This window comes from Aythya fuligula, chromosome 1 (assembly GCF_009819795.1).
Source record: "Aythya fuligula isolate bAytFul2 chromosome 1, bAytFul2.pri, whole genome shotgun sequence".
Classification (NCBI taxonomy): Eukaryota; Metazoa; Chordata; class Aves; order Anseriformes; family Anatidae; genus Aythya; species Aythya fuligula.
Window position 1 is genome coordinate 53766306 of NC_045559.1, and position 61009 is coordinate 53827314.

General features: G+C 45.2%; 2 protein-coding genes across 2 annotated transcripts; both read right to left on the bottom strand.

The window, feature by feature from the left end:
* Positions 1-8275: 8275 nt before the first annotated feature.
* FAM83F (family with sequence similarity 83 member F) lies at positions 8276-26464 on the bottom strand. The gene is made up of 5 exons (XM_032208088.1): positions 26009-26464; positions 22086-22253; positions 14464-14585; positions 13211-13923; positions 8276-8340 (listed from the first exon to the last, which is right to left on the bottom strand). Exons 1-5 carry the CDS (start codon positions 26462-26464, stop codon positions 8276-8278), a joined length of 1524 nt encoding a protein of 507 aa, XP_032063979.1.
* Positions 26465-48244: 21780 nt separating this feature from the next.
* Positions 48245-59802, bottom strand: GRAP2 (GRB2 related adaptor protein 2). Its single transcript, XM_032207362.1, has 7 exons — positions 59725-59802; positions 56490-56581; positions 54068-54187; positions 52740-52905; positions 50975-51106; positions 48796-48915; positions 48245-48424 (listed from the first exon to the last, which is right to left on the bottom strand). Exons 1-7 carry the CDS (start codon positions 59800-59802, stop codon positions 48245-48247), a joined length of 888 nt encoding a protein of 295 aa, XP_032063253.1.
* Positions 59803-61009: the final 1207 nt, after the last annotated feature.

A 61009-nucleotide genomic window follows, 5' to 3' on the forward strand; every position in this document is an offset into this window, starting at 1 on the left:
AGGAGAAAGCCAACAGTACGATGGGGTTTTCTTTCCCCCCCTGAAAGAAGAGAGCGAGGTGTTCTTCCATTATTGTTGCTCTGGATTCAAGGGCCTTGCTGAAGGAAACGTGTTCCCTCTGAAGAGCCTCAGCAGCTCAGCTCTAGTCTGTTTGCTTCCACTGCTCGGACCGCACTGGCTTGCTTATTGTCACTCAGACCCTTACAGAGTCCAAATCAGCCCTGGCAGCTCTTCTAACTCAAGGTCCTGCTTCCACCGGCTAACCAGAGCACAAAAAGCAAGAAAATACATGTTTAAGCTGCTTTTCCAAGACATCCCAGACCAGGGCTGTGTTCAGGAAGAAAGCTGTGTTTATCAAGAGAGCCCAGCTCCTCCAGAGGTCCTCCTATAGCTTCTGCAGCAACATTCAGTGCAGAGATGCTGCAGCGATTGCGAGGGTTTCCTCACATTTCTAACACTGCCGTGCAGGGCGAATTCCCCCTTCCTTACACCGAGCGCTACTTACACGGAAGGCTTTGAAACAAGATGGAGCCTGCCTGAAACAACGCCCTCCTTTTGGCTGCAGGGTACAGCATCTGGAGCTGGCGCCTCTGCTCGTCTGCCTCTGCCTTTGTTCTCGTGAGCCTGTCTCCCTGGATGCAAAAAGGAAGCTGTTGGTCATACTGTGCTGTCAGGAGCTCCAGCGTAAATCCAGCACAACCCCACTGGGCGAAGTAAAATTAGCCTGGATTTGCAAAGTATAACTTTGGCTCCCTAGCTGAATTTAACGTGCTTAAAAAGTGGTTTGGAAATTGGTGAGAAACCAGGAGAGACCGCTCCAACTTTTCCTTCCAGAAAAGTTTTGATTTATTGAAATGCTGTAGTCATAAATACAGAACAAAGGAAGTGAATATATTACAGTGTCCTCATTGTGAAAGGGCAATGGCAGAGGCTTTGATAAACCAGCAGGCAGGTCGTTATTTCAGCACGCTGCCTGTCAGGACTTTTACCTATCGTACCTCTCCAAAAAGTTATTTTTTAGAAAAAAACACAACTTCCATCCTCTGAGATTTATTAGGCTGTGAAGGAGAACCTCAAACAAGTGGTAGAATAATTTACCAAGGAAAGGTATGCTGGTGAGCTGCTCATTGTGCGGGGGCAATGGCCCAGACGACCTAATGGCCTTTTCCATTTCTAATGTCTATGATTACCACAGCTATACCTCAGGATACTAAACAGAGCCATTTTCTTCCTTTCAGTGGCAGCAAAATGTCACTAATGGCCATGCTAAATCAGAGCAACTGATCCTTCTGCAGATGTGTTGTGCACTTAGCGAGACAGCTATAAATGATCCCACTTTGTTTAGATTTGCTATTTTCCGTTTCTGTAGTGCAAGTGCTCTGCACAAGAGGACTGCCAGCCCAGGGAAAGAATTTCTGGTAGGAGATTAAGGATAACTAAGGAAATGGTTGCATGACCTATAAAGAGAGGATCATAAATATTGCAACAATAAAACCAATAGCTCTTTCAAAGTTTAAATAGCTTTTCTTTTCAAACACTTGAAGTAAATGCCCTTTTCCCAAGGTTGTCTAGCATCTGCACCTTGGGATTTCACACGGTTTCACCAAATATATTGTAATTTCTCAGGGAGCTAGCTTTTCCTTTTAATTATTTTTCTTTGTACAAGCGTCCTCTCCAGAGAAGTTGGAGCCCGGCTACCTGGAAGCACCTTACTGCTTTCTTTACTGCTGAAGTTTCAGAGAAGCCAGAGCATAATAAGATGAAACATCCCCTGCATTTCTTAGGCACAACACCCACCAAACAATGCAAGAAGAGGCAAGTACAAGTATGGTTCTGCCCTTTATCACCAAGCAGCAGCGCTTACCCTTTTTCTTACGTCCTAAGAGAAACCTCAGAAACAAGGGTCTGCCCACGTAAATACTCAAGCTAAAAAAAAATAAAATGTATTCTTCACAGTCCCAGCTGTGCAAAACCCCAGACCTGGGCTGCTGCCGCTCCGCAGATAAAGACAACCGACATTCCTATCCCACGCGCCCTGTTGGCATGCCCTTTGTTTTCCCTGTGTGGTGTAGGATCCAGCTCTGAAGCAAACAATCTGCTCTTGAGGGCAGTTTTTTCTCCATACTCCATCCTACCCTTAGTCTGTAGCCAGCGGAGGGGAAGCACAGAGTGATGTGTTCCACAAGGATGCACACCTTGCAGGAGGTTCACCCCATGATCTCTTGTTCATTTAACTGTGATGTTTAGACCTTGGTTTGGGGGTACTCCTTTGGCACGATGCCTTCCACAGCACAGAGGGCAGAGAGCCTGGATGTTGGTGCTCCATCCTGAGCATTGGTCTGACTGCAGAAAGCAACATCCTTTCTGGGACAGCCACTCCAGTTCGGCAGTCAGATAACCAGTGTTCATTCAGCCCATAGCAGGCATGTGCCAAAACCACCCCAAAACCCATACGAAATGTTACTTAGTCCACACCCTACAGGTGCAACATACTTCTCTCACTTGCACAATTGGAATAAAGCTCACTATTCAGTAGAAGCTTTTTCCTTTAAATAAACTAAAAATGCAAAAGGCCCCAGAATACTTTCTCTCTGTGAGTATTGACCGTATCCTTGACCTGATGTCTCTGATCCTTCCCCATGCTACTTCATGCATTTGCTTAAAAATCAGCTCTCATTTTTATGTTCTAGGCTTCAGGCCCACTACAATCGCAACATTCCTCACTATTCAAACATTTTAGTTTGCTTCCGTGCTCCACCAACTTTCCTGTACAAATTCTCTTGTTTGTGTTTTCCTGGTTATGTGCAATTTCACACATCCACTGTGTATAAAATCATGTCTTTCAGCATCTAGAAGTTGCCTGTTTCTGTCTCGGGTAGAAAGCAGCAGAAGGGCTGTTTTATGCTTACAGTTCTCCTACAAGGTGACACATCTAATATTTTAGAAAAAGAAAACAAAACCTGACAAGTCGGATGAAAAGGCAGGAGCTGATATCGCAACCAGGCAGACAGAAAAGGGAGAGAGAACCAGGATTAGAAGCATCTCCAAAACCTGAGACATTAGCAAATCATGTAATAAATTTAGGAAACAACAGCAACTCTGCCCTACGTTCCTGTGCAGATGCTTCTCAGCTACTCTCCCTTACTTCCCTACCTCGCTGAAAAAGCACAGCAGATTTGCCCACATCATGAACGAGACTGGGGTAGCTGAAATGCTGCATATTACACCGTGGGTTTCTGCACCCTCACTCCCTAAGTACACGTGCCCAGACTTGCAGCAAAGATCAGAAATAGGTGTTGTGTGAAGAGGTAGGTAAACATCTCCCAGGCTTGCTACATGTAAAGAGGTCTTACAGTTTCATCTACATCCATAGGTTTCTCTTCCAGAGGGTTCCTTCTTTCAGCAGGCTGAGGACAGGGGATGCAAGGTCTAGGGACACAAAGAGGTCGTTTATTCCTGGGCTGTACCCTGATTTTCAAAGAGCATAGACGAAACTGTCAAAAGATGAGGGAAGTGTAATAGCAAAGTAGCAGCGAAGAACAGAGAAGAACACATTTATCTTGCTTTCTCGGAGAATCTCCCTAAAATAAGCACAGAGAAAGAAAAGGCACAAAGTGATGGCAGTGCTAATGCTCTAAAGAAAGACGATCAGATTCCATGGAGCCCTGACATAGCCTGTGAAATGAGCGTGGCTTAGACAGGCTTCTCTTAAACAGTAAGAAAGCAATTGCTATGTGGGCTTTAAACACGGAAGGAAAGGCAAAGATTATGTTTACTGCAAATACATTTTCATGTACCTTAATGGCCCAAAGTAAAATAGAGACTGGATTTATTCTGCAACATGGTCAGGAATTTTAAAAAAGGCTTTTGTATACACAAAGGGAGCACGGGAAACAAGCTGGGGAGTTACTTAAATGTCAAGGATTGCACTGTACCGGGTAGAACTGAAATGTAGCAGAGGGACTCAGTTTCATAAATGAAATGTCATTACTGATGGGTACAAATTATATAGGAAAGATGGCGAGGGGAACAGAGATGGCACTTTGTCACATGCATTTACAGCTGCAGCAAGGCGCAGTTCAGCTGCTGAGAGAGTGGTAGTGAAAAATAAAACCAAAGAGAAACTGAAAAGGACATCTGCTGCAGCCTGCTCCAATGAATCTGAGTTTCTCTCAAGGTGTTCAGCGCCACAGGATGCTGTACTTGGGGGGGAGGGGGGGTGGATTTAGCTGCCCACACATCTGTTAACGAGCACAGCCAAACAGACCAAGGATGTTCATGTGTTACACAAAACCTGCTCTAATCCAGACAGTATAGGTTCTTGACAAATAATCAGAAAAATCCCGACAATCCAGGAGCTGCCGTTGAGAAGTTGAAAGTGACACCAATGAACAAACTACCTGAACATAACATAGCAAAGAGTTTATTTGTTTGACTTAGAAAAGGTCTCTGGCATAAATCACTGGACACATGTACATTAAATATATATAATTGCATACTAAGAGGAACCTAGAAGGCACACATTCAGCCAAGAAGCTCTTTCAGAACCATTCCCCATTTCATGTCAGAAAGAGCGAGTTGTGAGCCCCAGCTTGATTACTCTTTTTTCAAAACCCAAGAACTGGCCAGCACAGGTCCCGTGTTACGCCACACAGATCAGCAAATCTGGGCTGACATGCCCAAGAGTAAAAATTGTCCAGGCTCAGGAAACAGACTCCAAAGAGAGCTAATCTTGGTCTCCAAAATAGCAACAATTATCTCCCATCTTTCCCACCTCCTTGGAAGGTTACTGACTTGGTTACATTAGTCCCAAGGGAGGGCTTCTTGGAAGAGACAAAATAATAGCTTATTTGTGCCTGCTATAGGTGCTGCTGTACCTTCGGCCTCCATTAGCAGACTTCCAATAAAATTCATAACCACTGCTCCTTGCCTGCCCGTCCCCCAGCTCCATCACCCACGTTTTATTTGGAGAGTGATAGAGATTCATTTTACAGGTCACAGCCTCAGGATTCTGGCACTCATAAAGAACCACAATTAGCAAAACTAGCCAAAATAAATGCAGTCACCTCACCCGGACTCAGAGCTGTTGCCATAGGAGCAGCCAGATGGTCCAAGTTCAGCTGATCTTATCTGCAGGGAAGAACAAGTTCCACCAGAGTCTGAAACATCCACTCTGGAGCAGCAAGGTTGCACGCATCCCCAAAGAGTAACGCTGAGTTTAAGAAGCTGATTCACATCATGCAAGAAAGCAAGTTTGCTCTCTTAAATTAAGTAAATTAGCAATGCGTAATAAGCCTAAGGAATTCTACTAGGCTCCGGAGTCAAGGCATGAGATTTGACTTCTGTGACTTCCAAATTAAAAAAAAAAAAAAAAAAAGGAAGGGAATTAAAAACAACTAATGAACGCTACCTTTTAGAAACCGGTGTGGCAACAATACAGAAGGTAAACTGATGAGAGACTCTCACTGGAGAGGAGATCCTGCTAGTTGACAAGGTTAAAGAAAAGCGCTTTCACATCTGTCATAGGAAAGGGAAAGTAAAGCACGTTACATCAGCAAGCACAGAATGAAGGGAAGGGCAAGTGAAATCAGCCTCTCGGACTATTTAAGGCACTCCACCCAAGATGAAGCAACAAAGACCTAAAACCAAAGAGATAGAGGTCTTCCTGGAAAACCTGACCATATACATCAACACAGTACTAATTAGTTAATTAATGTATTGCACAATTTTAAAAAAATAAATAAATACCCTGAAAGCTTGGGAGACCAAGGAAGCAGCAGATGACAATATTCCTACAAGAACAAAAAGCGGAACAACGTTGGCCTGATAAATTTATCTCTGGTCTCTGCTAACAAAATGAAATAAATACTGGGAGAGATAAAAATCTCCTAAACATCTGGAGAATAACGAAAGCATGGCAAAAATCAAGCCATTTTAGGCAATCCTACACACATACAGTGAATAGCTTTTGGCACAGGTACTGTGCTCCTGAAGCCAACAGGATATCTCATGTATTAACTTACTTCTATGTCCAAGTGATGGTGTCATTTCCAACACTTCTTCTCTCCCATTACCAGGAAAAATGTTATAAAACACTGCTGATAATAGGAGCTGACAGACCTAGCTGTAAAACTACATTCTGTTCCCAGAAGGCTATATAGAAGTTATATAGAGTAGCAAGCATTTGACCCACTGAGTGAGGGGGGAGTGCGTTTAACAGAGGGCATAATACATGTACCTTGGGGTTTTTGAGGTCTTGAAGACATTCTACAGGATAAAATCAGAGTAAAACAAACCTGTTTGCCCTTCAAGTTAAATACGCTTCCAGGAAAAGAAATCAATCAATCAATCAATCAATGAGATTTTATCAACTACAGGCAGCTGCTTCAGTATAACAACTAATGCTGCAACCCAGCACCTGGAGGAGTCTTGGGAATGGGTTATTCTTTGTTGGTAGAGCAGCAGTTGGCTTTTCTTATCTTTGCATGCTGAAACAAACTAAACGGTGTCTCTTAAACAAAAAAGAAAGAAAACCAAACCGGTGTTTTTCTGCTATCAAAATAGTTCTGGCAAGTAGGTATGTTAGTTTTCAGGTGTGTACTTATGATTGGGATTTATTTTTCTTAGGGCTTATTTATGACAGGAGAGTATGTAATTTGGATGGCAATAAAGCAGGGTGAAACATCAATCCACATACTGAAGAAACAAAAACAACCTGCTTCTCCACTTCGTTAGTGGGTAGAACTGGAAAAGAGCCAGTGAACAAGAGGACAGAGGTGTCAAACAGGTCCCATATAATGAATAGCTACGTACAGCATGAACCTGTAGCTTGGAAAATAATGATGACTGAGGACATATATGATACAGGTCTGTAAAAAGTGGCGAGGAGGCAAGGAATAGGGGTGGTCATCACTGCATCTGACAGCAGAAGAATTAGGGTCACTGGATGAAATCATCAAACAAACCATTAAAACAGCCTGAAGACAGTTCTTTGTCATAACACACAATGAACTCAGGGTTCACTGCCACAGAACGCTGCGAAGGCCAAAAGTACAAAAGGACTTTTAAAAGGGGACTAAGTGTATTCATTAAGGCCAGGTCCAGAAGGAACTGCCAGTTCAGAAAGTCCATAGACTGCTGGAACGGTGTCAGAGAAAGACCTCTGTATCTAAGCTTTATTTTTTATGCTTCCGTGATCACCTGTTACTGGCTGTCCTCAAGAGACAGGATAGCAGATTAGATGGCCTTTGGTCTGATTGCATGCACCTCTTCTTATGGATCAAAGCCCTGGATTTTGGCATGTTTTAGAGTCTGGAAAGGTTAACTCAAAAAAAAAAAAAAAAAAGAAAAAAAAAAAGAAAAAAAAAAGGAAAGTAAATAGCAAAAGAAGCATTTGAAAAGCTTGTATGATTGCCCTGCTTCTTCTTTTCAGCCTCGAAGATGTGCTCCTTAATCATACAGTTTCCATGAAGCATTGCTGACTTAGCAACAAACAGGATTTTATAACAGCCGTGGAAGGCTGCGTACCTACTCCCTGATCTGCCCGCTCTCCTGTGTAAGGCATTTCTCTGACCCAGTCTCAGCTGCAGGTTAAACATCCCCCTGTATCCCAGTAGATTATTGTCAAATCACTTTGTTCGACTGCTATATTTATGACACGAAACAAACGGTTAAGATACTAATCTGTTGGCCTCTTCTAGCTAAACCCTTCTCCCCTAACCACTCATTTCTCTGTGGATAAATGACAGCAGGAATCCACAGGAAGACTCCTTGAGGACAGAGGATTGCTCTGCTGTCTGTAAACATCACTGTTTCACCCAGAATTTGCCACTTGGATTGGACTTCGCCTGCCAGCCCGTCAGACCAACACATTTCTGCAATGCAGTAGAGTAAACAATGCAACACAGTGATTCTGAGTCTGTAGCTAGACAGACTGAAGTAGCAGCACAAGTAAGTCAGAAAATCTCCTCCATTTATCTGGACGCAGAGCGAGCTCTGAGACCCAGTCATCACAGTTGTTTTTATATATAAAATCTGTATGCACACACACATATGGACTAATACATTCATCGCTACCCCTCGTTTAAGGGACTGACCATTCAAAGTCTATGCTTCACCCGGTAAATGTGCTTTAACTGCAGGTGCCAGGTGCATCCAGGACCATGCAGCGGCTTGATGGACCACTGCGTGAGGACATGGCTGGAGGTTCAACATCAATCAACAGGTTACTGTTCCAGATTGTTCAGTCTTCAGCTCTCCGGACAATCCTTCCCAATCAAGATAACACACAGGTAGATTGTTTGTTTTTATCGCTCATAGTGGAGTTTGGACCCGGGTTACCTGGAATGAAAAGAAGTTAAAAAAAAAATGTTAATGCTAAGTAAATAAGATCTGGATAAAGTTTGGACTCACGCTTCAGTCCTTTCTCGTTATTTATTATACGCCTTGTGTAAGACCCACATTGCTCTGCACTCTCTTGGGATTTTATTTCCTACTTCTGTGAAATGAAGAGACACTAAAATAAGAGCAAATTCAGAGTATACTGTAGAGAAAACCACTGGAGAAGTATTTCCAGGCTTTGGCCTGTACTCAGGCCAGCGTCAGCGGTATTCTTAGGTCCCAGTTGGCACTGAAAAGCAGGCTGGCCATGACTTAGGTGGGAGGTTTTCCAAGCAGCAACGGATGAAAACAAAAAAGAAAAGTCAGGTCACCTCATCCATCTGATCTCAACCCACATTCTCAACAGAGCTTTTCTTGTGTTTAGTTCTAAGCATCTCAAGTGGCCGTATTTCCACCATTTCCTTTGCAAGAGAAATCTGGAGGCCTCAGGGTCTTTTGGTTAAGTAGCCTAGTACGCTGCCCCCAGTTTTTTGTTATTTATTTCGTTGCTCACTCAGTAGATTCCTTCTGCTCTCAGTATCTGTACTTTTGAATCCTTGTACTGCTGTGTGATCCCTTTCATGACAGCCAGATCCTGATCTGGGTGCCCCAGCATACTTTTTTCAAGGCCTGTACTATGAGGTGTTTGCATAGGCTTTTGCAAGTAAGGGAGCTCAGCGGTACTTTGGGCTCAGCAAGGCTTACACGGGGGGCTGCCACATGGCTTGTGGCCACTCTGAACAAGGGCAGACCCCACTCGTGTTTCTACAGAAGGAAATGATGTGTACATCCCTCATGCCAGTGGTCAGTATAGAGTGAAAACAGACGGAAAACTGCCGCCGGTCATGGTGACATGATGCTCAGCCTTGCTGAGATGAGGTAAAGTTCAGCCCAGGCACGGCCCCTGAACTAGGCTTCAAGTGGATTATTTTGCATGTCACTCTCTTGCTTGTGGGTATTTGACCATCACTTTCCTCACCTGTAGCTGATGGTGAAGAGAGGAGCTCCTTTTCCTCCTCTTGACCTTCCTCCCCACTGCAGCTTCCCCATATCCATGTGGGAGGCTGCACTGCAGCCCACCCTCACTGCTGTGGCTGCTCTGTATGCTGCAGCCTCTTCTCCACGTCTCCCCACGGCATTTCATTCTGCCTGCTGTCCTCACTTTGACCTATTCTGTATGTTACTACCGAGCTTGTTGTTATCCCTATCTCCTTGCCACCCCTCCCTGTCTGTATCACGTTCAAGACCTTCATGTTTTCCTTCCAAAGCATCAGCGCTCCTCCTCTGCTTAGTCTCAACTTTCAATGCCTTTGTTCTTCTCACTCTTTCTACTCCTGTCTTCTGGTCTTTTTCTACAGATCCTGCTGCAGTTAGAGCAAACACTGCCCGTGCATGTACGCAGCAACACTTCCCTCCTTCTTTTTAAATAAAAATTCCATTTACCACCAGCCCACGACCCTACTTGGGCTGAAAAGCACTGCTGATAACTAAGCAGCTACTTCTGCAGTGCTGCAGTGTAAATCCCCTTTTTTGTTGCAAGAGGCACCCAAAAAACGAGACACAAAATCTTGCTATTAAGTGTAACAATTCTGCAAACATTGCTCTGAGGAGCGAAGGCTGATGTGCAGAGACACCCGGGATAGCAGACCCTCCAAACAAGCCCACTTTGGCTGCTGCCTGCGGGGGAGGAAACAAAACAAAAAGGCAGTGCCTTCCAAAGGCATGCAGCTTTCAGACCCTTGCAGTATTTCCCAGAAACTGCACACAGACGTCAGTGTCTTTGCCGATCGCAGTCTGCCCAGCAGCAGCATAAAATTAACAACATTCTGGTCAGGTTCAGAGCTGCTGCTGCCGCCTTCTAAAGCCGGGGACAGTGAAATCCAAGAATTGTGTCAGTTTCATCATATGGTTTAAGTGAGCCTGGTAAGACAAAACACAACATCCATGCGGTGTGGTAGGACAACACCCCAGGATGTTCGTTTGGACGCTTGGTTGGAGATGTTACTACCTGGAGCCCTGGGATTTTCCAGGCTTCCCATCCTAACTTGTAGGTATCATTTTCCAGCACGTAAATACCCAGTCAGATTTTCAGAGACTGTTGCAAAATGCGCTTTCAGCGCTTCCCTCCCCAGTTCGTATTCTCTCCATCACCATTTGCTCTTACAAGATTGAACCTGACCTTTAGCCTGCTTGAATAATGTCTTTCAATTACTCTGCAAGCGACTCGGGGTGTAGATCTGGTCTTTCTCTGCATTTGTAAGACGGGCTGTGTCTCTGTGGTACTACAGAATTACAGAATTAATAGTGACTTTGGAGGATGTGTGCACAGGCAGGCCCACAGGGCTTAAGTGTGCTGTTTAATCTTTACAAAAGGTAAGGGCAGCTATTTCAAACTGTGAAGCTCGGAATAATTGCATCCTAACCTGACTGCATACCAAGCACCTTCTCCCTCCTTCATTTCCACTTCCCACCTCCCTTCTGTCACTCAGAGTATCACAGCCATCAGTTTTTACTAGGCCTGCTCAAAGACAACTTAAACTTTTAGAGCTAGGTCAGTCCTACAGTTTCCCCAAGAACAAAGGGCCTCCTATTTTTGTCTTACAGCTGGAACTCTGTTCCATGCCCGTGTTCAAGAAGCTTTTATGAAACCCTAATGAAACATGTGCTGCTGATCAAGTAACAGCAGGATCCAACGTGTCGAGTCCTTTCTTCCTCCTTCTCATGAGGCTCATCTCTTTAACGTGCCCTCTGCCATCTCTGTTTCCATGCTGCTTTGGGACCACTAGGCTAGAGAAGCTTTCTTTCAAGAGCAGCGATTCAACTCTCAAGGAGCACGCAGGCAGTGATCTTCCCCCAGCCTTTTGTACTGGATGACCTAAGCCTGCTTACACCACGCTTCAAAAGCTGCGGAGTCTCCCGCTGTCACCACGAACTTTATGCTCGAGTAGCATAAAGCAAAACAAAAAATATTTGCCTGGACTCCTCGGAAAGACTTATCGGGTCAGGATGAGCACAGCAGGAAGGCTACTGTGCCGGATCTGCTCCTGGCCCTCTGCTGCTTCCCTGCACTGCAAGTTTGAGCCTGGCTTGCCTGGAACCAGAAGGGGTATCCCAAATCCTCTGTTCCCCTGCACTGGAGGAGGCCCGTCTCTCGGGAAGTAGCAGTGACAAGACATAAAACCTGAACATAACGGCGTGATAGTGTCTTTATGGAAATGGTCCAGACCGAGCATCAGACCAGCAGGCATCGATCCACCGTGCTAAAAGGAGTAGGGACATCCCTGCCGCCCTGACCTGTGCGGTGCCCAGGGGGGCTCAGTGCCCCACTGTCAGAGACATTAATCTCTTGTGTGCCTTCATCTGGGTCGAGTTTCGCCATGGCACTGTGGGAATGGCAGGCAGGCTGCTTCGGAGCAGCCACAAGCACAGGGAACCTCTGACGCTGAAGTGCTGACAAGTCAGAGTTGACACAGTTCTCCACTTCTGTCACTAGAGGGTAGTGCAAGCCCTCAGGTCCATTCCTCCGAGAGGAAATGCCCATACATCTCCCTATAGGTCTTCATGGATTTTGTTTTTTCCTGGCTCCGAAGAATGGGGCCCAACAGCACATATTGTCTGTGCTCAGAAAAATAATGTGATTTGGTGAGAGGATGAAGACCAAGATTTACTTCTGTCTCCCCAAATGTCAAACATCCGAAAACGGGTCTACTATAGTCTCAAATTAACCATCCAAGCCTTCTTACAGTTCTCTCTCATGTTCATTTGGCATTTTTGAGTCTGTTCTTCATTTAGCCAGAAATATTTCTAAGAATCTAATCAATCGCTGCTTTTGACCTTCCTAACACCTTGCTTTTCTATTTTGTTCTCAGGAGAATGTCATTTGATTTCATATCATGGCAGTCCCAGAGGATTTCAGTCTTTCTACTCCAGCATTTTGCATTCATCAGAGCACAGAATGGCCACCAGCCAGATAAGTTGAGAAGAAATTTTCCTCCCCTTAACTAGTTTATTTTCCTGCTGGTGCAGGATGTATTGACACCCAGCACAGTTCACTGAGAGAGGAAGACAACCAGGCTGAACAGTCAATAGATTTACTTCTATCTGACAAAACATCTAAAATGTTGGGATGTGAGCTACGAACACATAAATTAGGAGAAATCTTCAACCAAATGAAACCTTGGATGGGCTTTAAGCAAAAATACCAGCCGTACCTTAGCAAAGAAAGGAAGGTTCAGATGTAGTGCTTCTCCACAGCTTCCATTTTCACGACCCTCTCTCCCATTTCAAATGGAGTTAGAGGAGCAAGCTGAAAAGCCTTCCAACCTCTCCTTCCCTCCTTGCTCCCTCACCTCAGCATAAACATTTTCTCCCTTCTCCACCAGTAACCTTGTCACAGTAAACACAGTTGACTAAACCCAAACGATGAAAGGAGAGGTTAGACTGGAAATCTGCCTGCATGCTGCTAACCACGACACTGAACGTCCTGCTACTGCTTATCAGGGCAGTGCTCTTCAAGAACTGTGTGTGCAACTTGTTTTATACAGGGAGACATTCACCTCTTTCTCTGTCCCATGCCTGCTTGCTGGGAAGTATCAGAAAATATGAGAAGTACCAATCTTACAATATGACTGCCATTAAATTGCCTTCAGATTTATGCTTCATTTGATACAACTTCTACTTCTCTTTGATTCTGCTCTTTTTACTGCAGAGGAAATATCAGGATCTACTTGCAGGTGCCTACGTTGAATACGTTTGCACCAATCAACCAAGCTCGGAACAAGGGACAGCCTAAGAGCACAGAAGCAGAACGTGATGGTAGGAGAGGTTTTACCTGAGATGCCGTCAGCGCTCTGAACACTGGCATGGCTGATGCTGAGCTGTTCATATTCCAGTTTCATGTTCCCAAGGTCTTCTCCTGAATGTCCTTCACTGGCAAAAGAATTTGCCTCAATGCTTGAGCCTGGAGATCGTTTGGCCTTGCGACTGAAAAGCCCACTGGAAAACCGTTTTCCTTGCTTTGAATTTGCCTGTGCATCTTCTTTCTTCACATCACGAATAGACTCTCTGGATTTGGATTTATTTTTCAGGTCCATGTGGAGTCGGGAGAACAGTTTCTGAGGGCTCCGATTCAGCTTGTTCAAGTTCTCCAGAGGTGGCTCAATTTCTGGGAGCTCTTGATCCAATGTGATTAAGTCATTCAGAAATTGATTTAATCGTTTCTTTGACTCACTTGTTTCTTCCTTTTCCATATTCCCCTGATTATCCTGCTTGTGTCGTGAAGCCCAGAGCATCATATCACCACGGGCTGCCCCTGCCACTAAGCCATACTTGGGGTTAATGATCTTCCGAGCCACGGTGGAAGAATGAAAGCCTGGCTTCCCAGTTCCCAGAAGGTGTGGATTAGTAATACCCAATTCCTTGTATAAATTAACTTCCTCTGAGATGGCATAGAGCTCACGAAACTCAACGTCAAACATCTCCACATGCTGTCCTGTCAAGACTAGCAGGATATTTCTGTCAATGTGAGATGAACTCCACGTGAAGCTAAAAATAGGAAACAGAATGGAAATTAGATATTTGGGTGCATGCTTGACCCAGCCCACCCAACAATATCTGAAACACTGTGTAGGAATATGCAGCATTGTGCCATTTGCCAAGATGCATCAGGGTAGGTAGGTGAAGTTCATTATTATTGTTCTTTAGGCATGCAGTAAAGATCTGGAAGAAAAGGCATGAAAACTCTGAAGGACAACCTACCCTTTTAAAAAAAGCAACATGGCATCAACAGGAGGAGTCTACAGACTGGAAACCTCTCCAAGGAGAGCAACCTACAGTGGTTAATGCAGCATGGCACTATCTCTAGCCCACTGAAACAGTCCACTAGCATGGGCATGTTCTGTTCTCCTGGGAGCAGCTTGTGCTCTATATTACTTTCTGTCTTACCCCACCTCATTTTCTACAGGTGCCAAACCAATTACAGAGACTGGAATAAGAAAAGGAATGACACGAGGAGACTCTCAAGCAAAGCTGCAAGCCATTCTTTACAGGAAGGATGAATATCTGCCTTAAGCAAGAGCAACCCACCTGTATGATCCGGTGGCCACCTTTTCACCATCCACCATCAGGAATCGGGATGCCAGTGTGCCTCTGATCTTCCCTGCTGGCATGTAGAACCCAACTCCTGTCACAGAACGTATGCGGATGTTCTAGCAGGGAGGTTAAAAGACGAAATGTCACAATAAATAGGGCAGAGAATTAGATAATTGCCAGCTCCAAGTCTTAACACATCCCTCACATTATCTCACTATTGCTGGGGCTACAGCTCATCATTAGCCACCAGAAATCAGAAGGGCTGCAGAGAGGAAAGCACGGTGCTGAAAGCCCTGTTGTTATCACCTGTCAATACAAGTCACTCCCATGCATCGTTTTATAGCCTTGTCCGATAGGTCAGCATCTTTGTAACCCTGCCTGCTGTCTTCAGCTATTCATCTGAGCCCACTGGCAAGACAATGCTCTCAAAATCAAATAATCCTCCATCTCCAGCCCTGTGCTTTAGCTCAGAAGGCCCAGCCCTGTTCAGGCAAATGAATCAGATGAAGCTCTGAGTCATATCTGCACTCTCTGAATCCCAATCCCTACTCCATGACACTTGTGAGCTCTTTTCCAGGCTATGTCAGCAGGACCAGAAAACAAAGGAATTTTGCAACACCTGTGCAGTCCCAAGGACACAGTTACTCAGAGGGTAACGTATGACATAGGACTAAATTAGCCTCTTTTTGTGCTTCTGTTCTGAGCCCAACAACATACAGCTTGACAAAACTGGGCAAATCATAAGGCTAGACAAGTTAATTATTACAAAAGAGGCAATGGAACAGTCGCACTGTTCAAAACATAGATGTTTCCTGTGTGTTATAACAAAAGAACCCTGATCTATATCATTTTGCTAAGAATCCCAAAGAGTTTCAATGTCTTCCTATATTCCTCATTGTTCAATGGAGAGTGAAAAACGCAGAACTTTATTTTGAAAAAAAAAAAAAAAAAAAAAAAAGTGTATGGTAAGTGTCTCTGCTGATGTCTCAGATGAGTGAAGAAGAATTTCTGGAGAAGAGGAAGGCAAAACTTTGATGAAATTAACTGAAATAGTTGGAGGAAGGTTTTAGTTCTCCCTGGACCTCCTGTCCCACTTAAAACCTTTGGGCATCAAACCTGCAAATAATGAAATAAAGTACTACTAAGGATAGAGAGAAAAACTACAGATTTAAGGTTACCTCATTTTCTACAACAGACTCAGGTGTGCACATAATGAAAGAACATATCTGCATGTTGGACTGGGTGTTATTCTGCTCAGACCAGTGCTGAACTCCATGGGTCCTGGCTGCTCGAGGCTGAATTGCCAAAAAGGTGTGTGTATATATATATATATATATATATACACATACACACACACATACATACTGACTAACATGAAAAAAGCCAACAAAACCCCAAAGCATTTATTGTCAGTATAAGTTTGGAGCAAATTATCTTGTCACTCTGACACACAAATTTAGATCATTTTCTTCATTCCACCATCTGTTTCTGTAAGAATTCTTTAACAATGAAAAGCTAAAAGGTATTGTGATCTGGAGTAATAAATCCAGGGTTAGGAGTCAGACAGTCCCAGGTGTAATCACAGCTCTGACTCTATTCCCTGTGATGTTCTGGGGAAGTCAATTCACCTTTGCTTCATTCTTCCCCCATCTGCAGAACAGGAGAATCAGGAGGATTTGGCTAGCACTAGCACAGCCTCAGATCCCACAAAGAGCTAAGTACTATTATTATGAATCTCACTGACAGCTTAAATATCGATAGGCTATAGAAATCAGCATGCAGGAATGAGTGATTAGAAGAATGTGGATTTCTTTCAAAAAACAGTTTTCTGAATATAAATCTTACCTTTTGAATCTGTTCCTATTTTCCTCAGTAAAACACAGCAGTGGCAGTACAAATTCTGACTAACAGTAACTGATGATACTACTATTTTGCATTCATCTACTGCTTGATCTGTCTGCAGTCCTGTGTGGGCATTAGCTAATTAATCCTCCCAACACCGCTGACAGTATTATCACCCTGTTTTAAAGACGAGGAACCTAAGAGACAAAAAAGATGAAGTGACTTGCCCAAGGCCTAGCTAGCAGTGAGTCATATGTGTGGGATGCTGAATGCAGGTTGGGTAGAACACGGGAGGAAGGGTACCCTTTCCAGTACTTAGAATAACATTTGTAGATGGCTGGCTGGTTGCCTAAAGTCATTTTTTCTTCCCTTGCTGAGTAAAGTTGGATTTGGGATTTGCCAAATCATGGGATATTGACTGGAAGTGTCAAGAAGTATGCCTGTCCTTCAAATCAGCCAGCAGCTCTGCCATGTAATAATCCTTTCTGAATCAAGGACTATCAGCCTGCGTGAGCAGAAAGTTTCTTAGCGTGTAACATGTGTGGATTTTACTGTGTTTGTATGTTGTATCACCTTCTTTTGGTGGAAAGAAAGAAAACTTGAATTTCTGCAGTAACTGAGCCACACATAACACTTAGAAGGGCACAGAGGGGATAGAACCAAACAGCTGAATACATAAACCTCCTTGAACAAAGTAGGCACAGGAGTGCATAAATGCATCTTGTAATGCAGAAAACAAGCACAAAGTCATATAAACATCGAGTCACTTAACAGGTTATTTGTATAATGTTTTCTGCCTTGAAGGATCTTGGAGCATTTGAAGACTAATATATCAAGCTGTACGGAGAAGGAACAAGCCTGGGTTCATGTACTGAAGATTATACAACAACAAAAGCAGAGAGACAAATATAAATGAGTTGAGATTTCAGCCCTTTTCTTTGGGCACTGACGTTACTGTAGTAACAAATATTTTGGCTAAAAGACCAGTTAGTTCTTCAGGTAGAAGAGACCCCTCCAAATCTGTATTCTTGCAGCAACCTGCTTAGGGTTAGTCATATCCTGGCTCATGGAGGCTGCAGTCTGTGTTAGATTTCCACGTTGCCTTTACACAGACTTACACCACTCCTCATTGCAAGCAGTGACTAACATCTCCCTGACAGCAACTTAATACAGACCGGTAACGCTCAAGCCTGACAGAGCATCCTAATACACTCAGCAAAGGAATCAGTCTTTCTTGCTTTATTGTGACATGCTTTTAAGCCTCACCCTGAACCCACAGAAAGTTAAATTAGACTCAGCTGAGAAAGTCGGTAATACATTTGTGTGACTGACCTTAGTTGTCCCTTGACAGACCCAAGCAGCAGCGCCCAGAAGTGGGGATTGACTAAGGTGAGATACACAAGATGGACCCTAAAGGCAGGTGTTGTACTTATTTTCACCAGGGAATCCTGGTGTCCCTCCCCTCTTAGAACAACAGCTGATATATATGTTGCAAAGCAGCAGAGGTCTTTACTTCCAGTTGGGATGAATGGCACGAGCGAGCTCTATAAACTGAAAGACTTAAATCAGATGAAGGACAAGCAACAAACCAAAGCAGTAGATCATACATGATGGTGGCATAACAGTCCCTTGCATTAACTGCTTTTTTTCAAAATATAGATCTTTCTGCTGTCCCTGGGAAAATCAGATCCTTAAGTCAGTAGCATCTGTTGGGGTGGCTCCTGTCCTCTGGTTTCCTGTACTACTGCTTCATCTGAGCGCAGGGCTGAGGGGGAGGCACAGATGCCCATTTTTTCCCACTCAAAAATCCTCCATGGAGGTTCTACAGAAGGCAGTAAAAGGAAGAGAGATATAGGATTCACGTGGACAGGACCACAGTGACAGGAGATAAGGAATCTTTCTTTTTTATGGTCTGCAAGCTTCTCGTTTCAGGTCATCAGACCTCCAGGTCAGAGAGATGGGTAGTAGCTGCTCATGTTAGATGGGGACAAAAAATCAGCCTCAATCTGGAAGCCAACACCAGGCAATGTTGGGAGGGACTGGGCTTATCCTATGTAGTTGCCCTGAACAGTTTTAGAAAAGGTGATGAAATAGTAAAGCTTGTAGGTAGTCAAGTAGAATAGGAAGAAATGCAGCTAGCTAGACCTGGCCCAGTAGTGCCATTACTGGGTATTAAAAACAGCAGCACTGCCTCACATCACGTTCAGATTCTTCTTTACTTGAGTTTGAATTGAATAAAGAAAGCTGGAGGGCAAAGACTTGAAGAACTGAAACAAAATTCCAAAGATCTCTTCATTAGAAGCTTATAAGAATACCTGGAGTGAGAAAAGGAACTCCTTGCATGCTGGGGAAATGAATATAGAAATTAATATGAAGGTGAACTTCCTGCAGATACCACATTCCCTAGATTTCCTTGGAGCTCTAGGTGAACTTGAATTCCCTGTCTTTGAGCAAAAGTGTCCGTCACTGATGTCTTGGTTAGCAGAAGCATGGGGAAGAGAATGCCTCTAAAAACCAGTGACAACACTCACCCTCAGGTCAACAAGAGGAGGACTTTTTGTGGGGCTATGAATTTTATCTCTCTGAGAACTTTGATTCATTCTGATCTCAGAAGAACACCCTTGTGTCAAACATAACAAAAGTCTGGCAAACCATGTCCTGCAGGCTCAAGAAGCAATATGACTCATACAAACAAGACATGCTCATACTGACATCCCAGGATGAATGTGCAGATGGTTGAATTTAAATGCGTTTTTACTGATCTCTGGCCTTCAGACAAAAAATGAAATTTTCTCATTTCACGTTTGGAGTCAGTGAAGAGCTTCTTTTCTTTGTGAAGTACATTCTTGCTACAGCAGTTTCCCTCCTGTGAGACTGTGGGTGGATCATGATACCTTGCCATCTCAAAAAGATACAATAGCCAGGAATTTTGTGAAAACACCCATCACTCTATGTAGACAAAGGGCAAAATCCACTGTTAAAACAGTAAACCTCCCTGTATTAGGACTGTTGAGTTATTCACTCTGCACTGGAGGAGAGGGATGCAAACAAAAGGGTAGGAATCATAGAGCAATCTGAGCATCTGGTGATGACAGAAGACAGAATAAGCATCCTGACCCTGCAGCAATGCCAGCCCATGGGAGTGTGTCATCTCTTTTTCTCTGGGACGAGAAGTTGCCTTTAAACCTTAAAGTTACCTCCCATATTGCTGCAACTTTCTGTGGAAAGGCCAGCCTGTAAATCTTACAGAAGCATTCCAAAGGAAAGATGGGAAGAAGGGCAGGAAGGAAGAGTAGAGCACATAATTCCCTTTTCTGACAAACTGGGGCCCAATGTCAAAATATTTCATAAGAGAGCAAAGTGGTTACACAAAAAGAAAGTGGAAGGGGAGAATGTTCTCCTTGTAGCTGAAAATCTGTAGAAGAAACTCAGGCATCAAAGCAGATGTCAAGAGGAAGACATTGTAAAAAATAAATGGGTGAATGGTAAGAGTTACGTGCACTGGAGTTTCTGGTTCTTCCTCAGCAATTCCAGTGGGAATTCAGTGTGGGACAAAATGATTCTGCCAGAGTAACACCAGAAGCCCAGCTTCATTTTTTGCTTTAAAGCTGGGTCTTCAGTGCTAAAAGTGCAGAGCCCCCAGACACATTAGATGATGAGGTGGATGAAGTCCCCAAGGGAAAGACCACATCCCTCTTGCGATTTCTTTCATATCCAAAGCCTGGCGTCAGGCTATATGATGATTTCTGCTATACTGACCCAAACTGCAGCACAGATACATCCAAGATAGCCTTGCAGAAAAACTTGACCAACCAGCTGCTCCTGGTCTTCTTGATGCTGACAGTCACGTTGACCCAGGATGGAAAACAACAGGAACCTGGGCAGGACACCGAGAGGCCACCTTCCCTGAGAGACAACTGACCTGCTTTTCCCAAGAGGAAGACTCTTCCCAGTCCTTCCATAGCACCACAGAAAGGAATAAACTGCATTGACCTTAACAAGATTAAAGAAAGGTTCCTTAGGTGTACTGGAAAAGGAATATAACAACCCTAAGCAAAGAATTTACAAAACAGTATGAGATAGGTGGGAAAATGGGAAAAAGTGGAAGGACAACACCCTGTTGGTTGGAAATCTGCAGAAGAGTGAAGAATTAGATTAAAGAAGGATGTTAAAAATTTCTTCCTCAGTGGAACTCCTTCAGCTCAGTCCGAGTCTGAAAGAAAAACACAGCAAGTGTTGGTGTGAGAGAAGGGAAACACAGAAGGGGCACAAGTGTTTTCTACTGCTTTTGATGGCATCAGTTTGAACTCTGCCTCCTTGGAAGGGGTGACCTTGTGATGCAAGGAGGTTGCTGCAGGACCTAGTCATTGCTGCAGCATGTCATTTTGATAATTGGTTTTGGAGTGTAAAGCGTGTGTAGATACTTATGGACAAAGAGGTGTGGGGAAAAGCAGAAAGAGACCAAACACTTTTTAAACAGAAAAGGCAGACAAACAGGAACTCACCTCTGCAATAGCATTGCAAGTTTTTCTAAAATGCCAGGGCACTCTATCCAGGGATGAAAATATGCAGTACTGAAGTCATCATTCCTTCACATGATGACACAGTGAGAAAAGAAATGGAAGACAGGTACCAGAGCAAATGGAACTACTGCTGTGGTTTTACAGCTTTGTACCAAAGAGACTCCAGCCCAGGCCACAGAACACCCCTGAAGCTTGAAACAGGTCTGTTAAAACAATGTCTGTGTCTTGCTTTCAGAGACACCAGAGGGAAGAAACTTCCATCTCTGTTTTGGAGAAAGATAAGAAAGCTGCTCAGCTGGATGTCTTTTTTTGATGAAGAAGTCCACAAACTCAGAGCAGAGTGGTAGTTCACAGGAGCATTGTTCAGACATATGCGAGTCATTTTCATCCACCTTTAAGACAGTTCTGCTTGAATGGTTAATATGAGCCTCTCTAACTTTCAGATCTTTTTGATTTTTTTTTATTTTTTTTAAACTATTAATTGAGTGTTTATAGAAGATCTGCCCTTCCTCCAGGCATTTTTTTTTTTTTAAACTGCTCAGCAGAACAATTGGATCACAAGAGGGGTGAGTCTTGCACCCTGTAGGTTGTTTCCAACCTAGCAACTTTTCCAGTATTTGGAACAAGTCTGTAGTAGCGACAGTGGCTAAAAGCCATTAAAACAGTAGGAAAAACAAAAGTAACTATAAACACACAAAGAATTTCAGTTTGTATGTAATGGAAGGAGATCCTACTGAAGTTGCTTCTGCCAGCCAAGCTAGGCTGACTACTCTGCTGTGGTGCAGGCACTATATGAAAACATCCCCAATATGGAACTGGGGAGCAGCTGCGCTCCCCAGTCCCTTATGTTCTCAGGCAAAGGAGGACTACAAGCTCATTCAGTCCCAGATTTCACAAAGTGTAAGCATACTATTACTATTTGTGTGAATCCCAGTATTCTCAAAGACCTGGTTTGAACACTAGAACTTGCACAGGAGACCAACAAGTATTTCCTCGGACATGTTTTCTCCCAAACAGGAATATTTAGGTGATAAGAGCCAAAAAAAAAACCACCACACAGACCCCTGTCTCAGGTGAAAGGCAAATAATCCAACTCTTCCCTTTCTCTTTCCTTCTGTTTCAACAGGCCACTGTCTTATCCCTCTATGTTTCATCAACTTCATTGTCTGTCCAAGTCAGTTCCAAGATTCTTTACAAGTCGGGAAGGCCACTGACCTACAGAAAATAATGGTTCAGCATTGAATATCTTACCCGGATCTGCAAGTCACTGAGGTCAAGGCATCTGCACATTTCCAGGAAGAGCTTCACACCATCCTCATCCAGAATTACATAGACTGGGATCCAGCGCTTATACGCTGCATCAACAATATCACGGAAGATGTCCCGGTCTGTAAACACATCCATGGCCACTGCAATAATCTGGAAACAAGAAGACAGTAGACAGGCAACTAAATAAAATATTAGGAACTCCTAGGGAAGCCCATTGCACTGTTACAAAACAAAGGAGAGCACTGATACCAGAATATGGAGGAGGATATAAGGGAGACAAAAGCACAGGAATGTACATGCCCAAGCACTTCCAAAGATCTTGTAATTTTCCATCATGGTTCCCGCTGCATTTTGGAAGGAACATAATAAATTGTCTTTGAGAGTTCACCTTCTTCTAGGGGAAAATGGCTTATTTCAGCAGCCTGAAGAACGCCAAAGCCAAATACCCAGTTTTATCTCTGTATTGTGAAACTCTCTTTGCCTCTGTAAAGATCCACTTAAACATGAAAAAGGACTGAAAAAGAAGAGTGAAAAACACAGTACTAACACTTTTCAGAAGGTGAGTAATGGAAGAATGAATGTGCAGAGGAATCAGGGCATGACTCCTCAGCCATGGGGTGCACAGTGCAGACAAGAAGAATTTTATTTTCCTTTTTCACAAATTCCCTCTGAGAACTCTGCTCTCAGGGCTGGCTTCATGAAGAACGTCTCATGGAGCTCAAACATAAACATCTCATACTAGTCAAAAAGTGACTGAAATGCACATTCAAGATTTGGAGGAAAAATGACCGTTCCCCTCTCTTACATATATATTTTTCTGGTGTAAAACTAATCTCTCTTTCCAGACACAGATTTTATACAAAAGCAAAGGGTTGCACTGACATCACTGACAAGCCTGAACATTCATAGGATGAGTAACAACAAAAACAAGACTTTTGTGGGCAACATTTATGCTGATCTTACACGTTTTGTCTCTCTCCCTTTCTGTATCCTTTACACCACTTGAAGTATCAATTCATTTTTCTTCCTGAAGGAGTTATTCTCCCCAGCATTTCACAGGCTATGAATGAAGGAAGCTGTGGTTCTCCCAGTCCCACTAGGAACCATCAACTTGGCAGGTCAGAGCTCTCATACTGACAGTAAGTTGGGAATAGAGTTGCCTAAATCCTAGCTCCCCAGGTGCTGGGGTCACAGCGACAAGCCAGGCTGTGCTGGGGAGAGCATGTACAGGTGTGAATGGAGCTGGGGACTGGATCCAACCGTAGAGTTTTCTTCAGTTGATGTTTGGAGGACGTGCAGCTGTAGTTGCAGCAGCACCCTGTAGAAATGGGGATAATACTTGCCAGACGCCTCCTTCCTTTGAAAATGCCCTTGAGCAAAACGGCTACGGGAAAATGATGCCACAGTAAATGTCCCCTGTTTTTGTTGAGTCTGCTGGTATGGCCAACAACAACCAACACCTCTGCTCTCTCAGGCTTCTTCTGTCAGCAGTGCTTACAGGAGCTGTTCTTGATTAGAAAAGAAAAAAATGAGCTGACACTGTGTTTATGCCCATCATTAACATGTACGTTCCTGATAAAGGTGAGCGATGGTGGAGGTCCATTATAAGCTAATTGTAAGGCCCTCAACAGCTCTTGGTAGGCAGAAGAACTGGATTTCAGGTCCCACGTTGGTTGTCACTTTCTAGCTCAAAGGAGTGAGATGCAGGAAATGTCAGCCCTGAAAAACAGCGAACTTGTGCCACTTTATTCCTGAACAACTTCATATGCAGACACGTTATTAAAGGCATGAAGTTTTCATGCATTAATTGAGCCATGCTATGCTTTCTTTCCCCTCCACACACTCTGGTATGGATGTTGTTACTAAGCAGCAAGAATGCTAGATAATATTCATTTGAAGTAAGAACATCCACGTAGGGAACTGATGAAGAATAGATAGAAGTGTGACTGTGTTTTCTTTCCATCCTCTCCATTTGCAAGGAGTCCAATTTGAAATTGCAAGAAAGCCCAAGAAATTGCAGCACACACTGGACTGACCATTAATTGGTACTAGGTCACTTCAGGCTTCTTTGCAATACTATGGACTAAATCCATGAAAACTGCAGCCCTGTATGAAAAACTGATGAACTGCCTTGCAGATGGCACTTCCAAGATAGAAAACTATAAGAGGGGCAACCCCAGGGTTGTTTTTTGTCTTCCCAAACCCCTGTCACTCCTGGTGATCTGTCAAGATAACCTAGGAGCATTTCCAAATGCAGCAAGTCAGAGCATGAGTATCTAACCCCTCTGCAAGTCGTTTTTTTTTTTTTTTTTTTTCCATTCCTTTTCCTAGCCTATGGATAATAACACTACTTATCTATAGGACCCATAGGTGTGCCTTGCTCTTCCTAGGTATTTACAGATTGGCAAGTTAATGCTTGTCAATCTCATTGCGGCAAGGTAGCTTAATTACTGTATGTTTGTAAAACACTGATGATAAGCCACCCACAGACATGTCAAATATTACCAGTATCTATGTAGGACCACCACCAACCCTCCCCCCCCCCAAAAAAAAAAATTAAAAAACAAACACACACACACAACAACCCCACTCTTATCTGCTGAATGAAAAGCTGCTACCTGGAAATTTTATTCTCCAGGGCCAGCTCAACTGAACACAATAGGCAGTTACCTAAAAAAAAGACCATTAAAACGTAAACGACTGTTAAATATGAAACTACCTTTGGGCTGGGAGGGGCACAGTTCCGTCCAGTCAGTGAAAAAAATCTACAAAGAAATTAATTACTTCTAGTTGCCAGGCCCAGCTATCAAAAAGAGCAAAGTTTCCCAGTCAGCTGCCTCTACACAATTTGTAGAGGCATTTGCAGCAGTGCAAAGAGGATATGAAGTTGTAGCAAATCAGACCGTGAGCATTTTACAGCTTCAGCTTCTTCTGTATGACTGAGCACACCAGTTGTTGAACAAGATCACGGGGTGTGCACCTATTTCTGCAAAGTTTTCTGTGTTTCCCAGCAGATTTGGTTTTAACAAGTCTCTGCAAAGACTGTGCGTGCGGTGTGCACTTGGAAGGGGGGGGGGGGGGGGGGGGGGGGGGGGGGGGAAGAGAGACCGCTGAATTAGCAAGCAGAAAAAACAGAAAGCAGCAAAACTAAGAGCAGGAATAAGTGGCTTATGATGAATATCCCAAGCTGGAAGGGACCCACATGGATCACCGAGCCCAACTCCTGGCTCCACACAGGACCACCCAAACCTCAGACCATGTGTCTGAGAGTGTTGTCCAAACACTGCTTGAACTCCATCAGGCTCGGTGCCCTGACCACTGCCCTGGGGAGCCTGTTCCAGCGCTCTTGGAGCGTCACAGCTGGTTTGTTTTCTTGCCAGAGGTGCACTGTCACCACTAACAGTCCTTTCCAGCCCAAGATAAATAAGAGGAGCAGCCACATATTGTCTGGACTCTGGCTGCCTCACACTCAAGGTTGGATTGGCTGGAGACCGCAAGAAAGTAAATAACCCCAAACAAACTGGCTGCCCTGTCTTTAACTGGGGTTACCTGCACGTACAGGAGGGGTGGCTGGAGCAGCACCGTGACCTGCCTTCCCCCTGCCCTGAGCCAGCTCATCAGGCTGGGGCACCTAAACCAACCGTGGCTACAAAGCCCCAGTGCTGGCGGGGGGGAGTTGACCCCATCCTGAATATCAGCTTTGGCAAACCACAACATGACCAGCAAGGAACCGCACGGAAAGCCCTGCCTGGTGGACACCACCAGGATGGGGGGCCACGGTGCTTGGCCATCGAGCACCACTTGGTGGTGGTGGTGGTGGTGGTGGTCTCCTTCCACCCCAGGTGCCCCCAGCCCAGGCGTGAAGGCAGGGTGGCTGCTGGCATACGGGGGTGGCCGGTCCCTACCTTCTGCGCCTGCTGGATCATGTCCCGCACCACCTCCTTCACGTGGGGCGCATTCTCCTCCTTGCGGGGATGCGTGAAGAGAGCCACCCGGCTGATGCCCCGGTAGAAGGTTTTGTCGGTCCAGCCCAGGTCCAGTGGGGGCACCTCTGTGTCCGAGCAGTCGGGCCAGTAGGCCAGCGAGAGGGCTTCGCCGCCGGGGCCCCGCAACACCTTGCCGCTGTCCCGGGGGTCATCGTAGCCCCGCCAGCCGCCCCGCAGCGCCTGCAGCTCCCGGCTGGAGAGGAAGTCGCGCAGCTGCTCCTTCCTCAGGTTTTCCTTGTAGGCCCCCTCGCCTCGGGTCACCAGCACCTCCAGTGCCCGGCGTTGCTCCTCGCTGTAGTAGAAGCGGGCTTGGGCCTCCGTCACCTTCTCGTTGACGTGCGCATCGTCCAGCAGGACCACCTGGGACTCCGCCATGCTGCCGGCACCCGCAGCGCCGGCCGGCCGGGAGGCTGTGGAAGGAGCGAAAGGCAGGCCCAGCACCGCCTCACCTGGCCTGCCCGAGCCCGCCCCGACAGGTGGAGCAGCCGCACCGCCCCGCGCCAGCCCCTCACGCTCCCCAGGCTGGCTGGGGACATGGCTGTCCCCTCCGTCACACGCCGTGTGGCCCAAGCCCCAGGGGGACAGAGGTGGTCGTACCCCGGCACGGTGGGGTCAGGGGGACCTGACTGCCTCAAGTGAGGAGAGTCAGGCTGCTGGCATATCTCTACAGTGTGGAGGCACGCGAATGCAAAAATCTGTTTAAAAGATTCGTATTTTTCTCCTTCCTCTTTCCTTTTGAAGGTGGTGACTGCATTCACAGGGAATAAGGGGACGCAGGCAGAGCGTGACGGTGGCCGCAAGTCAGGGTCTGTCTGCCTCAGCTGGCTGCTAGCCGGGGCTTTTCAAACCCACCAAAAGAGCAGCAAAAACAGCTTGGCGACACCCAAAAAAAGAGCCAAAAAGCAGGAGGTGGGTGCCCTGTTTACAGACAGGAAGATGACAGAGCGATTTGCCCGAGGCTGCCCAGCAGGCTGGTGTCAGAGCTGGAAAAAAAACTGCACTGCTGTGGCTGGGAGCATGAATAAATACCCCTGGATTCATGCACGCACGTGTCCCAGCTGAGAGACTGGGGGCTGTGATGTTAAATGATGCTTTTTGCGTGGTATGTGATAGTAGCTAGGGGCCCTCATCAAGATTCAGGCCCCATTGTAGTTTGCAGTGCAGGCACAAGGGATTAAAAGCAGTTCTTCCCCCTTGCAGCCCTGGCACAGAGCTGGCAGAGATGAGCGAGGAAGTGGGGATAAAGGCAAAGCAGTGGTGAAATACAAACATTCAGAGGCATTTGCAGCGCTTTTCATATGTGATTAGCCCTAATTGCTCACATAAGGAAAATGCACAAACTGTAGGAACAGAGCTGTTGGAGTTGCTCTTTGTATCCTCTCTGTAAGCAATCACCTGCGCCCAGGGTGAGTTAGTTTAAAGAAAAAATCCATGCGTGAGGTGGGGCACTGTAGCTCTTCCCTGCTGTTCCTCTCCTTTAGAGGGAAGAGAGAATTTTAGTATTCCAGACTGCCATCAATAGCTCTTCCTGGCATGAAATTCACTTAAAATTTGAAATTGCACTTTGCAGAAATCTTCTCCTCTGCCTATCATATCACCTCTAAAAAATAATTTCAGCGTATGCCCTTTTAGCTTGATTTCCTATGGAAACGAGGCTTGCGTGGCCATGGTGTCTCCATCTGTCTCTTGTCTGGCCATCTCTAATAACTTTTGAACCCACTGGCTGATTTCAAACAAGTTTGGCTGAAGCATAATTACATCCCCACAGGTTTTGTGAAAATAAATAGCCTGATCGCAAAAAGAGACCCTATCACAGTCCCCTGGCAGGGAAAGTTGCAACAAGGGTTCATGCCTTATTAGACTTCAAAGATTCCATAAAAGTGGAAAGACTAATAAGTTCCTGAACTGTATGAAAAGCTTCAAATGCAGTTTATGCCATCCTAGACACCCCAGTCAATCAGCCACGATACATGAGTACACAGGGGATGCAGCTGTTAGCGCCAGTGCTCACTGAACTACTTGGCTTTGTTTTCTTTCCTGCTGTACCAGAGGCTGCCATCAGCTCTGCTATTTCATGTGTGGCTAAATAAAATCTCTTTAATCCTATACGCTCTATTCAATTGTAGCTGCACAATGTAATCTTTTGTGCTCAGCTCAGGCTCCCACATGAAAGTGCCAGTAGGTTCACAAATGTATGTTTAGTTTTATATTTAAAAGCAAGTGAATGTTTCCCACATCCAAGTGAAAGCAGCAGATTTTTGGTTTGCTGTGATGAGACGTCTAGCCCCCTTCTCTCACATTAAAAGACAAAGTGTTGCCTGTGTGTTGATATGAGAAATAGGGGCATGAAGCTGTACAAAAGCTGAGAGAGACCCTTTCCCAATGCGTGTGTGCTCCCCCACCCTCCCACCTCCCCGCCCCAACCCACCTGTTCTCCCAGCTATACATTCCAACCAGGCGTATTTTGTATATGGAGCTTTTACAAAGTCTGACGATCCAGTTTCTTTTGATATTCCCTGACCCGCTGGCTGACAGCCTCACCTAAAAGACTGGCAAAAAGAGCTGTGCAAACAGACTGCCCTCTCCATCCCACAGGTAAGCCAACCCTTCAGGACTGCAGAAGCAGAAACAGAGAAAAGAGGGTGGGTGGAAATTCCCATGCCTGGCTGGGGCTGAGGAGTGAATTCCAGTTTCCACTCTAGATGAAGTTCATTACTGTTTCAGCTCAGGTTTTCCTCTCTGACCTTAACACTGGCTCGAGAGAAAGAAGAAAGGGGAGGCCTGCTTTCGAATTGAGCTGAGGCAGCTGCAAATCCAAGGAGAGCTACAGTAGTAGACCTTTGATTTATTTATTTTTCCTGGGGATTACTTGCCGGAGGGGGCTGCGTGCGCACGGGCAGGGTTGGGTCTCATCTCTTTTGACCTTTGTTTGGGTGTCGTCCCAGCCCAGTCACGGTTAAGGTCTAGCTGAATTTTCTGGTCTGGTTCCAAAACATTTTCCAAAGGATATAAACTAACCTATCAGGAAATATTACCTCTCGCTGTAACCCTCCCCAACCCCATTACAGTGTTTTAAATCTTCTGCCTTCAAACACCTCCCACGTATATTCTGCTTACTTGGGCCTAATTGCTTCACTTTCCTTTGCAAGGCAGTGCAGGTTGTGCATTAGATAAAGATATGACACCTTATATTTAGCATTAATTGTAACTGTGCTTGTCCCATACATCTCTCTTGCCTATCCTTCCTGTGTAATTTCAGTCCCTAAATAGCCCATCTCATGCGATAGTTTTTGATAAACCTCCCAGCAGTGTTTTGCTTGTGACAAACTGTAAGAGGCTCTTGTTATGCAACTTTGGGTGCTCAGGTCTCGGGGAATAAAATTCTGATGCCTTAGCCTTATCTTCTCTTTACATCTTGTTTCGTCCATGGGGCAATATTATAAAGAAAGCATCATTACCAGCCTGATTTACCAAAAGCTCCCTGGTCAACCAAACTACCTTTCAGCTTTTTGGATAAGAAGTAGGAACTGGTTGAAAATGAGTTTTGCAAAGAAAAGAGGATAGCTTAAGGGATAGACGACAGAAAAGAGTGTTTTCCATTTCTCAGGCCCAGCTGCAGTTCAGCCTGAGGCGATGGGGCTTTGCCGTCTGGAGATGGAAGAGTAAATAAATGCCGGTGCCGTGGTTGTTATTAAACACTGCTCCTTCCCTGTGCTGGCTGGCACCAAAGCAAGACTTGCAAAGGCTTGGTGCAGACTGCATCTCCCCATCTCTGTCCTCTTGGAAGGTGGCATCCAAGTGGCTGTGGGAAGAACATGACACACGGGGCTAGCCACACTCGGCTCGGTCTGGCTCTGAAATTCCAGGGCTGCCAACGCAGCGTGGCACTGGGTGCGTTAGTCACGTCCTGGTGTTGGCAGAGTTAAAAAGTCTGAAACGAGGCGATTTCAGGGTGGAGAGGAAGAAGCGCTGGCACTCGCCATGCTCCCTCCAGCGACCCAGAGAGCCGCAAGTGGCAGAGGGGAGGTGTGTCACCTCTGCAGCAGCGACAGGCTGCAATCTGGACGATGATGAAGAAATGCTTTCAGATGCTTCCTTTCTATCACATTACAGTGCCTCAGGGAGAAAACCTAGCTGCTGAATTGGAGAATTGCCGCAACTGAGTCAAGTGCTTCTGGCCTCCCACTCAGTCTTTCAGCTGTTGTTTCCATGCGAGGGTAAATAGGCAAAGAGTCCTCTGAAGAGAGCAGAAAGGAGCAACAGCGTTTGTCGGCTTATTTCTTGCAGCAAGGTGTTTGCTCACTGAGCACAAACAGAAAGGCCCGTAGCTGTTTTCCCTGGCTGCTCCCATGTACAGGGCAACCCTTTGAGGCAGTTTCCTGTAAGAAATCATGCTGACCCAGCCCTCTCGCTTAAGCTTTCAACCTCCATTGGCACAAGGGCTCAAAACTAGTTTCATTTCTGAACAGAGCCGAGCTACGCTGAAGTGCCATGGACAGATCATCTGTTGTGCTTCAGTTCCCTATCTGTAAAATGAGGCAAATACTGCTCTGTTTCACAGGACTGCTACAAGAAAGATCTTAAAAAAATCAAATTAAAAAATCCCACAAGCAAACAAAAAAGCCCAACATCACCTACATTTCCTTTGGCCTCTCCTGCAAAGAGGGGAAATAGCCAGACAGCTGTAAAGTCTAAGTAAGCCAAACCCTGCCTGGAAGATTTGACGACAGAAAATAGTGGGGAAGAAGCAAAGCAGTCCCTGAATAGGATGCTTAATTGCAGCTATAATGATGCAGCTCTCGAAGCACAGCGTGCTTCATAGACAAAGGAACACTGGCCATGGTGGCACAGGGACAGTAAGGCAGCAAGAAGGCTGCAGCGTCTTGTCCTTGCCCATATCCTGGCTGTATGTCAGTGTGCATTATGACTGACTTTTGGGGAAGAAGATGCTCAGGTGGCATGGGAGAAGCACTGAGAACACCGAGGGGTGGCCAGGGTGGGTGTCCTGGTGCAGAGCCAGGAGGAATGGCCATCAGCCAGCACAGCCAGGTGAGGTGGAAGATGAAGGTTAGATGGAGTTACACGCTGATGGCAAGGAGGAGATGTTCAAAGGCTACGTGGTGGGTAAGAGAGAACTGGTGGAGGGAATGTAAGAGACAAATGACATGTCCAAGAGTGAACAAATTAAATGAAAGGCTGCATAGACAGCGGAGGAAGGGAGAGCAGCAGGACGCTGAGATGAGGCTCTGGAGTCCACAAAGTTTTAGTCATCCTGGGAGCTTAAAGAGCAAAAAATTGGAAAATTGGAAAACAAACAAACAAACACCCTTCTGTTTTTTTTTTTTTTTTTTTTTTTTTTTTTTTTTTTTTTTTTGTTTTGGTTTGGTTTGGTTTGGTTTGGTTTTGTTTTTGTTTTTAATAAGGAGGAGGAAAGAATAAAACTGTGAGGCTTATTGGATGCAGGGAGAATATTAGGCTCATTCATATTCATTAGAATATTAATGTATTATGGTATTAATAATTATTAGAACAATTTGAATTTGAAGCGGTCCCTAAACTACAAAAATAAACAGGCAGGAAGCAGACTGGTCCCTGCAATAAAAGCAAAACTGCGTGAAGGGAACAGCACAGGAAAGAAAAGTGACTGCTCTGAAAGCAGACTCAGAAGTGTGGGCTTAGACCTGTCAGTGGAACGAGCAGATTTGTGATTCATGAGCACAATGAGATGCAGCTAAGTTTTAAGATGTGGCAGAATTGTGCTTATTGGGTTTGGAAGATGCCCTTTATTGGTCAACATAAGTTGACCTCCAAGGCCTGTTTAGCTTTAAATTCTCCAGAGAGGGAACATAAAGGAGGTGAGCTGCTCAGTTGGAAGGACAAGTAACTCCAGAGGATGCCTCCCTCCTGTTCACTTGCCAGGGTTTCAGGCCAGCAAACAAAAGGAGCCAACTAGACGTCCCTCATGAAGGGCTGTTTCCGAAGAAGTGCGTCAAGAATTGCAAAAGCAGAACTTTACAAGAAGTTGCGTTTGGAATCTACCATTTAATTATTTTGGTCTTATAAATCCAAATCTAATGCTGTTAAAAAAAAATAAATAATAATATACCAGGTGACATCCCCTGCCTCTCTTTTGCCTTTTGCTTAGCCCCAGGACAAAGCACCCTTCATCAGCTTGAGCCTGACCCTACACAGCAGCACATAGACCTAGTTGCAAAGCATCCTCGCAGTCCCACAGGGAGTGACTGGCACAGCCCCTACTCATGATGCAGGAGATGCTCCTGCCTTGGACATCAGCAGAGACGAATTTCTAAGCCAGGTGAGGCTTGGCCCTGACACAGGGACAGTGATCCAGGCTGTCCCTCCTGGGTCTGCAGGAATTCACAGAGACTTTTGTATTTTCAGATTGGCAGTGGCAGAAAGATCTGGTTTTGAATTCTCCCCAGGTAAAACCTAAATGCATAATGCACTTACGTTCCTCCAGTGACGGTTTTTAGATCCATTTCTTTTGCAACTCAATTAATCAAGGTTTTGCTGCTCATTCTAAAATACATGGCATCTCTCTTAGGAGGGTTTACAGACTTCATTCTTAGAGGTTTAAAAATAATCAAATGGATTCTGAGCTAATCCAGATTCATAAACCATTTTTATTGTTAACATCTTAACACTTTGGTCGTCATATTTAAATGATTTATTTCTTTGATTTATTGCTTCAAAGAGATACTTTTCAGACAGATGTCCCCCACAACCCGGTCTATTTTGAGGCTGCAGAAGGTTATCATGCTGCTACCCTCATGCAAAATGCATAGGAGGAAGGGAGGGAGAGGGGAGCTTTAGCAGAAATAAGCCACAGCTCTGAGCTTATCCACGGTGGTTTTTTCCCCTCCTTTTCTCCTGATGATGCAGAACCCGCAGACCTGATTTTTGGTGTTTGTTTAACCTGTCCCCACTACCTACTCTTTTCTATTTGCCATGTCATCCTTTAGTGGGATCTTTCAAAAACCTTCCCCTGGGAAGGACTATGGGGCATTTTTCCTTTAACTCTTCCAGCCAGGCTGGCTCAGCAGCACGCTTCTGCTTGTCAGACCCTCCTCACCTTCCCCCTCCCCACCTTCCTGTCTTTATTTCCTTCCTTTGGAGAGGCAGCTGCAGCCCCTGGGGAAGCGCGCAGCCTGTGTCAGATCCCCATCCCTCCAGGAACACCTCTGCTCTGACAAGCAGGATGACAGAGTCCAGTCTTCATGGCCCTTCATCCACTCTCCCGAGGCTACCAATTAGTAGAGGAAGCACTGATTGGATTTCCACCCCCCCACCCCACCTGTGCCCCATGCTGACAGTTGACCTAAGCCACAGCGAGGCAGGAAACGCAATTAGACAGCGGATGATCTTGGGAAGGGCTGCAACTAATGGCTTAGCATTTTGCATTTTTTTCCACAAATATTTAATTTATCCTTCTACTATTCCTGCAAAAAGCATACGGGATGTAGTGGGGCCAGCCTGACATTTTGGACAGGGAATGGATATGCTCCTGCTCCGTGTGTTCAGCACATAAATGCCTCCTGGGCTGATGTGGCCATATACTGCCGTGGGACTCTACAGCAGTGCAGGTAAACTACTTTTATGAACACTGAGCTGCCAAATTAGTTAGGTCAGGAGATTCCCCGCCTTCATCTGCTCAATGGCCTGCCAGTCCCTTTTGTTCTGAGCTCATCTGTATTTGGAAGGTAAATACAAGTTACGCCCATGGTGACCTTTAGAACTAGAAGCCTTTACAGTTTGCATAACACTGCAGATGTATATGCCATGATAATAAATAAGCTAGGGCAATTATGGAATAAATCCTTGCCCCAGAGAGATGCCCAGATATGGATGAATGGTGGAGCACACTGCCAAACGTAAAGCACGGCTCAGCCAGAGAGGAGCGTCCTGGAAGCAGGCAGGGTTTTTGCAAGAGGAGGGAAGAAAGCCTAGCCAACATGAACAGGCTCCAAGGGCAAGCTGAAAGGGATCAGAAAGTCAGAGGAGGTGAGAAAGACTGTAAAGGAGGTGATTAAAACATGCATGAGGGTAATGGCCCAAAGGCTGAGGTTGTAGGAGATGATAAGAAATGCTGTGTTGGCAGAAATGTAATCATGGAAGAGGAAGGGAAGCTTGAAGTTTAACATCCACAGCTCTGCAGTCATCCTGCTGTGCTACCTTTGGCACATCACCGCAGCCTTCACCTACTTTCTCTCCTCCACTTTTTAAGTCTCACCTCATTGACTAACATATTTTTTATTATTATTTTGGAGTAAGATTGTCATTACTACAGGCATGCGACGTGCCCACTGCAACCAGGCTCTGAACTCAGCTGGTGCCTCCCAAAAATGAAAGTCAGCAAAATCCAGTGGCAGATGAAAAGCTGTTGGACTCGCAAGGAGGCTTGGGTGCAGGCAAGGCACCTCTGTTAACACAGACCTACAGCCTCTGATGTGGGGATGAAGCAAAACCAGATGCTGAAGAGGAGAGGGTAACACCAGTCACCAGGAGCACAATCTGTTCTTTGCAGGGGCATAAGAGAAAGAGCGACGAAGAGAGAGAAAGAAATACTAAAGCCATGGTGTGTGGGTGGAGGTGGGGAAGAGAGGAGCAATGGTTCAGTGGAGAAGGCAGGTGCTATTTTAGTCAGACTGGGCTAATTTCAGCTCTGATGTAACTCCAGTTACGTCAATTTTAGTCAGTTGAATTACACAAAAGATTAATTTGGGTCAGAATACAGAGGTGAGGGTGAGTCAGCTAAAAATAAATTTTGGGGTGCAAGGAAGAGATGTGAAATGGGGACCAGACAAAGAAAAGGAGCCATCCAGGACCTGGAGAGATATTTCTGAGGAGATGAGGTAGGGGAGAGAAAGGATGAGCAAAGGGAAACCAGCTGCAGGACACGGCAGGGATGTTGGCCAGTGATTTTCATTCCAACCCACCCAGGTTGCAAAGAAAGGCGGTCTGCTCCCCGAGCTCTGCAGTCTGGTGGCTATTTACCCTGCTGTCCTTCTCATGGCCCACCTGCCCTTGCCACTCCTCCGGGCAGCCTACACACCCACGTGCCACACTCACTGAGAGACTGAGCTTCGGTTTTATTTTCTGTGTTTAATCACAAAACGTTCTGGGTTAGGCCTGAAATAGACTTTGGATCAGGGTTCCACAGGGCTGCGGTGGCAGCTGCATTTAGCAGGGCAAATGGGTCTGATTCACTCCCGCTACAGCTTCACTGGAGTCGGTGGAAATTAATTTGTTCCATTAATTCTCCAGGGATAGCATGAAAGCCAAATGAAACCAGACAGGGCCATTCGCAGCCTGACAAAAGCATCCGTACCTTAGCTCTCACCAGCCTGCCCCTGTAACGCATGGAAAAAGTGTCTAAAGTACTTGACACCATCTTAAGGTTTGCAAAGAAGTGCCTCTTGACAAAGCATAGGAAATAAGAGAATGATGCCATTACACTTAATGAAATGAAAACAAAAAATAATTAAGTGCATCTCTTCCGTCCCTCCTTTCCACTCCACTCTTTCTTTCCCTGCATATGCTTTCCATCAATTGTTTGTGATGCCTCTTAAACTGGTGTTTACTTTCCATAACTCTGTGTACTGAGATAATTTAACATCACGAACTCTTGAAGCTTCTTTTCTCTCCCCTGTCCTCATTTCCCCTAGCTTTTATTTTCCCATTCAGTTTGTGCATTGTTGTTCTTTGAGACCATGATCTTTAATTGTATTTTATTTTCGTTCCCTTCCTCTGTAGCTTGGCCCTATTTTTATTCCTCTGTTGTCTTCTCCCCTATTCAGCATCAGCTTTAGTTAGGAGGAGAAGGGGGCTAGTAGCATATAAAGATTAACCATCTCTTTGACACCTACCCAGGCTCAGCTCCCCCAGTTTCCCACCTTCCACAAATACTCAGTACCACACAAGAAATAAATGCGCAAAGCGCTCTCGTCTCATGTTCAATCACCATAATAAATACAAACTCTCTTCTACAACATTCAATCATTATATTTAGTCTTAATATCACGCTTTTCATCTGCAAACACCCACACATGCATTGGTTAATTTGTCCTTACAACAGCCTTGCAAGGTAGGTAATTACGTGTTATTATCTCCATTTTACACATAAGGAAACTCCAGGAGAAATTATGAAACTCCTAACAAGCACACATACCCACAGATCTAAACAGGTACTAACTACAACTTCTACAAACACACACATACGCACATTAGCCTACACTGAAAACAAGGGACCAGCGAGCTTGACGTAAGGTGGGAGAGAGGCACCGAACACATTGCATCCACCAGAAAGGCAATGAGATTGGCCTGGGCAGCAGAGGAGAGGTGCAGGAACCAACTCTGAGCTCTCTGCAGCGTGCTCTGTAGTTTCTGGGCAGCATTCACAGACTTCCCTTCCCTGCAGATGAGCAAACATGCGAGGTGAACTCCTCCTTGCCCCCGTGTACTTCCTCTGAAGCACCAACGAGGCTCGATTTCATATTTGCAGTTTCACCACTGGTGACCGCCCTCACTCTATCAACACTTGTTTCTGACAAGAAGTTGGGAAAACCCAGTCAAGCACAACCCCCAAGCGAGCTCCTGACCTATTTGAATGCTAATTACCTCCTAGCACTCTACCCGACTAGTTCTGCTGCCTATCAAGATGTCACCACGGGAAGAAAACAGACCTTCTGGACCAGAGGCGGCCGCAGACGCTAAACCGTAGCAATACGGAAGGCACATCAGTGGGAAAGCCAGGGAGCTAAAATGAAGACACGAGCAATTAACTTTGCTCCAGGATGTCAGCAGGCCGTGCCGCAGCAGCCCCGCGCCGCAGGGCCTGGATGCTCCACTCTGGCCCCAAGCGCTGCTCCCCTGCAGCACTCAGAGGGTCCCTTTCAGAGGTTCAGATCCTCAAGCAAGGATTCCCACTTACACAAGGGAGGTCCACTGTAACTAATGGGCATTAGAGGCCGTTAATATAAGTAATTCTGTGGGTAAATAAAGAGCTCTGTAAGGATTCACCTCAAGTACTGTGTGCAGTTTGGGACACGACAATGTAAGAGGGACATAAAACTACTCGAGAGTGTCCTAAAGGGGGGCTACAAAGATGGTGAAGGGTCTAGAGGGCAAGAAGAGCAGCTGAGGTCCCTTGGTTTGCTCAGCCCAGGACAGAGCAGGCTGAGGGGAGGCCTCATGGCGGCCTGCAGCTCCCTCACGAGGGGAGCGGAGGGGCAGGCGCTGAGCTCTGCTCCCTGGGGACAGCGACAGGACCCGAGGGAACAGCATGGAGCTGGGACAGGGGAGGGTCAGGCTGGGGGTTAGGAAAAGCTTCTTCACCCAGAGGGTGGTCAGACACTGGGACAGCTCCCCCAGGGCAGTGGTCACAGCACTGAGCCTGCTGGAGTTCAAGAATAGGGGTGTTTAAGGAAAGGTTGGACGCGGTGCTTAGCGACATGGTTTAGTGGGTGATATTGGTGGTAGGGGGACAGTTGGACAAGATGATCTTGGAGGTCTTTTCCAACCTTAATGGTTCTATTATTTGGGACTTTGTGACTCCCTATTTGGTTGTCCTCTGCTCAGAGTGATGCTCAGACTTGTGGTTTTGGGAGTCATGGTTCAACAGACACTGTCCTCTCCCCTCTTTGTTGGTCCAGCCACATCATCTCTCAGCATAGCTACATCCAGGCAATGATTTGAAAGCCATCTTCCTTTCACCCCTTGTGTTTTGGGGGAGACCAGGGACAATGCTGTAGGATAAAGATTGCCACATTCAACATAAAGTGCTTGTTCCATAAAAACTAACACAAGGCCTCATGTCTTCCCTGTATCAATAAACACCTTAACTATTTTTTCTATACCAGATTTTCTTAAAATCTCTTACCATTTTTAGTTTTTCCAGCCAGGGTTGTGTCCCTGATGTATTCATTTTTTCCTGTCAGTTTTCTTTATTTTGTAATTTCTGCTTTAGAACAATTGTAGTCTTTCCCCCCCCCTCCCCCCCCCCCCCAGCTGGCATATGTTACTTTTTTATTTCTAATTGCTGCCTGAGCTCTGCCACTGATCCAGCACAGGCTGCGGCTTCCTAAAATACAGACATTGATGCCAAATCTGAAACTTCACAGCATTCTGCCAGACTTGCTGACTTTGGATCCCCTTATCACAGGGGGCCTCTCAGCTCCATCCTTTATTAATTGCAATCAATCTTCCGTACCGCAGCAACAACCCAAACCTTTGGACCAGTTCCTGACCCGACTGCCCATGTACTGTGCCAACAGGGAGGGAAGGTCTGCCCTGCCTTACAAACTACAAGTTGACAAGGTGAGGCAAAATATTCATTCCAGATTAAAAAATAAAAAATGTGGTCCCATATAGATTGGTAACCTCTGCTTTGAGGACTATCCTTTCCTCAGCGTTCTTTATCCCTGGATAAAAGATTTGACCACTAGCACAGCATGGTAAGGCCATGCCCGACTCACCACACCTGGACTGGCTGGCCATGCCCCTGCATGGCTGGAGGGGTCCAGCCCCTGTCCATGTCCACTGGGTTTGGGGAAGCCACACTGCTTTACACAAACAATTCTCAGAACAGATTTTCAGGAAGGGAAATAACTTACAGGCATAATGTGTCCTGAAATGTTCAGATGAGATAAAAATGCATACTGCTTTGGCCCATCGCTGTGACTTATTCTGCCTCAGTGCTTTCTTGTGCTGCTCCTGTCTACTTGCCTGTAGACACCTCTTACCATGAGCTGGAAGCTGCAGGAGCTCTGGGACCTGGACACAGTGCCAGCCCCAGAGGCTCTTGGATGGATTTAGCATCCCCAAGTGCTTATGGCAACTTGTGAATAATACTAACAAATACTATAACAATACCAACAAAACTTAAAAAATAATAAATAAACACAAAATTATAAAGGCTGAAAAAGACCTCCAAGGTCATCTGGTCAAACCATCCAACTGTAATGGAAAGCAGATGTACACTGGTGTGGGAGAAGGTGATGGCAAAGTGTAGGAACAATGCAGAATGAATTTCAGGATCGTAATGAAGCATTTGAGCTGGGAATGCAGGACAAAGGAATTAGAAGCTGTGATGATGAAGGCAAGTGCTTCCAGCTAATGTGGGAGTGCAAAGGGAGACAGTGGCAGGATGCAAATAGGAGGCTGTTGTGATCGCAGTGCTGAGCCAGCCAAGCCTTGTCTATACCAGCAGCACACATCCTACAAGAAAGAGCTTTGCACCCACGCTCGAAGTAACAGGATGCTCAACATAAATTTGAATTTTGCATGAACAAAAGACAGCTGCATTAAAAAGGGGTTAGTCAGTCTTGGTTAATGCTTTTTGAACACAACATGTGTATCGTATATACTAGGCTCCAGCCTCATTGGGCACTGTATTCCTCAACATGATACCTCTTCTTTACGTGAGACAGTCATTTATCTGCATTCAGAACACAGCCATTCTTCACTGACTCTGCTGTGAGGTTTGTTACTCTGCATGAGGTGGGCAAACACCAGTGTCCTCAACTTCCACTGCATGGACTGCATGCACCCATGCAGGATGCTTGGCTTGACCACTTACTGCAAAACAGTCATGCCACAGTCACCAGCTTGGGTTACTCACTGAGCTGCTCTAGCTCTAAGCTAGCCAGCTGTTTTTCCAAAATGACGCATTTTCCCTGCGCAAGCAAGATGGGGAAAAAGAAACCACCATTGCAGCAGCTTTGTCAATAAGCTGGAGGCTGCAAAAATAAGGAAGGTAGAAACAATAAAGCGTAATGTTATGAGTATGTTGAGAAGAGTTTTGGTGCTGTGGTCAGCTTTGTCTGAGTCATGAGAAAAGAAAACCACGTGGCTTTGACCATGTTAGACTGCCTTACCCAGGTAAATATAAAGATTCTTTAAATAGATGAAAGATGATAATTATAATTTCAAAGAGGAGTAAATCACTACCCACACCCTTTGCCTCCCTACCTGAAGATCTTATCAAATTAAATTACGATCTCTTTCTGGAACAACGAGGTAGAAACTTAACCAGTAAAAATCAGAATAGCTCCATGGGCTTAAAACATACAACAGTGACTTACTCAGCCAAAGCTCTGTGCCACAAACTGTTTGGATGTCCTCTTCCTCCTCCCAGACACACTCAAATCTGTGTGTGCCACAGCCACACACTCACACTAAAACAGACTGGTGTTCAGAGGCAGCTTCCTCTAGACCTGGGGAAGCCAGCTTCTCAGAAAAACAGGCTTCATATTTAAACGTTTGTTGTAAGGACAATAAACAACACCAGCCTTTTGTTAGCAATGCTATCTCTCATCAGAGTGGTTGGCTTTCAATTTCCTGACAGGGCCAGAGGCTTCAGAAGATGGAAGGGACAGGCATGGCCACGTTGTCCAGCTTCCTGTAACCATAGGTGTTCAAGTAGCCACGTGTGTTCTCTGTTCAATAGGCATGCTTCATTTTCACTCAGAAGTTGTCTCAAGTACAAACCACCCATCTGTGTATCTTGTATAACCTTACCTGTTATTTTTGGACTCCTAAATTCAAGATGTTTACCATTGCTGTTCCAGCACACATTCTGCTGCGTAAGTGCTTGTGAAATGCCTGCCCTCTTCAAGTCATGCACATTTTAAATGAGAACCAGCAGCTATCATTTGGGTCAGCTGATGCTGAAGATTTAAGCTTGTAAGCACTGGTGTGCTCTCCAACCTGATAAACACGACTGATAGCTGCACCCCACCCAGAGAGAGGAGCATCTGCAACAAGTGGCACTAATTTAGCTGGTTCACTGGGCAGATAGATGCCTCTTTCTATTATTCTTTTATTTATTTATTTTTTCCCTGGAAACTGTTGTGCACATTCCTTTCCCCATCAGAGCTCACATTGATAATAGCTTGAATGATTGAGAGCTTTACTAGCGTGAACATGTTAGGATTTTTTTTTTCCTACTTTAATTTACAGTCCAAGAAATAGCAGACTCACAGCTTTGCTGTTTGAATGAAAAGCTTTTACATGAGCTCCCACGGAGGAGGCGTAGGACACGCTCTTTGCAGCGGATCCGAGATCTTTCCCCCTTTCCCACTCCCCCCGTGTCTCCTAACCAAGCTTTAAAGAGAGGATTCCCCGTTCACGTAAAGGCATCGTGCCAACCTCAGAGCCAAGTCGGTTTTCGTTTTGCTGAGCCTGCAGCCTAGGATGAGGTGATTTAATCATGCCCGCTGCCAGCAGTGGGAGGCTCTGCCTTCCCCTTTCCCCTCCTGGCTGTGTGTTCCCACCGTGCTCCTTGCGCTGGGCCTGGCTGGCTGAGCTGACTCCACTCGGTCACCCAGCAGAAAACAAGTGGGTCTGTCTGTGCAGGGTGGCTGTTAGCTTGACTCACCGGGGCTGATGAAATCACAGCCATTGTTTTTACCAGACCATCTCCATCTGATAACAGGCAAACAGCTGCCATCACAATGGCAAGCTCAGATAAATAGATAGGGGAGGACAGAGAGCTGGCTCCCTGCTGCCACACACCTCATATTCACACCTCTGCCAAGCGAGGGCAAAAAGCTGCGAGTTCAGAACAAGCTGTTGGCAATGCACACACCCACCCCTGAAGAATATAACCCTATAAGGGGCTGAGCATGGAGCAGGTCCTCCACCTCTTGGTGCTGGTAGCAAACCTGCAAGAAATATTACTTTTCCCCACAAATTTAGAACAGACCAACTGATGTGACTGCAAATGACCCCTAGATCCATAGAGACGGTGCCTCTTTTCTTTTACTTTTACTTTCCTTTTCTTTGTCCTTGGCTGGACATCACAGGATGGTTTCCTCGGAGAGCCTCTTAAACAGGGATTGGAGCTGCAGTCGTGCTCTCAGGACACTGTCACGGTTTTGTAGCTTTAAGTACACGATAGTAGACTCAAGTCCTAAACTGTTTTTTTTTTTTTTTTTTTTTTTTTTTTTTTTTTTTTTTTCCCACAGATCTGTGCTCATTTTTATTTGAGCAGACTTGCCATGGCAATATCTTTCATAACTCTTGGTGGAAATGAGCCTGGTTGGACTAGCGGGGAGAAGCCACAAGATATCTAGACATCTTTTAATTCGTTTGTTTCTTCTTCCTCCCTTTGTTGCCTCTGCTAATTTTCTTTTGGCATGTCTACAATGATCCCTGCATACCTGCCATTTGTAAAATTTTGCATTTTCGTGTTAGCAGACTGGACGCCTGCCAACCATCCCTCTCTCTTGCACAGTGACAGCAGACAATGCGCTTTGAATTTTCCCTCTGTGCAAAGGTCGGTGAACTTTTCATACTCACTCACCCGTTTCCCCGCTGTCCTGCACCTCGCAGATAAGTCCTCGGCTGTTTTTGACTGTCAGTTCTGCTTATGTAAGGAACATCTTCTGTGTCTGATGCAAATTAAGGCTCCTGAATTCTGTCACAGAAAATCTGCCTCTAAAAATTGGAGAAATTGGTGATGCTCTGCCCTCTTCCCCAGGGCCATTAAAGGCTTTATCACACACTCACTTCACGCTTCCCCACTGAAATGCAAAGCTTTCAGCAGCAAAGAGTGGCTGGGTGTCAGGAGCTCTTTAGTCCACGTGTAGGTTTAAACCAGTAGATCTTACTGCCGGGATCATCTAGGGAACGCTAATGGTTTCAACTGATCTCTGTAGGGTTTCATCTGAAAGCAGCTAAGCCAATTGCTTTGAACAGGTATTTGAAATGAGGCATCTGGTGGACTTTCTGGTGCATCAAGGGACAGCGGAGTGACGGGCTGCAGCTGCAGAGAGGTGCAGGGAGGCTTCCTGGCTGCATTAGGCAGGGTCAGGCAGCAGCCCTGGGCGGCCTTGGAGAGAACAGCGTTGCCAAATACTTCTCACACCTACTCTGGTGCAACCCAGGCTCCTTGGCAGAGAGCTGTGGAAGCAGAGCAAGAGTCTGAGCACAATCCTAGCCGGGATGGCCGCATCTCCGTCTTGACAGACATCTTTGTTGTCCCCGTGATGTGGCATGGATACAACTGCAGATCTGCTGCTTTCCACTCAGGGTAGAGCTCACCCCTCACCTTCACACTGGGCTACAGCTGCTGGGGCATTGCTGTCCCAGTTATACCACGTTGCTGTTCCAGGCTGATTTCTCCCAGCTGCAAGGTTTTGGCTGCTAGATCTGCTGCTGCTGCATTCCTTGGTTACTCTCCATGAGAGCTGAAGGCAAAACGGCTTTCCGAGAGCTTGCAGCATCAGCATCACATTTGGGAGGAAGGATGAGAGGTGCTGCTTCATAGAAAAAGTGACAAACGGGTGCCTGTGGTAAAAAAGCTCCAAATTTCCTGCACAGCCTGTTGAAATTGAGAACTCCCTTCATTAAAAAGGCACACAAAAAAAAAAAAAAAAAAAAAAAGCCAACAATTGAGAAACTTGTTGTATTAATGCCTTTGCATGCCTGGTGCAGGGGAACTGGCCTAGCAGCCTGTCCAGGAAAGATTTGTGCTGGTGCTGAGGATCCTCTCCCCCACAGTGCTCTCACACTGCAGTTGTCCAGGAACCAGGCACGTGCCCGTTCAGTGCTCCAGTGAGCACAGCCACTGGGATAAGCAGGTACACTGAGACAGAGACATCTCTGTTCTGTGACACAGAAAAGCATCTGGACAGCTTTCTCATGAAAGGAGATTTCCATTTACTGTTTTTTGCTCAGCCGTATTAATCACAGAGACTTTTATAAACAAAATATGGATCTGCGGCAGAATGTAGGCGAAAAGTTCATTCTGACAGGAGAAAGCACAGCTCAGCTGCGCTCATCAAACTGTTATTTTTCCATGTGCAGTCCAGCTTCCTCTGTTTCATTTGTTATAATAATGTTTGCCTTCCCACATGCAATTCCTACTTTTATCTCTGTTTACCATCTCTTTTCTCATGAAATGTCTTTCTTGCCTAAGAGAAGTACCAACAAAACACTTCTCTGGATTCCTCTTTTATCCTTCCTTTTCTTTTTCTTTTTCTTTTTTTTTTTTTTTTTGGTTTCCCAGTGGGCTCTTGGGCTGTGTTCTGGAGGGTTAGTTCTTTGCCAAACATTGACAAATGCCTGGAAAGCTCAGTGCACCACACCATCATCTTAAGGCCCACCATCTTCAGTTGCTGACACGTTTGTTGAGCAGAATCTGAAGCTTTCATAGCATAATTGTAAAGCAAAGCACCACAATGTTAACAAAGATTGTGTTATTATTAAAACCAGCTGGAAGAAGAAGCAGGAAGGTTGGAGCAATACAGGGGTGGAGGAGAGGAATGTGTCTCTTTCTTGTTAATTGACCTGACCTATGGGAGATTTTGTTTTGTGGGTAGACTCCAGCAGAAGACAGGGCACGGAGAACTTCTCCACCCTGTGGGTACAGCATCCTCCACCTCAGCAAAATTCCCCCCTTTGCCTACACCCTCCTTGTTGCCAGGGGCTCCGTTGACTTGGGAAGGGCCACAGATCTCTGTGCTGTTGTTTTGCTGTGAGGAAAACAACTTCTGCTGTGGGAGGAGGGTACAAAATTGCAGCCTGACTCCTGTGCCTTCCAGCTGCTGGCATGCACAGTACCCGCAGGTAGCACTGCCTCTGCTCCCCCGGACAAAAGTGACACTGGGACTCGCAGACCAAGGCTTGGCCGCAGCTGCGCAAGGCAGCGCAGGACATGGCACCAATCTCGTTATCACAGATGCCACGAAAACTTTGCTGCCTAGTAATTTTGGTGTCATCAGGTGCTGCCCGTAATGGGAAACCATGATTTAGCTGTGGTCCTGATGTGCTGTCTATAATTAGCATGCAGCCCTTTAATGCTAGTTACCTTAAGTATTAATTCCTTAAACATCAATTAAAAAAAATCACGTGGAAATTTACCTCTTCCTCAGAAGAATCATGACTTAACTTGGGGGTACTTACTATGAACTACTTAGGCTTGCTTAATTAGTCAATCTCTGTAAAGGGGTTTCAAATGTGTGAAAAAGCTATCAGACTGCTAAGTGCATTGTCTTCAATTAATTTTGTGCAACTACATCTTCACTACCAAGAGGGTCTTTAGAGTGCTGAGGAAAGGAAAAAAAAAAAAAAAAAGAACTCATTGAAAGATGATTTGACACAGTGAGAATAATGGTGAACACACCATTAGAACCCCATCTAACTTGACCTTGAACACCTCCAGGGATGAGGCATCCACATTTTCTCTGAGGCAACCTGTGCCAGTGCCTCTTCACCCTCAGAGTAAAGATTTTGTTCTTCATATCTAATCTAAACCTACCCTCTTTTAGTTTAAAGCCATTGCCCCTTGTCCTATCACCACACTCCCTGACAAGGAGTCCCCCTCCAGCTTCTCTGTAGCCCCCTTTAGGTACTGGTAGGCTGCTATAAGGTCTCCCCGTGGCCTTCTCTTCTGCAGGCTGAACAACCCCAACTCCTTCAGCCTGTCTTCACAGGAAAGGTGCTCCAGACACCTGATCATCCTCACGGCCCTCCTATGGACCCAATACAATAGGTCTTTCCTATGTTGGGGCCCCCAGAGCTGAATGCCGGGCTCCAGGTGGGGTCTCACAAGAGCAGAGGGGTACACTCACCACCCTCGCCCTCCTGGACCTGCTTGTCAACCAACACCACCAGGTCCTTCTCCTCAGGGCTGCTCTCAGTCCATTCTGCCCCCAGCCTGTGTTTGTGCTTGGGATTGCCCAGGCCCAGATGCAGGACCTTGCACTTGGCCTTGTTGAACCTCATGAGGCTCGCACAGGCCCACCTCTCGAGCCTGCCCAGGCCCCTCTGGATGGCATTCCTACTCTCCAGTGTGTCAACCACACCACACAGCGTGGTGTCACGAGCAAACTTGGTGAGGGTGCACTCGATCCTACTGTCCATGTCACCGATGAAGATGTTAAACAGTGTGGGTCCCAATGCTGACCCTTAAGGAATGCCAATTATCATCTCCATGTGGACATCGAGCCGCTGACTGCAACTCTTTGAGTGCGACAATCCAGCCAATTCCTTACCCACTGAGTGGTCCATCTGTCAAACCCATGTCTTGCCAGTCTAGAGGCAAGGATGTTGTGTGGGAAAACAAAGATATCATGCGGAAATGGAAGAATCATCATTCATATCCCTCCTCTGCTTTGACTGCTTTCTTTTTTTCTCTCCTTCCACCTTTCCTGTGGACTTAATCCTCTCCCTGATTGAATATTAGCCCTTTCTCTTCCAAATTTGACATTAGCTTAGTAAAAAAAAAAAAAAAAAAAAAAAAAAAAGTTCAAGAAGAGTGGATCAAAACAAAACATTTCAAAACTGTGGACTTACAGAGGTTACACCCCCACATCAACCCATGATATAATGTAGATTGTTCCAAACAAAGCCACATGGAGTTTACTCCTCTTTAAAGGTGAGATGCTAAAGGCCCAGAACAGAGCCTCTGCAAGAGTAACAGGGCCAAGTACAGCTCAGGAAGCCATATGGTGTTTCCCTGTTTCCTGAGCCACCCGTGTAGCCAATGGAGATTAGCTCTTAATGTGTTTTTCAAAGTTTTCTCTTCTATTTAGGGGCTTATATGCCTTGTTAATTATTCTCATTTTACTTCAACCATTAATAATCTGCTTTTGGTGGAGTTCTCTCAAATCCTTGACAACGGGTCCTTTCTGCTAATACTCTCTCTAGCTGGCAGCTTTATTTAGGCCAGCTACATTGAATTGGACTGCACCAAGAACCTATTTCCTGGATTTTTTTCTCCCACTAGGACTAACAAAAGATAAGAACATTTTTCTTGCTGAGTCTGATTTGGTTTTAGAGTTTTTTTCACTTACCTTTTCTTTCTTTCCCCAGAATGATAATTCATCACTTCCTTGCTGACTGCTGAGGTTCCACATGTTGTGAAAAATTCAGGCAGCTTGTTTAATATAAACTTGCATGAGCGGTGGCTAGGCAGCAGTATCTCTTTCTCAGGGTTTGGATCATTTTAATGTGCATTTGCAGTATATTTGTATCACATCTTGGCATTCACTCAGCAATGATTTGAAATCCTATTCATTTACCTTATTTCATCTAAAAGAAACTGGAACAGAGAATAGACTGTTCAATGGCCACAACTTTATTGTCTGCACACTGTAAAGTCACAGCTCAACAAGTCGCATGATGCATTCCACTGGCAAGCCAGAGTTGTATACCCAGTGATCCTGAACACCCCACCTTCTCAGGGAAAGAACTTCTGGCACGAAACAGAAAAACCTCTTCTCCTCAACCCCTCCCCAACTCAGTTTTAGAATGGTATCAGTAAAGGATATCCACTGTTATTCAATCCAGGGGATGTTCAGGTAGTTTTAGAGCCTGACCTGCTCTAACCAGGATGTCTAATAGGATGTTTAGGTACCTTGGAAAGCAGATTGAAAATGGGACAAGCTGTTGTTGCAGGGTGCAGGCAGAGGTGCAGGAGAGCAAGACTATCTGAAGAAGCCATGAAATTAGCTTCTCACCCTCCTGTGTCTTCACCACTTGGTTATTTGTACAGAAGCTTCCAGGACCCCATCCCTTCATCCGGTGTATCCACACATTCAGTGCTCACAGAAAGTACTACAGGTGCAGGCCAAAAACTATTTAGAAAAGTCAAGGTTGCCTTGCACCTCAGCCTAAGTACCCCTTACTTGCCATCCCTACCTGAAGGATTAATGTAATTAACAATCATCATTTAACTCACCTTGGCATTAGTCCTGCCTCTGAAAGAAAGGTGAAATGGAGCCTGAAGGGAGCATGAGTACAACCAGATTTAAAAGAAAGGGGTAGTGCCACCCAAAGATTGAAACCTGACTTGTCTGAGGTGCATTTCCACAAAACAAACCTAATTGCAGGAAGTTATCAATACTTAGCCAAAGTAATAACAGGGCAGGGAGGATCCGGCAAGGTCTCAGTAAACAGTCCAGGTTTCTTGCTCCCTACCCCTTTATGGATGTACAAAACGGGAAAAAATTCCCACCCTCTTCAAAGGGTTCTGTTTCTTACCAGCATTTCAGAAGATCAATTCCCAATAAATTAAGACAAAAGCAAAAACACCATATGTCCTGGGGGCAAGGGAAGATTCACTCCCTCTCTGTCCCAGTCATGTCAGAAGAGCAGCTCTGATACAGCCCTCCGGGGCATACTGTGCCCTCACAGGAGCACTGGTGTGACATAGTTGGAAGGGAAGAGACCCAGTTCTCCACGCAGACGTCCTTTCCACCACGATGGATTGGAGCTGTCTAGAACCTCTACGATGTCTCCGCTGCGGAAGCCCAGCTCGTCGTGTTCCACAGCATCAAAGTCGTACAAGGCACGGACCCATAGCGTTCGCTGGGAAGGAGACAGAGACAGGCAGGGAACAAGGAATCACATGCTTGATCCAGACCCACTGGTGAGCTCAGGCTCACTCACAAAGCCCCAGATGCTTATTGTGTTGAGCTCATGCTAAGTTCCCTCTTCTAATAATTCTGCATGTTAACTAAAACTGATCTTGAGAACAGACTTGGAACTAGGCTCATATGGATTCAACCAGATTCAAGCAGCTGTGATAGAGTCTTGAGACTCAGGAACATCTTCTAACATATATCTCAACAGCCATAACACACTATTCCTCATGCAACCTCTGTGCAGGGAGCATTGCCTAGACAGCTTGCCATTGATAAGGAACCCAGTGAGCTGGGCCTTGCAGGTACATCACTTACTGGTGTCTGCTGGTGCAGGGGGTCTGTGTGTCTCCGTTGCATAGCTGCTGCACTTCCTTGGCCGTGATTCCTTAGTCCATGCAGCCCTTCTTTCCTGTCCAGACTCCCCCCATATCTATCCTAGAAAGACAACAGCAAGAGAAAAGTCATGAATGTACTGAGGTGTAAGAATGAGGGACTTTAAGAGTCAAGGTGGTCAAGGTCCAAGCCTCATGCAAATCATCTTAAAAGTCAGCTTGCAGTACAGTCCCTATGTTGCAGTCCTGGAAGCAATGCCTCTCATGGAGGAGGTCAACTTAGACTGTTCTATTTTGGATTTTTCTTCTTAGAAGTTGGAAGTTGAGATGTGGACACTTTTCCACATCTACTGAGAAAAGGGGCCAGTGGCTTTTTTGGCTTCTGGGAGTTTTGGAGAAAACCTAAGGCTATTATAAATCACAGGTGAAAAGCCAGCTCAACAAGGGGAGTTTTGCCTTTCTGGAGTTATTAAGACCCAGTCTCCCTATTTTACTTTTTCTTTGGGCTGCCCCACATTGTAAAGAGCAGGGAACAGGCCTTTGAATCCAGTAGCTCAATTAATGGAAGAGGAAAGGGACAAAATCACATTCATAGAAAAAAATTGCGTATGACTGCACATCTCAAGTCATATTAATACAAATCATCCAGGGAGCAAGTTCTCTATTGTCTGCACAACCAAGAGGTGCTGAGTGCCTTAGTGCCTTCAGCTCTTCAGGCCTTTACATGCACCGAAATTGTTTTTACTTTTTTTTTTTTTTTTTTTTTTTTTTTTTTACAATAACAGTCTGACAGAATCTGTTATCATGTTAGCTCAGGTTGCAGCAGTACTTCAGTGACACAAGATCTGATCAGTTGTATCAACAGAGGGGAGGAAGAACAGCTTGTGTTTGCTGTAAGCAGCTATTGTTTTCTCCCTCTTGCTGCTGATTTTCTTGCACTTACTCTTCTATATGCTCCCTTGGTGTCACTTACACCTTTGTCAGCCTAAAAGGTCCCTGAGACTGGGGCACAATTTGCACCTCAGCTGTCCCTGCCTAGATGTGAGTGAACTCAATTTGGCTTTGCAGCTGCAAGATTTACTGCACGGACACTTCACACCTCTGAGACTTTTTGCTCTGTAACGAATGTGACTCAGGCATAGACAGTGCTCCAAAGAGTGCAGATCCTCAGCTTTATCAGAGATTGTATGATTCCATCATCAGTCCCCTGACAGGCGATGCTACTTGTCTGAAGAGAGAACAGCCATTTCATGATTGTCCCTGGCCATGTGATACAGGAGTTCTCTTGCCTCAATGGACGTGGCATTGGATTTTATGCCTTCATCAAGACAAGTCCTCTCCTTGGCTGATGCTACACTGTCTCTGCCAAGAGACATGAGACAACCCCAGTGTTATGGCTTTGGCTGGGATAGTTAATTTTCTTCGTAGAGGCTCGCAGGATGCTGTGTTTGGGATTTTTGGGAAAACTATTTCCACCCTAATTAATCAGGAAGAACTGTGAAGACGTCACCAAGGATTGCTGTTGTCCTCTCCATTCCTGTGCCACCAAGAGAGCAAAGAAACATCATGCATCAGGGGTGCAACGTGATGAGAGGGAATAGAAAGGGCCCAGAACAGGAGGAGGAATGTTTTGGAGGAAGCCATGGTTTTCTAGGGTTACCATAGTCATTTCTAATCCCCGATGTGTTGTGTGGTGCAGACTGTCAGTGCAATAAGAGAGAAGAAACAGGCAGCAAGGTTTCACTTGTCCTACAGACTCAAGAGGAGTTCCTGAAACCACCTATTTGTGTGCGCCAGATCTGGGAGTGTTTTTCCAAACTGTCACAAGACACTACCCTTGCTTTCAATTTTTTGGGGTGGAGCTCAATAGTCTCAGGTTCCCAGTGAAAGGGCTACAGTGTGCTAATTTCTTTTTTTTGTTGTTGTTGGTTTGTCAGTAAGTCCCAAAGATCACAGAACTAAATAAAAGCTGGCATTTGTTTCAGCCCAAAAGATCTGCCTAGGCCAATGCCATCATTGTTGCTACTTCCATATGAAGATCGAACTGACTCTGCCTCCTAAAGCAGACTCAGGGTGGCAGATTTTGATAAAGTGAGTGTTCCCGTGCCACCAAGCAATCAAGGCCAGTTTCATGTGCCCAGGCTTTTTTTTCCTGGTAGTACCTGTTGCTGGTGCAGTACAGGGACTGGATGATCAACGTATCTCCTGGATATAGAAGAATGAGCTTCTCCAGATGCTCCACCCAGATGGAGAGCGTCCCATCCCATCCGTTCCAGACTCCCACCACGCCTTTCCTGATGGAAGAAAGATCCCAAAAGTGAGGTCAGGTTTTGCTTCCCACCACAACCCTGACTGAAGCTTAGCAATCATTACCTACTGATAATTATCACTACCCTTCACCTTAGAGGCTCTTCCAAAGGTATGCTCCTGCCTCCCTGAACAGAAGGACAAATAAAGAATCCCATATTTTAGATCTTCCCCATCCCCCATTTGAAGAATGGGTAGTAAAAGGTGATGCTGGGCTGGAAATGTGATCACTGATGTGAGGACCAGCATAGGAGGCAAAATCTTTTTGGAAATACTGCCCTTAACCTTCATTTGTAAAAAATCCATAACAAAAATCCATATATTACTATCATTTTGTAATATGGTTGTAGCATCTAGAAATTCTAATTGTGAACTGAAACCCCACTGTGATGAGCGCTAAACATACCCTGCTGAGCCTATCACCATAACAAATATACAGAGCATTTGCCAAAGCAAACTTGACTCCTGTTCTTTTATTTGCCTGTCTGCATCTTGGAGCAAATGCTGTTCCCTTTCTCTCCCTGCTCAGAGTCAGCCCAAACAGGTTGTCTTACTGATAGATATACATGAATTCAGTCTTTCTTTCTCCTTCCCCAAACTATTATTTGCTGTGATCTGTTTCTCATAGGTCCCATAGTGTCTATTTTACATCCTACTAATGCATTTTTAAAGTGCTGAATAAGTGGGCTAGAAAGAGACAACAACACAAGCTCTTCCTTCAGACTGAAAAATAAATCCTCTCTTTTATCTGAGCCAGAAAGAATGACCCACATGCAGCTTATAACACTCTCCTGCTGCAGTGAGCAATTTGTGCACTTTCTGCCTCGCCTCTACCTGTACATCCTGGTAATTTAATACTAGAATCCGTTTCCCAGTAAAGCAGGACTTTGGTTACTGCAGTGACCAGGTGCGTTCACTCCCACTATTGTGTGTGCGACGCATAGCAGGCGTTACTATGTCATTTGCTTGTTCTCCTGGCACAAAACCAGGCATTCATTGGACTGGGATTTCCCTGCCTTCTTAAACACCTACTACGTCCTCCCTGAATGCACAGCTTGTTCCCAGACCTGCTATGTTCTCCTCAGCAGGACTTTTCAGCCCCCACCAGCCACTGCACCAGGTTCTGCCTTGGGTTCCTCCACATCCCTTACTACACTAAGTAACAGGAGAGAGGTAATTCTTCTGAGCACACAAACTTTCCACTGTAATAACAGCTGCACTCTATGTACATTCAAGGACGCTAGGAAACCAGACTCAAATTCTTCTCAGACACAGCCTAACAGCAAACTTTGTACCAGACCTTATGAAATCTAGGCATTTCATAAGGCACGACCTGCTTCCCTCGGTTGTGCAAGGCGTATTAGGATTTCAGCTGTGAGGCCTCAGCACAGCTTTAGCAAAGCACCTCTATGCAGATCTGCAGCATTTTCTATCACAATCCAAAACAAAATCAGAAAATTCTGCTCTAATTAACTAAAAATCTATGTTGCAAGGCCCACCAGCACAGTGATATGATTGGGTTTCCAAGGACAGATCTCCCTCCTAGATATTCTTGTGAGCTAAATTCCTTCAATAAAAGGGTTTCTCCCTGAGGAACTCCTGAGGATAGTTTGTGTTTACCTTCTCTTCTCGTTCGTCCCTCAGGAAGATCTGCTTCTGCCTGGAGATGGAAGTTGTCTTGTAGTAGTCTACCAGCTTGTTTAGCGAGTAGAATTTCTCTGTCCACAAGTAGTAGTTACCCTTTGAATCCCTCATCACTTTGAAGTGTTGCACATCATCTTCATGCCTGAATCCAGTTGAAAAATTAAGAGATCACCAACTGGCTTGCACCATCGTCTTCTTTGAAAAAGTATTTTCCCGAAGGGAACCCTAACAGTTCTTTCTGACACTTGGCCAAATCTAGACTTCTGGAAAGTAAACCAGTGGTAGCCCTTGTGTGTATTGGACCTAGATGAGGCTCTGTGTTTCAAATGACACATCAATTTACAAACATGGAATGTTGAAGGGCTGGCCAGTCACAAGTGCTATCAGAACAAAGCACAGGGTTTTAAAGCCTCTCGTTTGAAATAAAGGCCAAAGGAACTTTGAGGTCCACAAATATCTAATAGCTTTATTCTGTCCTATGTATGAGACACAAAGGTACAGTTGTAGTCTACCCTGACCCGGAAGGGGTGACTTAAAAAAACATCTGATACACAGAAAGGGGTGGCCACAGCAGAGTTAGTGTTCCTGGCAAAAGGTTTTCCTGCATTCTCCCCAGATAATTTTTGAACTCTTTGAATCAGAAACTTCACAATGCTTAGAATGGGCATTGCTAATCACTACTTTAATTTAAAAGTGATTATTGATTGGACATCAATTAATGGAAAATCAGAAAACCAACCATCATTTAACAGCTCTGCTTTGAAGCTCTGAGAAAGGCTGAGATGCATTAAGTGGCTGAAATGAAGGTGGGCTACTAGTAAAAAGGAAAAAAAGAAAAAAAAAAGGCTGTTCTTATCCAGTGGCTGTTTTATTGATCCGTGGGAAATAAGTTAATAATAATGCCACTACTGGAGGTAGTGGAATTCTTGGATATAGCAAATGGCACTGTCAAGAAAATAAAACAAATGAAAGGCACACTTTTTGTACTGTGGGAGATGTCCCGTGTGCCACTTTGCTTTGCTGCAGCTCCTTCAGAGAAGCAGGTCACTAGGGGATGCAGCTTTGAAATGGGGAGTTCACCGTGTCACTTGAAAGACAGAAACATTTGGGAATTAGATACCTAATTCATTCTCATTCATGTGACACAGCAGCACTGCCAGTGACTGGCAGCATGCAAACTTCCTGAGAGGCAATGTCACATTAAGATTCCTGTCATTAGGAAGCCAGACCATTAGAAGAGACCACTTATGGAAGAGACCATTAACCAGGAAAAGGGGCAGGAAAACATTGTGCAGAGCAGATACCTGACAGAGATGGAGAAGTCACCATGAGAGTTCTGACTGGCCCGGACAATGAAGGAACCAACTCCTTTGTTCATGAGGATATTCTCGGCTTCGTGGCGGGATATCCTCTCATCAAACCAGCTGTCAAGTGGGAAAAACCAGGGAGACAAGAATAAAGAAGGTGAAATAAATTAGGGAACAGAAAAACTGAAGGTAAGGAGAACATGAAAAAGCAGGTTGGAGGAAAGACATAACAAAAGAATCAGAGGATCCCACATGACTACTCCCACTGGCCATGCGGAGGCAGACCATTTTCTCTGAGCTGTAAAAGCATGTGCATGCAAAGAGAACCACGTAAGCTTTGGCCTGCTAAGTAACACTCAGCTGAAAGTGTAATTACAGGCACAGTAGAGTAAGGTGTTAGTCAAGGAAATTTAAAATTACAAATGTGTATATATATATGTACATATACGCACAATTCTCAGACATACATCAAATTGCTCTTGGTAAACTGATTGAAAATTACTGGACTGTGATGGATATATTGCAAGGGACAAACATAAATTTTTAACAGAAGCAAGGCATGAAAGTTTCAGTACTAATAAATTGGCTTTTGCAAGAGTTATAATACCACAAAATCTCAGAAACACAGAATGCATAAGTACGCTTATATAAATTTAACCAAACATAACAAATGGTTAGTATAAGGCACTGGACAAATAATGAGAAAAGTCATCATAAATAGTAAAATAAGGTAGTATCAATAGGAAATTTTAAGTAGGGAAAAAACATAATGTACACTCGTATATGTCTGCAGCTAATGAGATCTACAATCTGCAGTCTTCTGCCTTATGTAATGCTTAATTACCTGTATTGCATTACAATTAAAGACTGATCATTTCAGACTGTCATTTCCTCTTTGGAGTTTTGTTATTCTTCTCCTTACCATCATCGTAGTTTATCTATGTATGATTAACAATCAAAAGGGAAATCAGACTTTAATCACCATTGATAACTGCCCTTGATGATTATTGACAATACAAAGATGGGGAAAATGGCCCATCAAAAATAGGACACAACTTTCTTCCCTACACCTGGTTCTAGCGTCTGGCCTTCAAAGTGCAGACGTGCTACTCATAGAAAAGTGTCAAAGTGGAAATGTTTCTTCACAGTTCTCGCGCAGAGAAAACATCATGAAGAAAAAGTGTGTGAAAAAAAGAAGCTGCTAGTGTCCCTGCATGATGTCACAGCCCTGAGAAAGAGTGAACAAGCACAATTAGCTGGGAGATTTTGTCCCCATGGGGCCCAAAAGCAACAGCCCATATTTGTAGAGCAAACTAAAAACGTCCTTCAGCTCAGCCAGGCAGGCTGGCTCATATCCAAATAGTCCAGAAAGTGCCACCTCCAAAGGGGACAGTGGCACTTTGTAGGGCACAAAATCCCTGCAAGCTCCCAGTTTGCCTGCCCAGGGCATGAGTGTGTTATAGCTAGCAGGACTGGCCTTGGTCCATGCTCTGCCTCCTCCTGAAATGCAGCATCACTTTTACAAAAGAAGGCAATTAGAGGGGCTTCTGGGAGGATTTCTGCCAACTGAGAGGAAAAAGGTTATAAAACTGCCACCCGTTGGCATATTTATGGCACGGGGCTGGACAGCACATTTAGCAAGCGTTTAAACACCTATCAGTCCTTGCTGTCATGCCACCCGCACGGCGGGGAGGGAGGAAGAGGGGTATGCCTGTCCTCTGACAGATCCGTGTTTGCGTGTGCAGTCACGAAGCGTGGAGAGGGGTGTGTGTGTGTGTGTGTGTGTGTGTGTTTGCATGTGTGTGGGAGCAGGGTGACATGTCTGGTCTATCGTCTCTGTCAATCCACGGGCAACACCAGCTGTCACACTTCGTGCAGCATTGCACTGACCTCTAGTGCATCGAGAGAAACTCGCACACGCTTCGTGGGGGGAGGGAACGTGGATAGCAGGGTAGGAAAAAGGGAGTTAATGTAGTTAAGAGTCAGGGGGGAGGCGGATTACATTTTTTTTTTTTTTTTTTATAATTCATTTATAGGGAGAGTTCTTGCTCTTCCTTTTGTGCTCAGACTCTGTCTGTTGCCAAGACTTCACATCATGCCTATTCTCCTTCTGCCCAAGGAGAGCTAAATGCAGTTCCTGCCACATACCGGTGACATCCCTCTGAGCAGCAGTAACAAAGGAGTCACTTGAGAGTGATGCCGAGCATTGAGAACCATTCAGTTCGGAAAGAACACAGGATGCTTCAGGGTAGGAATAAGGTGCGCTGGCAGAACTGTGTATAGCATTATGGCAGTCCTTGCCAGCCTTAAATTGCAGTATGTTATAACCAGTGCTTCCTCTGTCACACCTGCCTACCTGCACGCACACACAGACACACTCTCTGTGGCACTGTGCAATGGCGGTGCACGCAACACTTACGGGGGAACGTGGAAATCAATGAAGTTCTTAGGAACGTAGCCCTCTTGACCCCTGAGTTCAGCCTTGTACCACTCTTCCTGGGAGCTCAAAACCTGCAACAGAGAGACAGATGAAATAAACACATCTCCTGAGAAAGGCAAAAGGAACTAAGATTCTGATAGAAAACTAGGATTTTGTGTAAAAAAAATGAAAGAGAACTCCTTAATACACTCTACTTCCCACCCACCTTGCAGCAAGGTTAGTGGCTGATGACCACTTGAGTGCAAACAAAGCAATGAAGAATGCTGGTTGGAATTAGACGGATTGCTTGTTACCTTTATCCCTTCATCTGAATGCCGTTTCAGGTGGCTGGGGATGCAGCCTGCATATCTCTGATGTCTGTGAGATGGAGGAAATCAGCTCTGAAGGACTTAACAGGGGTTTAAGGAGTTCTCTGTGCTGCTTTTAATTGTTAGTACTGGATCATGTCAGCTTCACAAGGGAGGAAAAAATCTGTGAAAACTCCTCTAACATGTATGTGCATGGAGGGGTATACAGCTATACCTCAGTGTGTGTGTGTGTTGTGGCAGCACGAATATCGTCATGTGTTCTCACATGTCATTTTGCAAGAGAGTATTTAGTGGGTTAAGTCTGCAGCAGCCCTGAGCTTGACAGAGCAGATAAAAGTAGGAGGCAAAAAAGTATTTTAAAGCCACTATTAGCCACTTCCAAGATTGCTGGACAGCAGGAAGCCAGTCCACAGTGCAGACTGGCACGGCTTCACGAGTGTTGACATTAATGTTGACTGGAATGGCCCTTAGGGACAGCACCGCTGACCAGGGACTGCCCAAATTCACTGCTCCCTGGCTGATGGCCTCTGATACAGCTCTACGTTAGAGGGGAGAGGACAGGGATACAACCATTTTGTGATTTTGCCACAAATGGTGTGGCGTTTGGTTTGATGTTCCAGCTCCTGGGATGTAATTCCTTTTTATAAAATAGAACATGTTTCTGTTCCTTCTGGGTTTGGAGAGGAGCCTGAAAGCATGAGCCCTGACAGTTTTAAAAGACAAAAAGCAAGTGGAAAAGACTTCATTTGAAATCTATTGTTAACAACAATAATACTCGTTCTGTAAGCCAGTCTCATGTGTTTGGGAGCCTAACACACATTTCTAGCTGCTTGGTGCTGGCAACAAGATGTTACTGTCCCCGGGGCTGATTCTCCATTGCCTTGCCTGCCACACAGGCTTTTTCTGTGCATCTGGGTAATGAAAAGTTGAGGAGTTGAAAGCTGTGGAGATCCCTGCTTGTCCGGTCACTGCTTCACCCACCCTGGGTGCTGGGTGAAGGTCCCTTTTTGCTGCTGTGGCAAACCAAAGGGGATGATAGCTACACCCTGCTCTGGCTCATGGCCTGCTTTGTTGGCAGCAGGGTTTCCAGAAGGACCTACCTGATGGTCCTCAGTGAAAAGCTGGAAGGTTTCACTCAGTGTGTCATCCCCTCAGAGAAGGATGTGGGGTGTGTGTGTGTGTGAGAGAGAGAGAGAGAGAGAGAGGGTGGATTTCCTCCTGTCACTGGTGGTTGTGGGCCTCGTGTTTCCTGTTTTCTAATCTCTACATCAATACTGTTCATCTTATCTCCCTCACAGATCAGAAAAGACAGTCAGGAGGTTGCTCAGGCAGCAGAAGGGGGCTCGGGACAGGGTATGAATGTGTGTGTGTGCGTACGCCAGAAGGAGAGATGTTACTCAGGCGAATTAAACAAGGACGTTAAAACAGGAGGCAGCCTGACTTTTGTGATAGCGAAGTCTCAGTGACAACTAATATTAATACTGGTGTGTAGCATTATTTGACACTTTTCCTCAGTAGCTTCCAATTTAATTTGAAAAGCTTTAGCTTATAGTGATTTTACAGGAAGGGAAATGGAGTAACAGAAGGAAAAGTGATCTTGCCAACACTGTCACCCAAGACAGGGGCTTAATGAAACTTCAGACTCCTAAGAAAGCAGGTATCAGGTAAATATCAGGGATATGGGGACTACTCTTGACCTAAGGAAGAATCAGGAATGAGAGTTGTCATCAACCCTGAAGAGAACAAGTGATTTCTCCAGAACACATCTCAAAGCTCTCCGGGAAAAAAATGGTCTTTGATCTCAATGAGTTCTGGATGCCATTAGCTTTGTCTAGGCTTCAAAGATTAAAAGGGCAATAAAATAAAAAATGGTGGTGATGGAAGAGGCAAGGCTTAGATATAATATCTGGCGATTAAATGGAACAGCCGGGACTATACGGAGAGGTAGTGAAGGCTTCCTGACAGAACGAGGGTTTAGACCTGACTGTTGTACAACATTGCTCTGGCCAGTGAAGTGGTCAAGGCCTTAGAGAGGTGTTTTACTCAGTCATTTTGCACTAAAACAGAATAGCTATCCTGTGGACTGAGAAGTGAATAAGTAATTAGGGTATAGGGTTAACAAGTAGTCCCCTATGGGACTTCAGTAGGGTTAACAAGAACTGTTCTACCCTAACATAAGCCAAACAACCTTAAAGAGACTCTCACATGCCCTGTATTGCGTATGATCAACTCTACTTCTGCCAGTCTGCTGTTCTTTCATTGCTAAATTCCTGCAGGGTGTATATAACATTATTAGCTAAGGACCTCTTAAACTCTTCCATTATGTGTATAACAGACTGTTTTGTGGACATTTCCTCTTCCATTTGCAATTGCCTAAAACCCCTGTGGCAACTAACAGTGATTACTTACAGTGAAAAGTTACATATAAGTTCCACAATGTATGACAACTATCATTTCTAACAGTTTAATGGTTCGAAATAAGGAAGACAGCCATCTGTCTGGCCCACACTCATCCTGCCTACCTTTAGACAAAGTCTTCCTAAACACAGTCACCCTAGACTATCTATATAGGCAATGAAAACAGACCAAATCTTCAAAATGTGTTCAGCCAAAGACCTGGATCTCTTCCCCTGCAAAGATACTTCCTTGCTGACTACTGGGGGACTGTAGGACAACTACATTTGTAGTTTAGGGACCTTAAATCAAGTGGAGTGGACACAGACTGGGGAGTGACCTGGGAGCTGCTGGTTGATTTGTAGCAAGTTATATGGATGTCTAGTGTCCTGCATTTCTATCCCAGTTTATGGACATCTGTGTTCATCTGTTTTGTCAAGGCAAATGGGAGCACAGAAAGACCTGGCAGAATTTCAGCACTGAGCTTCAGTCATGCTTGGAGCTGCACTTACCTTCAGTAGGTCCCCAGCCTGGAAACTCAGCTCATCCTCTCCAGAAGCAGTGAAGTCAAACTTGGCGATGGCTTCCATGCTGTGTCTCAGTGGCAGGGCAGAGCTGGAAGAAGTATATGCTTGTCAGCATCTATGAGCTGCTGGGACTGCTCAGTCTAGCTTACAGAAAGCTTATAGGCAATGCTGTGATATGCACATTGTTGAGAATGATGCACCTACTATTAGAAGAAGGTAGTTACTAGACACTGAAAGACATTAGCAGGCAGAAGAGATGGCATGGCCAAGAAGGTGTAACTTGCTCAAGTAATTCAAAGAATCCAGCTGTAAGCTCATTCCAACAGATCTCTTCCTCTGCAGCAATTTCATGGAAAAGTTTGCACACATCACCCAAATAACCTGGTAGCAGAGAAAAGCTTCTTCTGTGTAGACCAAGGACCACTCTGACACAGTTCCCAATAAAGCAAGTGATTCTGTCATGCAAGAGAAGAATGCACTTGCCCTCTGCAATGACTAACTCTTTATCTCAGGAGAGAGACAAATAGTGGACAAAACGAACAGCTTGCAATAAATACAATTTTTTCTTGGACGGAGTCCACGATTCTGAAGGTTGAAAGAGACTTTTCTCTGTGATGGCTTAGCATGGCTAACCACAACTTTCAGCTAGGAAAAACTGTTTGCAGAAAGACTCTAGTCCCCGTTTTGAAGTCAACAGAGTGTGAAACTGTAGCACTGACAAATTTAAGGCATGCACCTACCCTTCCTCAGTGTTCATAACCTAGGAGCCTGAAATGTACCAGACAGTCTGCAAACCAAAGCCTGCTTTTCATCAGCAGAGCACATGTGGCAGGGGAAGTAGCAACACGAGCTTTGCTTCTTCACCACTTCCTGCTCATGTAACTCGGGACCACTTCTATGAGCAAGAGAGCTACTTGGTTCCCATGGCTGGCTTGTGGACCCTGCAGCCCAGCAGTGAGGCTGACAGTGACAAAGTAAGAAAAAGCTAGGCAGTGCCACGTCCATCAAAGGTGCTGCTGGAAGATGTTCTCACTGTGAAGACCATCCAACAACTCTAACACAGAAGTAGCTTTAATGGTTACTAAGCTAGGTTCATCTGACAGCAATGATCCTGAAGCCAAAGTCTCCATTACCAACCTTCACCTCCCACAAAAGTAAAGGAAATACATAGAGAGGTTAGAAAGGTGAAAATTACAGACAGAGGTATGGCTGTTGAGATGGCACTAGGATTCAAGAGGAAAAACACCAGCATGGAAAGATAAAACATTTC

What these genes read in the sequence shown, in the direction of transcription:
- FAM83F (XM_032208088.1), bottom strand. Translation starts at nt 26,464, where the DNA reads ATGGCGGAGTCCCAGGTGGTCCTGCTGGACGATGCGCACGTCAACGAG. An exon ending in TGATCCAGCAGGCGCAGAAG is followed by an intron (nt 22,254 to 26,008) that starts GTAGGGACCGGC and finishes TCTTGTTTCCAG; the next exon opens with ATTATTGCAGTGGCCATGGA. An exon ending in GTGGCCACCGGATCATACAG is followed by an intron (nt 13,924 to 14,463) that starts GTGGGTTGCTCT and finishes TCCTATTTTTAG; the next exon opens with CTTCACGTGGAGTTCATCTC.
- GRAP2 (XM_032207362.1), bottom strand. Translation starts at nt 59,802, where the DNA reads ATGGAAGCCATCGCCAAGTTTGACTTCACTGCTTCTGGAGAGGATGAG. An exon ending in GGGACGAACGAGAAGAGAAG is followed by an intron (nt 51,107 to 52,739) that starts GTAAACACAAAC and finishes TTCTTCCATCAG; the next exon opens with GAAAGGCGTGGTGGGAGTCT. An exon ending in CCCTGCACCAGCAGACACCA is followed by an intron (nt 48,425 to 48,795) that starts GTAAGTGATGTA and finishes TCTCCTTCCCAG; the next exon opens with CGAACGCTATGGGTCCGTGC.